Here is a 72,089-nt window from a genome sequence, read left to right on the forward strand (position 1 = left end):
TGATATTGTCCGCTTTGGCACACAAGGCCTCACGGTTTTGCCTTTGACGATAGGGATGATGGCCAAAGCCCCCCACACTCACTCGTCAAAACGCGTCATGCTAGGGAGAGGTATCCACACCCTTATAAGGCATACTTCGTTCCCCTCTCCAACCGATGTGGGCCTTACAAATAGCCTGCCTATTTACTACTTGAGTTTGTATAAGATGTCGAATGCAGTTGCTCGAAGAATCATTTCTCTTCAGACGAGATTTTTCTGGGGAAAGGAGGATGGCCGGCCTGGAATGGCTCTTGTGAAGTGGGAGATGATTCAGGCGCCTAAGAAATTAGGAGGTTTGGGGGTGGGTGATGCGGTAATTCGTAATGCGACTTTACTGTTTAAATAGTGGTGGTGCTTCTCTAAGGAGGAATACCCCCTATGGAAGAAGATTGTGTGTTCCTGTAATAGCTTAAACCCAAATCACCTGCTGTCAACTCAGAAACTGCCAGAAAGAGGAGGTCGTGGAGAGACATTTGTCAAGTGCAACTAAAGGAGAAACATGTAAGGCAGAAAATGATTGATGGCCTTGCTATGGAAGTGGGGGATGGTAGATCTACCAGATTTTGGGAGGATACCTGGCTCCAAGTGGGAAAGCTGAAAGACTCCTTTCCGAGACTCTTCTTGATTTCAAACAAAAAAGGATCAGTAATTGGGGATTGTGGGTTTCGGGATGGGATTGAGTGGGTCTGACACTTCCAATGGAGGAGAGAACTATGTCAATAGAAAATAGATTCCTTAGACCAGATGCTTCATGTCCTGCATTTTGTTAAATTGATAGCAGAAGTGCACGATAGAGTTGTGTGGAAATTTGACAAGGAAGGCGTTTATTCGACTAATTCATTTGTGCAGGTTTTGCAGGAAGAGACTTTGGATGAGGAGCTTCTAAGATCAAGATTCACAAAGAAAATTTGGAAAGGTAGTTTAGTTCCACCTCGAGTCGAGTTATTCACTTGGTTTGTTCTGGTAGGCCGGGTCAACACAAAGGATCGGCTAAATAGGCTGGGAATAGTACCACAAAATGATAATTTGTGCATGTTGTGCAAGAAAAATGTTGAAAACATACAACACCTATTTGTTACTTGTGAGTACTCTTGGCAGGTGTGGTGTGCATGGATCATAGGATTTGATCAGGTGTGGGTTGCCCCCGGTACGTTGAAAGAACACTTTGAGAGTTGGAGATCAATGCCGATGAGAAAAGAGAGGCGCAAGTTTTGGCTAATTGGTTCTTCTCAGCTATATGGAACATTTGGTTACGACGGAATGAGGCCATATTCCAGAGCAAGACTACAGAAATTGTTGATTGTGTGGCTCAATCCTTCTTATGTGCTGCAGAGTGGTGTGGTAAATAATCCATGTTGTTGATAGCTGTGTCGGAGATGGCATTGGATTTGTTTTTCCTTTTTTTCCTGTTTTGGATTCTTTGCTCCATTGTAGTGTTGAGCTCTTTCGTTCAAAAAAAATATTTCGTAGCCAATTCCAACTTCTACTGGTGTATGTTGTATTATCACTTAACATGTAATATCAACAAACTTTAAAGTCATTAACAAAGGAAGTGACAGAATGATTAATATGATTAATTTAAAATATTTAAAAAATGAATTTGATTAAAAAAAAACTTTTAAAGACCAACTTTATAAAACAAATGATCTTTAAGGAATGAATTTAATTATTTACTTAAAGTTAAATATATTCCCATACTTTTTCGATAGAGAGAAATTACTTAATAGTTATTAGATATATAATATAAGAATTTAATTTCATGTATGAAAACACAAAATTAATTATATATTGTTACATTAATAAAAATAATTAATATTAAAATTTATTATTCAAAAAATATCTAAATACACATGTGAATATAATTAAATGATCATGTTAGTACATCAAAAATTAAACTCATAATATAATTTAATAAAAAAGATAGTATACAATATAAAACCTTAACATTTAATAATCTATCTAAAGAGAACGTATTAGATATAAAAATATAGATTCTCTTCATTTAAATCGAATCATTCTTTTAAACTTTCAAGTATTCTAATAAATATTAGTATTTTAGTAGTTTTAATTATTAAATTTTAATCAAATATATTTCAATAATTAAAATGCTAGGTATACATCAAAATTAATTATTAAAATCAATTATTAGAATAAAATACATATTAAAATATAAAATATAAATAAAAATAAATTAATATATATATATAGACTAACTTTAATAAATAATTTTACTGTATAAATAATATTTTTATTTAATAATTAAGATCAATTACCAAAATTACAAAAACACTAATATAATATTTTTGGAATGCTCAAGAATAGGGGTGTTCAAATTCAAATCGATCTAAATTAGACCGTTCATCCAATCTAATCCAAACCGAAAATCGACTACTGCACTAATTCGGATTTAATTGGATTTTATTTTTTGCAAACCGTTGGATTGGATCAGATTTTGGATCAACTTTTCATAACTGATCCCATCCAATCTAAACCGCACAAAACATGTTCAATTTGTTATACATTTTTTTATCATTCACGTATTATTATTATTCAATAAATATTTTATGTTCAAAATGTTATTTATTTATTTATTTTAATTAATTTATAATTTTATTTATATTGTTATGTTATCGTTGGCTTTTTAAGATATTGTTAAAAGACTTGTTATGTCATTGTTGATTATTTAAAATTTGATGTTGAGACTTGTTATATGTATTTAATTTTTTTATTTGAAAAATCGCAAATACAAACCGATTCAAACTGCTTGTAATCGGATCAGATCGAATCGGATTTTCAAAAAAATTTCACCCAATCCAAATCGCACCGCACATAAATTATTAAACGTTCGGGATTGAATGACCTTTTTTTTTTAAACTGAACCAAACCGCATCACGAACACCCTTGCTTAAAAATGCTTGCAAAACTATAAAATCTCTTGAACCAAATCCTTCTTTTAAAGCTGCTGGGGAAGGGCACTTGGAGAGGAGAAGAGGGACTTTATTGCTGCTACCAACAATGCATATTGACATTGCCTCGAGCTTGTCAGATTCTGATAGCTTAATGATACAAAGAAAAAAGTGAAAAGAACGAACCATGCATGGCAATGTAATAATTGTGCAAGACTACTTGTCGCATGAAGCCTCTTCTTTAGCCTTTACTTCATGCCCAACACCAGATTTTGATTTTGATATTGGAGTAGCAACGGTGTTTTTTTTAAATATGGGTTGATACTTTGATGGGGTGTTATTCTCAAACGTGGAACCGTTTAATTAGATAAACAAAAATCGGATCGCCCGATTTGTGAGAAGTACAGAAATCGGACCGTCTGATTTGTGAGGGTACAGAAATCGGATTGGGGGATTTGTAAAATCAGATCGAGGGATTTGTGAAAGTACAGAAATTGGATCGAGGGATTTCTGTTAAAAAAAATTAAAAAATTTAAAGTATAAAAATTGAACCCTCCGATTTGTGTATTTTCCACACTTTTAAAAATTACAAAAAATTACAATATTAAGATATATCACTACTTTTACTTTCATATAAAAAAAAGCCACTCAACACAACATACATCAAATCTTGTCAGATTATATATATCCATTTTATTTTGGGTTTAATATAACTTTATCCTTTGCTTCTCTTACTTACTTTTATAGTTCATCAGGTTCTAATTAATTTTATAAATTGGACTTGTCATTCCACTGTAGTCAAGCTTCTGAACACACAAAATAGAAAGTATATTGGACTCACCTTCAAAAAAATCTTGATTATTGGAATTTTAACAAATGATTAATTTATAAGTACCGGTACGATAATGAAAATAAACGATTAATTTACTCTTTTTTTTCGTTGACTAAAGACGAAAAAGAAAGAAATAGCACATAGTATATACAGAAAGGCTTAGAGAACGAAATGCACAACTCACAAACACTAGATGCAAAATATTAATTTATGTGGATCATGATATCAGAGTTAGACTACACTATATAGAAAAATTGATTCCTTTGAATTATTAGTAGTGAGGTCCAAGCACATCTGCATTTGGTACAGAAAGCAAGACATAACAATATGGTTTAGTGCATGGCACACTACCCAAATAAGCTTTATAACTTATGCATTTGCATTGAACCTTTTACCTCATTTAATTCAACACCAACTTTTAACAACTCAATAATTTTCTAAGCAAGTTCACCAGATATGACAAATTAACAAATGACGCATCGGATGGGGCATGCATATATATGGATATATATAATGATGAAAGGGAAATTGAGATTGGATTTTTATATTTTTTACTTTGGTGGAACATTGAACAGAATCTTGACTACTGCTGCAAGAATAGAAAAGTATAAAATATTATAATTCAGGATAACAATAATTCAAGAATAATAAATTTGATAAACAAATTAAATATTCTAACATAATACAAAATATCACTTATTCGTAGGGGATGAACAAATTAAAAAAAAATAATTAAATAATAATTTTTTTGGTAATTTAAATAAACTAAATAAAAAAAAATAAAACAAACAAAACAAAGAAACTGTTTAAATAGAGGGACAGTCCCGTTTAAGACTACTCTTAAACTCCTCCCAAGGTGAAGAAAGTTTTACATCAGAAAGTTGTAACTTCATCACCATATTTGCCATAGTATCTACCACCGTATTTGCATATCTCATAATCAAATGAAAGTCAACACGTCAATTCCAATGCATGATATCTCTTATTTTGAGCACCAATAGATCAATAAACTCAAAACCATCTTGGTGATTAGTAACAAGATTAAATGCTTCCACACAATCTGTCTCATAAATAACATCTCGTTGACTCACATTTCAAACTAAGAGATATCCTCTCTAAATAGCAAACAATTCCTCTTGAAAAATACTATTACTCTCAATCATTCCCAAACACCCCCTTTGCCAACTCCCATTACAATCTCTAATAACACAAGCAAAACCAACACTATCACCCGAACCAAGATAACTAGCATCACAATTAATCTTAAAAGTACCAATAGATGGGAGATTCCAAAAACCATTTAGAGCATAGGGAAGGGACATACGTTGTAATTCAAAAATATTCCTAAGCTCCTTTTCTGAAGTTAATGCCAGACAAATCACTTTTTTCGGAGGTCAAGTTTCATGAGGCTTAAAGATGTCATTATTCCTTACTCACCATATCCACCAAAGTCCCGAAAAGAACTTGAACGGATGCTTTCTACTATGATACAAGAACCAGTTCTTCAAATCCAAAGGATGACAAGAAATATCCAACCTATGCCAAACAAGTTGAGATTTTGGACAATTCTGAATATAATGTAAAACTGATTCCTAGCCAGAAAGATATCTTGGACACCTATCCGATGACGACATCCCTCTTCTAAAGCAAAAACTTACAGTAGGAAGAGCTTCCTTAAGACACAACCAAGCAAGAAACTTGTGCTTTTCCGGAACAAGCTGACGCCAAAGCCAAAGCCAATTCTCCCGCTCCTCCCAACCAAACAGCTGCTTACACAACCACAAATAACCATTGCGTGAGTCATAGACTTTGGCAGTAGACCCAAACCAATACCAACCCACTTCCGGACCTGCTTGCACATCTGGATTGTAAGAGAGAATATTACCTTTCAGATTTTGAGATAATGAAGAATAAAGAGTATCCAAATTCCACCTACCAACCGACCAAATATCCTGTATCCAGAGATTCGAATCAGAAATTTGAATATAATCCATCTCATTAGATAACCGTCCTTCTCTCCTCCAACTAGAAAACCAAAAATTCTGGTTCGAATCTCTAATACACTAAGCAAACTCATCCTTCAATACTTCCCAAGCCTTGCAAAGACTCCTCCAAATGGACCCATAACTTGTTTGGCTGTTGGAAAAAAGTCTAAACTAATTTCCCAAGAAGAGCAATATTTACACAATAAGGATCTCTAATTCCTAAACCTCCATATTTTTTGGGAGTAACCAGTACCTTCCAACTAACAAGATTCAATCATCTTCCATCAACTTGTCCTTTTCAAAGAAAATTCCTCATCATAGACTCCAATTTACTAATGATTCCTTTGAAAAAAATAGAGACATGCATTTGATACGTGGGAATAGCGGCTGCAACAGAATTAACCAAGAAGAGTCTACCAACCCGATTGAGTAAACTCCCTTTCCAGCTTGTTAGTCTACTCCAAATCTTATCTAGGACACCATTGAAAGCTGAACGGGTTACCCTAGAATGGCTAAGGGTAACTCCAAGATACTTGCCTAAATCCTGGACAAATCTGATAGAGACACCCCAGTGAAAACATCTTTCCTTGTTACAGAGACATTCTTGGAGCAAAGCGCTTTAGACTTCTCCACATTAATTTTCATCCCAAATGCTTTGCAAAAAGTCTCTAAAACTAACATCACATTTTGCACTTGTCTCTTTGTAGCTTTAAAGAATAGAAGCAAGTCATCCGCGAACATTAAGTGGGATATTCTTGGTCCCTGGTAGCACAAATTGCGAATCACACTTTTCACAACTCGTACCACTAACCAGCAAGTGCACTGGGTCGTCCAAGTAATACCTTACGTGAGTAAGGGTCGAATCCCACGGAGATTGTTGGTTTGAAGCAATCTATGGTTATCTTGTGAATCTTAGTCAGGAAGTCAATTATGTTTATCAGTTGAATTGCGAATAAACAATAGAGCATAAATTAAAGGTTACTTGTTGTGCAGTAATGGAGAATATGTTGGAGTTTTGGAGATGCTTTGTCCTCTGAATCTCTGCTTTCCTCTGTCTTCTGATTCACGCACACACGTCCTCCTATGGCAAGCTGTGTGTTGGTGGATCACCGTTGTCAATGGCTACCGTCCATCCTTCCAGTGAAAACTACGCTCACGCGCTCTGTCACAGCACGGCTAATCACCGGTTGGTTCTCGATCCGGTTGGAATAGGATTTACTATCCTTTTGCGTCTGTCACTAACGCCCAGCCTTCAGGAGTTTGAAGCTCGTCACAGTCATTCAATCCTTGAATCCTACTCGGAATACCACAGACAAGGTTTAGACTTTCCGGATTCTCATGAATGCCGCCATCAGTTCTAGCTTATACCACGGAGATTCTGATTAAGGAATCTAAGAGATACTCATTCAACCGGATATAGAACAGAGGTGGTTGTCAGGCACGCGTTCATGGTTTGAGGAAGGTGATGAATGTCACTGATCATCACCTTCATCACAGTTAAGCGCGAATAAACATCTTAGATAGGAACAAGCGTGTTTGAATGGAAAACAGAAATACTTGCATTAATTCATTGAGACACAGCAGAGCTCCTCACCCCCAACAATGGGGTTTAGAGACTCATGCCGTCAGAGAATACAAAGTTTAGATCTAAAATGTCATGAGATACAAAATAAGTCTCTAAAAGTTGTTTAAATACTAAACTAGTAGCCTAGGGTTACAAAATATGAGTGGACTATGATGGATGATGCAGAGATCCACTTCTGGGGCCCACTTGGTGTGCTGGGGCCCACTTGGTGTGTGCTGGGGCTGAGATTTCGTGCAGAGGCCATTTGTGGAGTTGAACGCCAGTTTTTATGCCAGTTTGGGCGTTCAACTCCAGTTTTTGATCCTTTTCTGGCGCTGGACGCCAGAATTGGGCAGAAGGCTGGCGTTGAACGCCAGTTTACGTCGTCAATTCTTGTGCAAAGTATGGACTATTATATATTTCTGGAAAGCCCTGGATGTCTACTTTCCAACGCAATTGGAAGCACGCCATTTCGAGTTCTGTAGCTCCAGAAAATCCACTTTGAGTACAGGGAGGTCAGAATCCAACAGCATCAGCAGTCCTTTTTCAGCCTGAATCAGATTTTTGCTCAGCTCCTTCAATTTCAGCCAGAAAAATACCTGAAATTACAGAAAAACACACAACTCATAGTAAAGTCTAGAAACATGAATTTTTCCTAAAAACTACTGGAAATAAACTAAAAACTAACTAAAACATACTCAAAACTATATGAAATTATCCCCAAAAAGCGTATAAAATATCCGCTCATCACAACACCAAACTTAAACTGTTGCTTGTCCTCAAGCAACTAGACAAATAAAATAGAAGACTAATAGGTTGAGAAGCAATAATATCTCAGAGTTTTTGATTGAAGCTCAGATCCTAATTAGATGAGCGGGACTAGTAGCTTTTTGCTTCTGAACAGTTTTGGCATCTCACTTTATCCATTGAAGCTCAGAGTGATTGGCATCTATAGGAACTCAGAATTCCGATAGTGTTATTGATTTTCTTAGTTCAGTGTGATGATTCTTGAACACAGCTTCTTTATGAGTCTTGGCCGTGGCCCTAAGCACTTTGTTTTCCAGTATTACTACCGGATACATAAATGCCACAGACACATAACTGGGTGAACCTTTTCAGATTGTGACTCAGCTTTGCTAAAGTCCCCAATTAGAGATGTCCAGAGTTCTTAAGCACACTCTTCTTTTTGCTTTGGACCTTGACTTTAACCGCTCAGTCTCAAGTTTTCACTTGACACCTTCACGCCACAAGCACATGGTTAGGGACAGCTTGATTTAGCCGCTTAGGCCAGGATTTTGTTCCTTTTTGGCCCTCCTATCCACTGATGCTCAAAGCCTTGGGATCCTTTTTATTACCCTTGCCTTTTGGTTTTAAGGGCTTTGGCTTTTTCTGCTTGCTTTCTCTTTTTTTTCTTTCTCTCTTTTCTTTTTTTTTTTTTCTGCAAGCTTTGTTCTTTGCTGCTTTTTCTTGCTTCAAGAATCATTTTTATGATTTTTCAGATTCTCAATAACATGTCTCATGTTCATCATTCTTTCAAGAGCCAACATATTTAACAGTCTTAAACAACAAATTCAAAAGATATATGCACTGTTCAAGCATTCATTCAGAAGACAGAAAGCATTGCCACCACATTTAACTAATTAGAATTTCTCTTATTAAAACTCGAAATTTTATTGCTTCTTATTTAAAAGATCTACTATTTTATTCATGTTTGCTGATGATGAGAAAAATAAACTATAGCTTAATTGGAGATAAAATCAAAATAGACTAATTACTACTATATGACGTCTAAGGTAAACTTTTTATAAGGACACTGTCACAGAGTTAAGGCAGAAATTGGAAATTAACAACCTTTATCTGGGGGTATGGGGGTTCCTCTGATCCTTGGGAGGCTTGGTATCACAGAAGATTTTTGGCGCTTCAGTTCCCTTAAGTCACGTCCCTGCTCCTCTTGTTCTTTAAGCATATGGGTTAGCATTTGACTGTGTTCCTTCTGTTGTTTTATTATTTGCTCCATAGCTTCCTGTATCTTGGTGACAGACGTCTCAAGATGTTCCCAATATTCTGCTTGAGGAATCTCTGGAAGGAATTCCTGTGCTCTTTTCTTTATAGGATCCTCCTGTGCTTGTTGTCTCTCCATTGATGCTTTGGTGATTGGCCTTTCAATTAGGATATATTCAGTTATTCCCATCTTGACTCCAGCGTCCTTGCAGAGCAGAGAAATCACGCTTGGATAAGCCAACCTGGCCTCTCTTGAATTTTTGTTAGCAATCTTATAGAGCTCTGTTGAAATCAGCTGATGAACCTCCACTTCCTTTCCCATCATGATGCAATGAATCATCACTGCTCTTTTAACTGTGACTTCAGAACGGTTGCTGGTGGGCAACAGAGAACGCCCAATGAAGTCCAGCCATCCTCTGGCAACTGGTTTGAGATCCTCCCTCTTGAGTTGATTTGGGACGCCCTTTGTGTTGGTGGTCCAGCTGGCTCCAGGAATACAGATGTCCTCTCCAATTTTATTCAGGCCAATGTCTGCTCTCATCATCCTCCTGTTGAAGGAGTCTGGATCATCCTTTAGCTGAGGTAGCTTTAGTATCTCTCTGATCTTGTCAGGGGTGGTATGAACAATCTTTCCCCTGACCATGGTCCGAAATTCGTAGCAGGCTGTTCCAGATAGTCTTTGCTTGTCAGTCTGCCACATATTAGCATAGAACTCCTGGACCATGTTCCTTCCTACTTTCGTTTCAGGATTAGCTAGGACTTCCCAGTTCCTGATTCAAATTTGCTCCTGGATCTCCGGATATTCATCTTCTTTCAGATCGAATCTAACTTCCGGGATCACTGATCTCAGACCCATTACTTTAAGATAATGGTCTGAATGTTCTTTAGATAAGAACTTCCCTTGATTCCAAAGTGGTTTTGGAACGCTCTCTTTCTTGTCTCTAGGAGTGTATTGTTTCCCTTTGGGAGCCATGATCTTAGTGATTTCGGAAAAACACACCAAACTTAGAGGTTTGCTTGTCCTCAAGCAAAAGAAAAGAAAGGAGAGGGAAAGAAGGAGATTGAGTAGCACTTGTTGATGAAGGAGGGGGGGAGGCCGAACCCAATTTAAAGGGGGGGGAGGGGTGGATTTTCGAAAAATTGGAGGAGATAAGATAAAAAGATTGAGTTGAAAAAGATAAGATAGAAGATATAGTTTAATTTTGAAAAGATAGGATAGTTTTTTTGAAAAAGATAATTCTGGATTTTGAAAAAGATAATATGAAAAAGATATTGAAAAAGATATGGATTAGTTGAAAAGATTTTTGAGTGAAAAAGATAGATTTTGAAAAAGATAGATTTTTCAGAAAAGATTTTGAAAAGAGTTGGATTGAATTTGGAAAAATTGATTTTTTTTTTTTTTCAAAAATTAAGGATTTTAGAAATCAGGGTTCTTGATATATTCATGTAAAAATCATGCATTGAAGCATTCAAATTTAAAATTAAATTGGAAATTCGTGTGGAATCACTAGAAATGGCTCCTCCCTGTCCTCCTGGCGTTTGAACGCCCAAACACTGCCTGTTTTGGGCGTTCAGCGCCCAAATGCTGATCTCCTGGGCGTTCAGCGCCCAGTTGCTGCCATTACTGGCGTTCAACGCCCAGTGGGTGGCCATTCCTGGCGCTGAACGCCCAAATGCTGCCATTACTGGCGTTCAGCGCCCAGTGGATGCCCATTTTGGGCGCTGAACGCCCAAAATGCCCCTTTACTGGCGTTTTCTTGCCATTGAGCTCTTTTACTCTGTTTTGTGTGCCGAGGTCTTCTGTAAATGATTATTTACCTTGTTGTCAATGAACTATATATAAAATATAAAGATAGAAATAGGGCAAAATGCTTGGAGGATTGTTGCCCCATGGCTGGGTTGCCTCCCAGCAAGCGCTTCTTTATTGTCTTTAGCTGGACCTTGCTGAGCTTTTAATCTAGCTTCAGCCTTGAGCATTCTTGCTCAGTGTTGCCTTCAAGATAATGCTTGATTCTCTGTCCATTGACAATGAACTTCTTATCAGAATCAATATCTTGAAGCTCCACATAACCATATGGTGACACACTTGTAATCACGTATGGTCCCCTCCACCGGGATTTCAGTTTCCCGGGGAATAGCCTGAGTCTAGAGTTAAACAACAGGACCTTCTGTCCTGGTTCAAAGATTCTAGATGACAGCTTTCTGTCATGCCATTTTTTTTATTTTTCTTTATAAAGCTTGGCATTTTCGAAAGCTGTGAATCTGAATTCCTCTAGCTCATTTAGCTGGAGCAATCGTTTTTCTCCTGCTAATTTGGCATCTAAGTTTAGGAATCTGGTTGCCCAATAGGCCTTATGTTCCAGTTCCACGGGCAAGTGGCATGCCTTACCATACACGAGTTGGTATGGAGAGGTCCCTATAGGGGTCTTGAATGCTGTTCTGTAAGCCCACAGAGCATCATCCAAGCTCCTTGCCCAATCCTTTCTACGGGTATTTACTGTCCGTTCCAGGATTCTCTTTAATTCTCTGTTAGAGACTTCAGCTTGCCCGTTGGTTTGTGGATGATATGGAGTGGCCACTTTGTGGCGAATTCCATACCGAACCATGGCAGAGTAAAGCTGTTTATTGCAGAAGTGAGTGCCCCCATCGCTGATTAACACTCTAGGGACACCAAACCTGCTAAAGATATGTTTCTGGAGGAATTTCAGCACTGTTTTAGTATCATTGGAGGGTGTGGCGATAGCCTCAACCCATTTTGATACATAATCGACTGCCACCAGAATATAAGTGTTTGAGTATGATGGTGGGAAAGGTCCCATGAAGTCAATTCCCCATACATCAAACAACTCTATTTCTAAGATTCCTTGTTGAGGCATGGCGTAACCATGAGGCAGATTACCAGCTCTTTGGCAACTGTCACAATTACGTACAAACTCTCGGGAATCTTTATAGAGTGTGGGCCAATAGAAGCCACATTGGAGAACCTTGGTGGCTGTTCGCTCACCTCCGAAATGGCCTCCATATTGAGATCCATGGCAATGCCATAGGATTCTCTGTGCTTCCTCTCTGGGGACACACCTACGGATAATTCCGTCTGCACATCTCTTAAAGAGATAGGGCTCATCCCACAAGTAGTACTTTGCATCAGTAATTAGTTTCTTTTTTTGTATTCTATTGTACTCCTTGGGTATGAACCTTGCAGCTTTATAGTTTGCAATATCGGCAAACCATGGTGCTTCCTGAATGGCAAATAGATGCTCATCAGGGAACGTCTCAGAGATCTCAAGGAAGGGGAGGGACGTCCCTTCCACTGGCTCTATCCGGGATAGATGATCAGCCACTTGGTTCTCTGTCCCTTTTCTGTCTCTTATTTCTATATCAAACTCTTGCAGAAGCAATACCCATCTGATGAGCCTGGGTTTTGAATCCTGCTTTGTGAGTAGATATTTAAGAGCAGCATGGTCAGTATACACAATCACTTTTGATCCTACTAAGTATGATCTGAACTTGTCAATGGCGTAAACCACTGCAAGTAGTTCTTTTTCTGTGGTTGTGTAATTTTTCTGGGCATCATTTAGAACGCGACTGGCATAATAAATGACATGCAGAAGCTTGTCATGCCTCTGTCCCAATACTGCACCAATGGCATGATCACTGGCATCACACATTAACTCAAATGGCAATGTCCAGTCTGGTGCAGAAATGACTGGTGCTGTGACCAGCTTAGCTTTCAGCGTTTCAAATGCCTGCAGGCATGCTGTGTCAAACACAAATGGCGTGTCAGCAGCTAGCAGATTGCTTAGAGGTTTTGCGATTTTTGAAAAATCCTTTATAAACCTCCTATAGAATCCTGCATGCCCCAGAAAGCTTCTGATTGCCTTAACATTGGCAGGTGGTGGTAATTTTTCAATTACCTCTATTTTTGCTTGATCCACCTCTATTCCCTTGTTTGAGATTTTATGCCCAAGAACAATTCTTTCAGTCACCATGAAGTGACACTTTTCCCAGTTTAAAACTAGGTTGGTTTCTTGGCATCTTTTCAGAACAAGTTTCAGGTGATCAAGACAGGAGCTGAATGAGTCTCCATATACTGAGAAGTCATCCATGAAGACTTCCAAAAATTTTTCCACCATATCAGAGAAAATAGAAAGCATGCATCTCTGGAAGGTTGCAGGTGCATTGCATAGCCCAAAGGGCATCCTTCTATAAGCAAACACTCCGGATGGACATGTGAATGCTGTTTTCTCTTGATCCTGGGGATCTACTGCAATCTGGTTATAGCCTGAGTAGCCATCCAAAAAGCAGTAGTAATCATGACCTGCTAGTCTCTCTAGCATCTGGTCTATGAATGGTAAAGGAAAATGATCCTTTCTGGTGGCTGTATTGAGCCTTCTGTAGTCAATACACATGCGCCACCCTGTAACTGTTCTTGTAGGAACCAGTTCATTTTTTTCATTATGAATCACTGTCATGCCTCCCTTTTTTGGGACGACTTGAACAGGGCTCACCCAGGGGCTGTCAGAAATGGGATAAATAATCCCAGCCTCTAGTAATTTGGTGACCTCTTTCTGCACCACTTCCTTCATGGTTGGATTTAGCCGCCTCTGTGGTTGAACCACTGGTTTGGCATTATCCTCCAATAGGATTTTGTGCATGCATCTAGTTGGGCTTATGCCCTTAAGGTCACCTATGGACCACCCAAGAGCTGTCTTGTGTGTCCTTAGCACTTGAATAAGTGCTTCCTCTTCCTGTGAATTTAAAGCAGAGCTTATGATCACTGGAAAGGTGTCACCTTCTCCTAGAAATGCATATTTCAAGGATGGTGGTAGTGGCTTGAGCTCTGGTTTAGGAGGTTTTTCCTCTTTCAGAAGAAAGTTCAGAGGCTCTTTCATGTCCCCTGAATCCTCCAAATCAGGCTGAACATCTTTAAAGATGTCTTCCAACTCTGATTCGAGACTCTCAGCCATGTTGATCTCTTCTACCAAAGAGTCAATAAGGTCAACTTTCATGCAGTCTGTTGATGTGTCTGGATGCTGCATGGCTTTGACAGCGTTCAACTTGAACTCGTCATCGTTGACTCTCAGGGTTATTTCCCCCTGTTGGACGTCAATGAGGGATCGTCCAGTTGCTAGGAAGGGTCTTCCTAGAATGAGAGTGGCACTCTTGTGCTCCTCCATTTCCAGTACAACAAAGTCAGTGGGAAAGGCGAATGGCCCAACTCTGACAATCATGTCCTCAATCACGCCTGATGGGTATTTAGTGGAACCATCAGCAAGTTGGAGACATATCCGGGTTGGTTTAACTTCATCAGTTAAGCCAAGCTTTCTGATAGTGGATGCAGGTATCAGGTTGATGCTTGCCCCAAGATCGCATAAAGCTGTCTTGGTGCAATCACCTTCTAATATGCATGGTATCAGAAAACTCCCAGGGTCTTTAAGCTTTTCAGGAAAGCTTTTCAGAATGACTGCACTGCATTCTTCAGTGAGGAGAACTCTTTCTGTTTCTCTCCACTCCTTTTTATGACTCAAGATCTCTTTCATGAACTTGGCATAAGAAGGTATTTGCTCAAGTGCCTCTGCAAATGGAATCTTTATTTCAAGAGTCCTTAGATAATCTGCAAAGCGAGCAAATTGCTTATCCTGCTCCTCTTTCCGGAGTTTTTGAGGATAAGGTATCTTGGCTTTATAATCCTCAACCTTAGTGGTTAGAGGAGCCTTTTTAGAGGGGTTGTTATCAGTACTTGTGTGTGTCTGATCCCTCACTGGCAATTGCGTACCAGAGTCAGAAGCTGGAGTGACGTTAGACGCCAACTCACTGTCTGTTCCTGGCGCCTGAACGCCAGAAATCTGCCCCTGCTGGGCGTTCAACGCCAGATTCTTGCCCATTTCTGGCGTTGAACGCCAATCCTGCCTTGTTTCTGGCGCTGAACGCCAGTTTTGGGCATGGTCTGGGCGTTCAGCGCCAGCCTTCCACACGTTTTCTGGTGTTTTAGTGCCAGAATTATTTTTCCCTGGGCTCTTACTGTCCTCAGGGGAATCTTTGGTGGGTTGCTTGTTTCTTGAATTTTTGATGCCTTGAGGTGGGGTATTTAATGTTTTCCCACTTCTTAATTGCACTGCTTGGCATTCTTCTGCTATTTGCTTTGATAGCTGCTGCTTTGTTTGCTTAAACTGTTCTTCCATATGTATATTAGCTATCCTTGTCTCCTATAACCTGTCTTTGAATTCAGCTAGCTGCTTTGTTAGAAAATCTAATTGCTGGTTGAATTCAGCAGCTTGTTTTACAGTACTGAATTCAGCAGTTACTGTTTTAACCTCTTCATTCATGGAAGGGTTGCTGCTTAGATACAGATGCTGATTCCTGGCAACTGTATCAATGAGCTCTTGAGCTTCTTCAATTGTCTTTCTCATATGGATAGATCCACCAGCTGAGTAATCTAAAGACATCTGAGCTCCTTCTGCAAGCCCATAGTAGAAGATGTCTAACTGAACCCACTCTGAAAATATTTCAGAGGGGCATTTTCGTAGCATCTCTCTGTATCTCTCCCAGGCATCATAAAGAGATTCATTATCTCCTTGTTTAAAGCCTTGGATGTCCAGCCTCAGCTGTGTCATCCTTTTTGGAGGGAAATATTGATTCAGGAATTTTTCTGTCAGCTGTTTCCATGTCCTTATGCTGGCCTTAGGTTGGTTATTTAACCACCTCTTGGCTTGATCTTTTACAGCAAATGGAAACAGTAATAGTCTGTAGACATCCTGATCTATTTCCTTATCATGTACTGTGTCAGCAATTTGTAAAAATTGTGCCAGAAACTCTGTAGGTTCTTCTTGTGGAAGACCGGAATACTGGCAACTTTGCTGCACCATGATAATGAGCTGAGGATTCAACTCAAAGCTACTGACTCCAATGGGGGGTATGCATATGCTACTCCCATATGAAGCAGTAGAGGGGTTAGAATATGACCCCAAAGTCCTCCTGGACTGTCCATCTCCACTTATGTCCATGATGGATATGTGGATATAACTTGGACTGATTTATCTTTTTATTTATTTTATTTTATAAGAAGTAAACACTTAAATAAAATAAAATAACTAAAAAGAATTTGAATTTTGAAATTTTTTTTTTTTTTTGTAAAAAAATTAAAAATAATTAGTTAAAAAAAAACGAAATTTTTTGAAAAAGAGGGAAGATATTTTCGAAAATTAGGGAGAGAGAGTTAGTTAGGTAGTTTTGAAAAAGTTAAGAAACAAACAAAAAGTTAGTTAGTTAGTTGAAACAAATTTTGAAAAGATAAGAAGTTAGGAAGTTAGAAGAGATATTTTGAAAAGATATTTTTTTTTTTTGAATTTAGTGAGGAGAGAGAAAAACAATAAGATAGTACAAGATTTAAAATTTTTAGATCTAATGCTCCTTGTTTTCGAAAAATTTGGAGGGAAAACACCAAGGAACACCAAACTTAAAAATTTTAAGATCAAGACACAAGGAAAACTCAAGAACACTTTGAAGACTCACAAGAACACAAGAACATGAAGGAAGAACACCAAACTTAAAATTTTTAGAAAACCAAACCAAAATTTTCGAAAATCAAAGGGGAATCAACAAGAAAACACCAAACTTAAAGTTTTGCACAAGATTTAATAGAAAAAATATTTTTGAAAAAGAAGGTTTTGAAAAGAGTAATAAAGATTCTAACCCAATCAAATTAATGTTCTAGCCAAATGAGTTATGGGACCTTCAAAAAAATTTTAAGAAAGATTATTTTTGAAAACACCAAACTTAAAGTTTGGCACAGGATTTAATAGAAAAATTATTTTTGAAAAAGAAGGTTTTGAAAAGATTAATAAAGATTCTAACCCAATCAAATTAATGTTCTAGCCAAATGAGTTATGGGACCTTCAAAAACCAAAATTTTTTTTTTTTTTAAGAAAGATTATTTTTGAAAAAGGTTTTTAAAAATATGATAGCCAATTATCATGAACATAAACACCACGTTCTAAATAACTGAGCTATAAGTTTAAAGTATTTTAACAAGGGGTAAATAATAAAAGACTCTAAACCAAAAAAAAGAAAGATTTTTCCTAATCTAAGCAACAAAATAATCCGTCAGTTGTTCAAATACGAACAATCCCCGGCAACGGCGCCAAAAACTTGGTAGCACAAATTGCGAATCACACTTTTCACAACTCGTACCACTAACCAGCAAGTGCACTGGGTCGTCCAAGTAATACCTTACGTGAGTAAGGGTCGAATCCCACGGAGATTGTTGGTTTGAAGCAATCTATGGTTATCTTGTGAATCTTAGTCAGGAAGTCAATTATGTTTATCAGTTGAATTGCGAATAAACAATAGAGCATAAATTAAAGGTTACTTGTTGTGCAGTAATGGAGAATATGTTGGAGTTTTGGAGATGCTTTGTCCTCTGAATCTCTGCTTTCCTCTGTCTTCTGATTCACGCACGCACGTCCTCCTATGGCAAGCTGTGTGTTGGTGGATCACCGTTGTCAATGGCTACCGTCCATCCTTCCAGTGAAAACTACGCTCACGCGCTCTGTCACAGCACGGCTAATCACCGGTTGGTTCTCGATCCGGTTGGAATAGGATTTACTATCCTTTTGCGTCTGTCACTAACGCCCAGCCTTCAGGAGTTTGAAGCTCGTCACAGTCATTCAATCCTTGAATCCTACTCGGAATACCACAGACAAGGTTTAGACTTTCCGGATTCTCATGAATGCCGCCATCAGTTCTAGCTTATACCACGGAGATTCTGATTAAGGAATCTAAGAGATACTCATTCAACCGGATATAGAACGGAGGTGGTTGTCAGGCACGCGTTCATGGTTTGAGGAAGGTGATGAATGTCACTGATCATCACCTTCATCACAGTTAAGCGCGAATAAACATCTTAGATAGGAACAAGCGTGTTTGAATGGAAAACAGAAATACTTGCATTAATTCATTGAGACACAGCAGAGCTCCTCACCCCCAACAATGGGGTTTAGAGACTCATGCCATCAGAGAATACAAAGTTTAGATCTAAAATGTCATGAGATACAAAATAAGTCTCTAAAAGTTGTTTAAATACTAAACTAGTAGCCTAGGGTTACAAAATATGAGTGGACTATGATGGATGATGCAGAGATCCACTTCTGGGGCCCACTTGGTGTGCTGGGGCCCACTTGGTGTGTGCTGGGGCTGAGATTTCGTGCAGAGGCCATTTGTGGAGTTGAACGCCAGTTTTTATGCCAGTTTGGGCGTTCAACTCCAGTTTTTGATCCTTTTCTGGCGCTGGACGCCAGAATTGGGCAGAAGGCTGGCGTTGAATGCCAGTTTACGTCGTCAATTCTTGTGCAAAGTATGGACTATTATATATTGCTGGAAAGCCCTGGATGTCTACTTTCCAACGCAATTGGAAGCACGCCATTTCGAGTTCTGTAGCTCCAGAAAATCCACTTTGAGTGCAGGGAGGTCAGAATCCAACAGCATCAGCAGTCCTTTTTCAGCCTGAATCAGATTTTTGCTCAGCTCCTTCAATTTCAGCCAGAAAAATACCTGAAATTACAGAAAAACACACAACTCATAGTAAAGTCCAGAAACATGAATTTTTCCTAAAAACTACTGGAAATAAACTAAAAACTAACTAAAACATACTCAAAACTATATGAAATTATCCCCAAAAAGCGTATAAAATATCCGCTCATCAGTCCCCCTCTAAAAATAGCAACCGAATCCCACAAATTCAAATCAACCTGATGACTAATAAAGCATGCTAATCGCTCCATACACAACATAAAAAGATAGGGTGACATAGGGTCTCATTGTCTAAGACCTCGGCTAGGAGTAAAGCCATTCAGACAATTCTCATTCCAAAGAATAGATAAGGAGAAAGCAGTAACACAATTCATAATCAAATTAATTATAGGAATAAGAAAACCAATGCTCTTAAGGGTATGAGCTAAAAACCTCCAGTCAACTCTGTCATAAGCTTTCTCAAGATCAATCTTAAAGGCTAGTGTGCCTTTTTTTTATTTAGTCTTCTTCATAAAGTGGAAGACTTCTTGAGCAATAATGATGTTGTCAGTAGGGCTGACAATGGGTAGGGTAGGGTAGGGTTTGGACTCTACTCTAACCCTACCCGCGAGTTGAAATTTTTTTTAAAACTCTACCCTACTCTACCTGCGGGTTGAGAATCTCTCAACCCTAACCCTACCCGCACCCTAAAGTTCTAAACCCTACCCTACCCGCAGAAATATCAAATTTTTTTAAAGTAAATATAAAATTCAATCATTTCAAATTTTATACATATTAATAACATAAAAAATAAAAAACTAATGCTCTAAATTACTAAATTAACTAACTAATTTAGTGGTTGTTTACTTATTGTAAATCATTACATAAGGGAGGTTGTAGGTTTAACTCTCACTTCCATCACTATATACCTAATTTTTATAAAATATGTGTTATATATGAGGTGCGGGTAGAGTATGGTAGGGTACACCTTAAACCCGTACCCTACCCTACCCGCAGGCATACCCGGACCGTACCCTACCCTACCCGCAGCGGGTCAGGTAGCCTACCCTACCCGAACGGGTTGGATCGAGTTTGGTACCTGCGGGTAGGGTATGAATTGCTAGCCCTAGTTGTCAGGAGTTCCTCGTCCCGAAATAAATCCTCTTTGAAGTGGGCCAACAATCTCTGCAAGATGAGGACGGAGTCTATTAACAAGGACCTTCGTGATGATCTTGTAAACTACATTGCAGAGACTAATCGGCCTGAAATCTTTCATAGATACCAGTGATTCAACCTTTGGAATAAGAATCAGTAAAATTTCCATCATTCTCGAATCAATAATAACACTGAAAAAATGCCTACTTAACCTTTATTATAAAAAGAGTTGTTATTTAGTCTTGACAAAAATTTAATAAATTTAATTTAAATAAGATCTAAAATAAAACTGCTCACTAAGATTAAAAAAAATTACATCAAAATTAAGAAACAATATATTTCTATTGTACTTATAGATTTAGATAAGCTTTTTCCTATATATAATGACTTACCATATGCACGAAAAGAAATTAAAAAATTAATGTTAGTTAAATTTGACTGTTTTTAAAGAAATAGATTAAGTTTTTTTTGTGAATTATTTTTATTGTGTACTATAAATGTGATTAGAATAAATCTTTGTAGAATTTTTTTTAAATTTGAAATTTAAAATTTTTATTTATTTATAAAATTTAAATTATAATAAAATTGAATTATGTTAGCTTGTTGGGTTTGTTCCTAGACTTTCTCTTTCAAAAGTCGAAGATGTCATAGTTTTAGTTAAGAAAAAGTTTAGGGACAGCAATTTTATTAAATTCTGGCCAGCATGCAACTAGTAAAGAAAAGTGAGCCATTAAATAAAATTTTACACTATTAAAATCATTATTGATGACGACTTGATAATTACAAATCACAAAAGTTACTGGCCCTAACACTCTTTGTCAGTTAGTATTTCTCTCTCTCTTTCCATAATCAGCACGTACTTTCCTTCTTCGATTACTCCTTGATCATTTTATGCTAGTTCTACTTGAGGATTTTATATATTGTATGTACCTGTAGCTAGTTCTATTCAATAAATTGAAGAATCATAGCTAGATATATATGGAGTTAGCCAATGTGATTGCATTTACGGCAGCAGTTTGCCTTTTTTTTTTTTTCCTCCCCTCTTCCGCTCAAAGAAGGCCTTTTTTGGTTCTTCATACTTGTAGTTCTCGGTTGGTTCTTTATTCTTCTGAGACTAAATAGAGTACGGAAATTATTTCGCGATGAGGAGTGGAATCTACGAGTCATTGGATTCGGTTTGGTGTTAGCTGGATGGAGTAAACCAATCCATGATATTGTTCAGGCACTATTGACTACCACCCCTCCCACTCTTTGGGAGGGGTTGATTACCCTGACTCTGTTTATCATAAACTGTTGGTGGAACTGGAGCCTGTTACTTGAGATCTTGTATCGGCTGCGGCAGCAGCAGTTGGAGCAGCAGCAGCAGTGGAAACAAATGATGCAGCAGATGCAGCTGGAGCAGCAGCAGCAGCAGATACAATGGATGCAGCGGTTGCAGGAACTTCGTGGGAACCGGCACGTACGGAAGAAGAATATCAGGATTTGGAAGGGGATAGTTGGAGATGATGCACTGTCAAACTAAAAGAATTTCTTGTACTGCAGAAACATGATTTGTACAACATGGTTATGTGAAACTCAAATTTGTTAGTTGGTTAATAGCTAGGAGGTTCATGAAATTAGCTATCTATTAAACCCAAACCATGCGTATTCACTCTCTCAGTAAATTCATCGTCGAAATCTTGTTCGAATTCATTCTGTTCATCCATCATATCTTGGTCACAAACTAGTTCTTTTTGTTGGTGGTTAATGTCATCGTCCTCCTGTTATTGCTCATTCATCTCAGTGTCCGTAAATATACCTGACATCTTAAAAATGTCCAATGAAAAAAAAAATTCAATACACTCTGTCTTATGACATTACAAAAAATAAATAGATTCTAATATAGCGAGCAGGCCGGATCCAGAGAATTAATATGGAGGGGCCAAATTTTAAATAATTTTTTTTATTCTATAAAAATAATTAACATATAGTTATTGGAGTTAGTTTTTTAAAAGATTTATTAATATATATAATTATAATTTTGTTGGCTAATTTTATTTTTAATACGATGATTACATAAAGAAAATATAACAATATCAATAGTATATTATAAAATTATAAAATACTAATAATTTATAGCGTGTTTAGTTAAAAATTATCACATATCTTATTAATTAAAATTAATTCTTTCAAAAATTTTAAAAAATTTAAAAATAAATTATAAATTATTAATTATTTGAAAGACACAGTACTCTTATAGAATACAAGATATAAGATATTTTTATAAAATTTTTCTTTTAACAACGTAAATTTAGAAGAAAAATGTATCTTTTTTACAAGAAAATAATATTTAAAGTACATAATGTGACTACCAAAATATAACTACGTAAGTTATTATTAATATAAAAATATAAATGTTAAATATATTAATATAAAAGAACAAATGATATTTTTTAAAAATAAATATAGAAATTATTACATAAAAACTAATTTGAAAGGTATAAAAACTTGAGGGTATAATATTTAATTAGTTAGGTAAAAAAAATTAATGAATTAAATAATTAAGACATAAATTTATTGTATAATGAACAATAATACATATAAAATTATTAAATTACAGAATATTTTTTTATTTTTTAAACACAAATGTTATATATAAATATAGTTTCTTAAAATTTTGGGAGGTCCAGGCCAGTACTCACCTCTTCTGGGTCCGTCCCTGATTGCTAGCTAATTAATATTAAAAAATATTAAAATTTATTTACTTTTTAGTATTTCTCAATGTCTGTGAATTAATAAAAGATAAAAAAAATACTTTTTCATTACACAATCAATTTCACGAATAAAGTTTCGAAACGAAGAATTGCAAAATTAGAGATTTTATTCACTAACCTCGATTTTGTAATCAAAATGATGGATTGTTTTCTGAACACTACAATGAGAAAATTGATTGGACCTTTACTGTTACTGTGATTATCAATTAATGATGAACAAATATTGGATATTAAATAGACGGATGAAAAATGAAGAAAAATTGGAAATTAAGTAGATGGATATCCTAAAGAAAAATAATGAAATTTTTTATAATCAAAGAGATTGATACACGATTCCAATGATGGGATTGAATAATTGGTGATAGATTATTTATCAATTTATAATGTTAATATTAAGGAAAAGATAAGATTAGAGTATCTAAATCAAAATAAAGCCTTAAAATTGAGGATAGAATTTTAAAGATAAGGTAGATGAATAATAAGATAATTTTTTTTAACGATAAGAAAATTTAAAACGACGTAATACACAATTCAATCGATTGGGTAGCACAACCAATCGATTGATTTTGGAAACCCATATTGTTTTGATGACTTCAATTGATTGGGTAACATAACCAATCAATTGAATTGTGAGACCTCGGGTTGTTTTGAAGCATTCAATCGATTGGGTAGTATAAGTAATCGATTGAATTATTAAAAACTCACATTTTAGTCATCGTTCAATCGATTGGATAATATGACCAATCGATTGATTTTGCGAAAACCTTGCAACCTTGCAATTTTCAATCTATTGTTTTGTGATAACAACCTCTAGTCCAATCGATTGAGTTATGGAAACCTAAAATTCAATCGATTGATTCTGAAAGAAACACGATTTCACACCCCTGGACGAACGTCAAGGATCAAATATAAACTTTAATATAATGTATACAAATATATATTAATTTTAAAAACTTTAAATTCTAGCCCTATAACGATAGAGAAGAAAATGGCTAGAATTTAGAATTCTCAAAATTAATATATATAATAAGAGTATTTTAGTCATTTTATATAATAGGGGTATTGTAGTCATTTTTTATAAAAAAATAATATTAATTTAGACGGATTCAAAATTTGATTTACTATTTTTCGGTCAAATTAATTTGTCTAATCTAATTTTGACAAAAAAACATAATTTAAGTGATTATATATGTTAACTTTTAATTATTAAAAAATATTTTAAAAAAAAAGACGTTTTATGTGTCTTTTTGAGCATCCCCATTTAAGTAATCTTCATGAATATTACTCATAATATTCATTGGTCTGTTTATTTGGATTTACTTATTGAATTTTCATCTTTTTTGTTAGTCATTGTGGTTTGGTAGGATTCCTATTTAGTTATTGCTGTAATTTATCTCTCCAAATGATCTAACTACACCTATTTTGGTTAGGTATAGTTCCACAAATCATTTTTATTCTCGTATATGATATTTATTAAAAAGTTGAACCACCTATATGTAGTTAAACTAAATCTTGAATCAAGCAAACTGAAGAGGTAAGCAACACTTGTGGAATTGTGTGAACTAAAGAACTTGTTCTTGTTGCTAATTAAAGCATTATTATTGCAGGGTTTTATGTACATATACTCAATGATGAGAGGTTCAGTAGCTTAAGGTGCAGGGTTAGGAGAACTGTATGAAGAGGCAATAGCAAGTGGATTCCTTCTTGTGATATCTCAGTTGGAAGGGAAAAGCATAATGCCAAAGATTGTGTGCAGTAGTGGTCTTATTTATTCCTTATGATCCAGAGACTCATTGGACATCATGGCTTCTGCCCATGTTTGTGGTTGCAAATATTGCAAATACTCCAGGGTAATAGTGTCGCCAGGTTCCTTGGCAGGATCTCTTTTCAGCTTCTTAGGGAGAATCCACTGCTTGGCCCTTCTTCAACGTAACACCTCTCACTTCCCTTCATTCTTTTTTTGCTTTTATTCAATCACTTGCTCTACTTGTTTCTATCTCATGCAAATTCCTCCAATTAGTGAAAATTTATATATTTCAAGTCAAGTACTTTTTGTTTTTATTCAAATTTCTAATTTCTTAGTTGCAAATCATTTTGAAGCAGAACCACAGAAATGGGTGAAGTAAGAATTCTCCTTACACTCTACTTTCATTCATTTTGTTTCTTTCTTTCTATTTCTTCATTTGGTTCATGCATTTAAATTAAATGAGGTTTTGTGTTTTGGTGTTATAGAAGAAGAAGAAGGAGGAGGAGGAGGAAAAGAAAGAATAGAGCAAAAAAGAGGAAGAGGAGAAGGAGAATAAAGAAAAGAAGGAAAAAGAGTCTCCAGCAGAAGAAATAGTACTTAAGGTTGATATGCATTGTGAAGCTTGTGCAAGGAAAGTTGTAAAAGCATTGAAAGGCTTTCAAGGTCACTCATTTTCTTCTTATTCTTCTTCTTTTTCTTTTTTCTTTTAAATAAATGTTTAATCCTATATTGCAATTATAAGCAAAATTATTTGAATTCAGTTATTTACTCTATGGATGAACAAATTAAAGTGGAGCATTATTCTGCTGTAGTTTTTTAATGGGTTTGTGTCAGCTTGCTAGTACTCTTTTTTCATAGTTGTATGTTTCTTTTTTACCTCTTTCTTTAATTTACTTGTTAAGAGGGGATCTACTTTCCATTATTGATTTTGAATTTCACAACATAAATGGTGAAATAAGTTTGTCATGTGTGCTTTATTCTGAACTTTTTACAGGTCAATTTTCACATGTTTTATTCATTCAAATAAATACAATGTTCATCATTGCATTTAGATTCATTGTTAGCAAAGGAATGATCAAAGGATATCCATATCTAAAGATTAAGCTAAGGTGGTAGAAAAGATCAATAATAGTAAAAAAAAAAAGTAGTATCTTATATTATAAATGCTTTAAACTGATTTGAATTTTGAAAAAAGAAACATCACTCATCTTTTTCTAGAATTTCAATTAAATTAAATCAAATTAGTTAAATGTCTTAAAATAAAATAATAATAGATTTGGACAAAATATTTGTAATGTTTGGGGAAAATAGGAGTGGAGGAGGTGAGTGCAGATAGCAAGGGGAGCAAAGTGGTGGTGAAAGGAAAGGAAGCTGACCCCATGAAAGTGGTTGAGAGGCTTCAAAAGAAAAGTGGTAAAAAAGTAGAGTTCATTTCACCTTTGCCTAAACCTCAACAAGAAGAACAGGGGAAAAAGGAAGAACCACCCAAAAAAGAAGAGCCTCTGCAACCACCTCAAGAGAACAAAGATCAGGTACTTCAATTTATTCATTCTCTTTGTCATCTACTAACCTTTCTCTATGATGTTAACATTGTTACTAAAATTAGAAATGTGTATAGCATATGTTTACTTGAGGTGCTTGATAGAGTTGCTAGATAAAGCTATAGAGAAAAATCGTCTCTGTTTGATGAATTTAGATGGGGTTATAGGCCAAGTGACTACTCAAGATGGGGTTCCTCAGATGATGATAATGGCCTTGGAGATTCACCCAACACAACGTTTTCGCCAGCTGCCTCTAATGAAGATGGATATGGAATGGCAGGGAGGTCAAGGTATTGTGTTGTTGCAAGCAAGCAAATGGTAGGAGTATTTCTTACCATATGGGTTTTACATATTTGATGCTTCCATGCATATTCAAGTACTTTCTGTATCCCTTGTTCATATATAATCATATATGCTCACATTTATTGCTTCTAAAGCATAACTTATGTACCTAAAATTAAAGTTTATTCAGGCTAAGTATTCATCCTGAAAATATAAGCTATTTTGCATCTTTCTATGATATAATCATGAAGTCCTTTGTGTCATTACAATTACAATGAATTTTCCACCTGAGTTAGAAACCTTACATGCATGATGCAACCTATTACTGATCAGAAAACTGGTCAAACAAGAACAAGTCACTTTGAACAAAAACTGGTCAGAAACCTTCATAATCTCCTACATTAAACCCTTTTTTTTTTATCATTTGTCGAAGTAAATGCTCAGCGAGTTTAAGTCTCCTTTCTTTCTTGTCCAACCTAGCTTTAAGGTAAGCATTCTCTTCTTGCATTTTCCTCATTATTTCTTTATGTTCTGTCACTCGCAACCACTCAGATGCTTGAGAATTAGAGCCATGAAAACTGAGTCTTTTGTCAACTACAGTCGACTCTAGTCCAAGTCCATAAATTTTTCCTTTTTTAGATCCAGCTATTTCTTGCCACACATCCGTCTCATCTGGTGCATTACTTCCTTCTTCAGATGTTTTTTGTATAACCTGTTCCATAGCATTCTTAAATTCACCCTGCCATGCATGCAGAAAATTAATGTATATGTTAAGTGCTCAACTACAAAGCTCAAAGACTCAATGAAAATTAAATTCATCCTGCCATCTTTGAAAACTAAAAATAAAGCATGTTAAGTAACAATTACAAAGCTCAAAGACTCATTAAGTTCTTGGAGGATTCGGTCAAATAAACAGTTTAGAGTTCACGGTTGCTAATGATAAATGTCAACAGTCATGGGAATTAGTTAGATACTCCACCTATAAAGATAAAGAAAAACAAGTTGCATAGAATCAAAACACTGGATTAGCTATGAGCATCACTATACTCATGTTATCGCACAGAATCATAAATGTTCTTTGGTGGTTGATGTTTAACTCCTAAACAAAATATTTTTGCCAAACTAATTTTACTTTAACTAATTTCAGGATGGAAGAGTCATATGCAATTCACTACCAAAATATGGAAATGGAAGTGAAGCAGGAAATGAGAAAGGGTACCTGGTGGGAATGACAACTTGCTACCCTCAACCTGGCTCTATCAAGATCTCTAGTGGTGAAGTTTTGACTTTGGAGGTTGACTACAGCAAACACTAAGCTGCATAGTGGTGTTATGGGACTTTTCTACTTCCTTGTTGCTGATGACCTCCCACATCACAAGAACTAAAACTCATCTCATTTAATTGTTTATATCTTCTATGATATTATTTTAGCATGCCATATGATTTTATAATAAGTTATGGGGTGGGACTTGTAACTAGTAAATAAATGCATATATTCTTTGCGAAGAAGAATATATAATTGTGTTTGTGTGATTTTAGATTACTGTCTATGTAATATGTTCTCTTCCTACAATTAATAACAAATAACAGTAATTATGAATATGGCTGATTTTATATTACTAACATGATATTTTCATTCCCTCTTATATTTATAGTTTAATTACAACTTGCAAGGCCTCTCTCTATTGGAATTTCCAAAAGGATGTTACAACTAATGCACATCAGCACCAATACAATATGATGATATTTGCATTCCCTATAAATATTACAACTACAGAGGGGGCATATATGTTGATAAAAAATAACAGAACAGCCTTATGAGCTGAAACACTAGCCCTAATGCAATATTAAAATAATATATACAGAGGGAGAGATATATATTTTGATTAAGATAGACTCACCTCAACATATTTTGATTTCTTATCCACCCATGTCTCATCCTTGTGTTTGTGGGTCTTCGCAAACAATTCTAACAGTGTTGGAGTCCTCTTTAATGATTTTTTCTACCAAACATATAAATTAAAAAACCCATGAGTATCAACTACCAATTGAAGTGTATAAAATTATAACATAAAATATCTAAGTTTTTCTATAACAGCACCATATTAGTTTTGTGTTGGCTAATGGAAATTGGGCCAGCAGTATGAAGAGACGCTCCAAATCCGCCGCAATCAGATGCTCGATTTGACTTGCCTTGCGCGCTCTTTTTTAGAAACCCAGTGTCAGCATTCCAATAAGTACAGAGCGAATCCCACACATCATCTTCTATCCATTGAGGTTTGACACGACTTTTACGAGCTTTTCCCAACAAACTTTTTAGTAATGCCACACCTCGCCTCTCAAAATTTTTTCGAGCCCAATAAAGATCTGGAGGAAAAAACTGATGTTGGCTCTGGATAATCAACACAAGCAAGAATAGTTATAAGTTGATATATATTATATTTTTCAAACTTAGAACTAATTCTTAATCTACCAAAGATTAAATGTTTCTCTAAAACCTACTTTGAACTTTTCCCACCAAGATTTCCTAGTAGCATCTGGTATCTTTTTCCACGAAGGCCACGGCTGAGAGTAATGCTCTTTAATGATGTCCGAAATTGCACGAGCCGCGGTAAGTGAAGGTAAAAATCTGTAGATATTACTTAATATCAATCGGAATACAATATAAGAGGTTAACTTCAAAAAATAAAATTATTGTAGTCTTGTATGGTGTTAAGGAAGTAAACTTAGAATGATAAGGCCCTGTTCTAATAGTAAAAACAGAATAAATTTATCCTAAATCCCAAAAAATTGTTAAGGAAGTAAATCTATCCCCACAAAACACAAAACAAAATCTGTTGATGACAACAGATCAAGCACCAAAGGAGTGAAATCTTCTTATAGTGGACATCAATAAATTAATGAACAATGGTATATTACAAAGCAGTTTGTCATTGTTAAATGTTAAAATATATTAAAAAATACAAAACTAGGGGGAACTCGAGTCCTTTGTAATTACCAAAAAATGCTATAATACCCTTAAAAACTACTAATAACTAATCAGAAATATATATCATTGATATTGAGATATAATAATAACTAATAAGACCCATTCAAAACAAATTAATAAAGATTTTCAGGATCTATTTATTTTTTAAGAAATAATAATTAATTTCTTATTCAATCATTATATTCTTTATTATTTATATCTGAATAAGTATCTATTTTCTTATTCTATTAATAAGTAGTTTAATTGTTATGTACATTTATTCTATATTAACATACCCTTCTCCTGCCAAGTCCAGTTTTAGCTTCCATTGACTTGTCTCAACATTTGAAGACGCGTGTAATGAGGGAAGTGTATTAGACATCTGCATAATTTCAAATAAACTAAGCACCAACATGTATTACTAAATCAAATAAATGGTTTTTCAGGAAAATACCCTTTTGGAAGTTCCAGAATCATCTTCCACCACCCAAGTAGCTTTGGAGCAATAAGGTCTCAGCACTCGATTCCTATAGAAAGAACGATTAAACAATCAGCCCCTAAGAGGCTGAGACAAACAGAAAGAAAGGAAGAGGAAGAAGACAACTTACCTGAGAGGAAGACAACGAATGGCCCACATCTTTGAAGAAGACGACGGAAGTCTTAATACCCTCTGCAAAATTAATTAATTCTGTTTTACAAACTGGCTACTAGGTCCGAAGAAAAATTTGGCATACTTACTAATTGATATTTACAATATTTTCTCAAAATATCCACAACTAATAAAAGAAAGTGACTATTTTCTTGGATCGATGCAAAGCTTCATTATAAATGTCAATACATAGTAAGCAGGGCACCACTTACTAGCTCACAATTATAAAATACAGTGATCTAACTGCTAAAGAAAATGGAATAACATAAGTCTGATGCAATTAGAATAGAAGCAAGCATGCAGATAATCTTTATTAGAATCTGCAGAGTTTGTGCGATTAAAGGAACATGTTCATTATATTATATAGGAAAGAACTGATACAGTATCATCTTCTAGTTAGAGAGTTCCACGGTAGCATTGTATGCCGAAAAAGGTTCTGGTGATTGGTGAAGGAAAAGAATAAGGAGTTGAACACTCAGTCCAAAACAAATATTTCAACAATAAAAAAATCACATTATTGAAGGTTGATGTCTAACAAGACCTAATTTCTAACAAGGTTGATGTTCAATCACACACTTCACAGCCTAACTGCTACTGAATTGGTACAGTTTCTCACATAATTCTAACAATTAAAAACACCAAAATATAAGTGTTCATACTTCATACTGCATTGTTTGAAGAAAAACAAAAAGATAAACAGTCGCTTTTGTGTGTAATTACCAAGGTTGCGAGAACCGAACCGGTCAATGAACCGGTAAGATAACTGGTTCACTGGTTCAATGGTTCAACCGGGGTTCAACCGGGATTTAACCGGTTTAATTAAATATTCATTAAAAATTTAATATATAATTTCAAATATTTAAATTTGATCATTTCTAACCTAATGAAATTCAAAATTTCAAAATTTACCATAATGTTCTACAACCAAAAAAAATATTAACAACAAAATCTCCAACTAAATACAGGCACTAACCATCACTAATCAGTAATCATCAGAAAATCAGCAACAAGCCAACAATGTATCAAAAAAAATATTAACAACAAAATCTCCAACTAAATACAGGCACTAACCATCACTAATCAGTAATCATCAGAAAATCAGCAACAAGCCAACAATGTATCATCAAGCAACAACATCATCATCATTTCAGAAAATCAACAATTCAAAATAAGCAAACATTAACAAAATCAACTCAGCAACTCAGAATTAAACCCAGCAATTCACAATTAAACCCAACTCCAATTCAGAAATAAATAAAGGCACTAATCATCACTAATCAGTAATCATCAGAAAATCCACAAGCAGCCAACAATATATCATCAAGCAACAACATCATCATCATTTCAGAAAATCAGCAATTTAGAATAAGCAAACATCAACAAAATCAGTATCATTAACTCAGCAACTCATATTAAACCCAACTCCAATTCAAAATCAAAGGCACCAATCATCACTGATCAATAACCATCAGAGAATCAACAAGAAGCCAACAACATATCAGTAACAATATCATCATCATTTCAGAAAAATCATTCTAGAATCATAAATCAACCATCAACAAGATTATTCCAGTTTCATAAAATAAGTAAGAGACTATGTATTCATTCACAATTTTAGACATAATGAAAATTTTGATGCCAAATTTAATTATATTTGTCCTGCATCTGTCTGCTTTCGAGTGAAGTGATTTGCAAATATGAAGAGTGGGTCCTGCATCAACACTCAGAGTGCTTACTGCTTACCGGCGGCGAGGAGGAAGGGGAGTGACGGCGACGACAAAGGAGACGGCCACACCGGCGAACAGAGAGAGAGAGCGCTTGAACAGAGGAGACGGCGCGACGGCCACAGAGCTTCCACACGATGGCGAGGGAGCTTCCTACGACGGCGACACAGCTTCCTAGGACGGCGACGGAGCTTCCACGGTGCGACACCGACGAACAAAAGAGAGGAGATGCGGTGGCCGTGGGTTCCGCGGGGCTGTGGAGCTGCGGAGGTTGCGGTGGGTGCAGCGGCTGCGTGCTACGGGGCTGGGGGAGATGCGGTGGCTGTGGGTTCCGCTAGGGTTCTTTTCTGTTCTTTCAATTGAGTTTTTGAGAGAGGAGATGAGTCGATTTAGGGCTTCGTTTCGATTAGGCAATTAGGCGTGACTGGCGTGTGTTGTTGTTTTTTTTTTTTTTTTTTTAAAAATAATCTTATACCTATGAAGGTTTGATAAAGTATTTTTATAATTTAAAGGATTTAAAATGCATCAAAATTTAAATACTTCAGTTAAGTTTCCTTCACTTTGAAAATGTGTAGTTTTGATGTAGTGATCATGTTAGCATTAAAAAAACGTTAAAAGGTAAAATATGATCTTTCAACTCCGTTAGAGTCCATTAAACTTCAGTAGCTTCGTACATGCACACCATAATCTAAAAATGTCAAGTTCAATACTTAGTACATTTCTTCTTTTTCCTTTTGTTTTTTTCAAACATTTCTCTTTTTGTTAACTGCCATATTACAATTCTTTTTAAAATTAAATCAATCCAGCTTAAAAAGTTTGTGGTCAAATACCATAGACCAAGAGATTAAGGATAGCACAAGCAGTCAATAATTGTTATCGATATAAATTAAGTGAAATCCTTTATTGTTCATGTAAATTGTGAAAAATTCTGTGCACCACAATCATTCTCTCCAACCAAAACGAAAAAGCCCCACTATTTTTCTCTCCAATTGCAACTTGCAATTGCATAGATGTTTCTCGGACATGAACAAAATGAAGTTGAACATGGCACTGAAGCGAAAGATTTTGGGACATGAGAAACATCATCATCTAAACAAACTTCGCCTCAAACAACTAAATAAAGAATCAGCAACGAGTACCGTGCTGATTGGAAGATGCAGCAAAATGAAACCACAAAAATGGCCCTACATCAGCTTGGCTCAGGTGGCACAACTTTCAAGCTTCGCATCCATTCGCAGAAACTAGGATCATCAAAGTGAACAAAACTGCTTTTCAGCTTCGTTCGCTGTTCTGATGTCAATGACTTAAGTTGCGGGAATCTTGCCTCCTGCGAAAACATGCATCATTCAACATGCAATGTATGCCACCATAATCTAATAATAAGAAAAACCTTAGTTTTGCAACGAAGAAGTGATAGTGATGCTAACCTGCTCATAAGGAGGATCCTTGTGTGCTGGTATGAGGCGAGAGACGAGAGCCTGCGAGCTACCCTCCTGTTTCAGATATAAATTTCTGTTATAATTAACCTTCTAAGCAGAAGATGGAAAATGGAGATATGCAAAGAAAAATACACTTCGTAGTCGGGATTAGTAGAGAATGTTAACCTTAAATGCAAGTATACGAGGCGCTGGGAAACGGAATTCTGTCAGCTCTTCAGCCAATGTCCGGCAAGCTGCTAAAGCAGCAGCACTTCTTCCTTCATCAGCTGCAAGTTCAGCACCCTACAATACACTCATCAGTATTAAATAAATGAATAAATAAAAACAACCCAAGAAGGAACAAAAAAGAACAAGAAAACGGAAAGTTCTCAAAACAGGGAAAGGCATGCCACTAGCTACAGCAGCATCTAATAATGGCAGCCGTGGCCTGGCAGCAGAAAATGCAGGAGCTGGATGGCATTCCCACTCATAAAAAGGACATAGGAAAGAAGAACGGAAGATGAAAACAGGTTAAGAGGAAGAAAGTATACATGTACATACCCTGGTGCTATTGCAACAACATGAACAACCATGACCAGACACAAATATTGTTTCTAAATTCTAAAATGTACTGATCTTTCAAGTCCACTATGGTGCATATTACCCGCTTCGTGTATTACTGATCATATTATATACATGGCATGAGGCTAATTTAAAACATAATTTCTGATCATTGGCACAACAGTGCGTTAGTAATAATAATTGGTTTGGATTAGCACCATAACAATGCCCTAAAAAAATGCAAATCTCTCACTAAGAAAACTCCATGCTAAAATGAATAATAAGAGACATACCAACCAAATGAAGACATCAGTGCCATGGTCAAGTACAACAGCAGCATCAGACTGCATTGCAAGATCATAAGCTGGTAACTCCTCGAACGTTCCTCCCTCCCTGTGCATTAGACAACGAGGAGCAACCATTCGGAGTGACAGATCAAAGGATGCATTCAGAAACAAGTTCCTCAGCACAGACCTTTCATCTTCATGACCAATAATGCTTCCCAATAGTGGTCCTCTCCTGAGATGGAAAAGGATCTCTGGTAAAAGGGAAAGCTCCTTTGGGAAGCAGTGAAGTTTAGATTTGGGTACTTGAGGACCAAACTTTAGAGCAATATCCTTGATTCTTTCATCTATTGTTGCCCGCATATCAATTGCGTCTAAATGGCTTTTAGCTCGTAACAAACTTCTTTTTGCAATTAGGACTGCAGCAACTTCATCTTGAACACTCTCAAGATATCCCGAAATACTATCTACAGTGGGCAGTCTAACAGTGATAACCCTGGATATATCAGCTTGAAACACATTTGAATACTGAATAGCAAACTGGAAAAATACATAATCACTTTTGATATCTCCTCTAGTTTCCATTGAGGGAGAGAAGCTCTGTGTTTCTTCAACACTTAGCATCTGAATATAAATGGCTGTATCATTTTTAAAGGTTTCATGGGTGTCTACATGTGATTCTTCCCCAGGGCCAACAACTTGAGTTATGAGAATATCATCTGATGTGCGCAATTCTAACAAACCATGAGAACCTGCTGACCTGGCAGACGCCCTTTGCAAATTAACACCCAAGGCTTCCCCGAAATCATCATGGAGCACCAAAACACCACCTGATGCTTTAGCAAGAGGTTGTAAGATGGGAACTCTTACGGGACACGTTCCAGCACATAAAATATCAATAACAGTATTGTGTCGATGAGCCTCTCGACCAAGATTCTCCATCCATTTTATTGCTGTCTTTTCCATATAAGGATAATTAGGGTGATTAAAAGAATGAGGAACTGATCCAGGTCCGTAAGTATTTGGTCCACCGGCACAGACAACAATTCTACTATTGCCCCCTGATCTTTTAACTACCCCTCATGACAGATCAGCAGATGGGCCCTGAATTATAGCAAGAGCAACCTCAACAGCAGTTCCAAGGCACCGATCTCTAGAAGCTTCTGGTATGTTTAACTTGTAGGGCCTCAATGATGAAAATATGGAATGTGCTACAGGTAGTGAGGCATGCATTGCTGACAAGTATATGCCAGTACCATAAATCAATCCTTTCAAAGATTATTGGGTTGGTGACTGGTCCCCGGGAAGCACGTCAGCAGATGCAATTGACTCTTCTGAAAAATCATATATTGACACAGTACGGCCATATAGTACAATTCCTAATCTTGTTGTTGGAGGAAGAGAATCAACAAAAGCATGCAAGGAACTTTGTAGATGCTGTAAGTGGGGTTCATCTAAGCATTCATCTATAACAAGAACAACTGGGGCAGACATTCCCGAATCTGAAACTGGAACAAAACCAGGTCCCTTGTTCCCAGTTTGAACATGGTCCTCTATGCTATCAGAAACTTGGTGTTGCAACTCAACCGATCCATTTGAAAATCGCGGTGGCGATGAAGTCGGCAAAGATGATCCTGAAGAGAAAGCAAGTGGCCGAGGCGAGGCAGGTGATGTGCGAAAAGGAACAGCTGCCGGCCGGACAGGCGATGTAAAAACAGGAGGCCCCGGCGGGGTGCTCATGTGAGGAACAAGGCTGCCAGATTTAACTCCATTGGCTGGGGACGACGAATTTGGGGGTTTAACCGAAGGGGAAGAAGCTTGATCTTGCTGCAATTGCAATATGGGGGGAGGAAATCTAGGTGGTGATGCAAAAGGTGGAGGGGGTGGTATGGGACTCTTGTCAGGGGTAGGACTCTGTCTATCCGGGTTTGAAGTGGTATACCCAACATTAGGTTGTGTTGGGTTAGCCATTGAAATTCAAATCAGACACAAAACGCAACAATACTTACAAACCCAGTATCAAGAAGTAAACTTTACAGTATTACAGATACAAATGTACGAGTGATACAAATCAAAGACTATACCAAGAAAGAACAGAGATCAGCCTCAACAAGATTCTTCTTTCAGCCCACAGAATTTGCATGAGGAAAACGTAAAACCTTCCTAAGACCTTAAACCCCCAAAAGAGATGATAATGATTCCCAAGGAAAATTCTACTTGACCTGGTTTAATCGGCATCATAGAAGGGGGAATTCTTTCCTTCCCTGAACGAATTCAGGTGAATAGCCAATCACCAACCATGAATCAATCAAATCTCTTCACAATTGAAGCTTCTTCTCTGGTATCCCCCCCTGCAGATAGCAAGTAATCCAGCAGTACCCAATCGAATGAGAAAAAGAAAGGATCCAACAGACATTCAAGAACTGAGCTAGGGTTTTGAATGGAGATCAAGATTTGCTTTCAAAATTGGGAATGATAACGGTAATAAAAAAATAAAGAAAAAAAATATCATAGAGAAGTATGTACCTGACAGAGGTGAATATCAAAATTGTAGACTTTATGGTACCGTAAAATACCATAAGATAGGGATTATTCGGAAAAATGGGGGAATGCTATGCTTATGAATGTTATGTCCCCTCCTCACTCTCTTTCTCCAATTGTATGAGTAATTCGGAATGGGGTGGTTTATTATTATTATTATTATTATTATTATTATTTTATTGGTTTTTATTTTATTTTGAGAGACAAGTTAAAAAACCAACAGCGCCTCCTCACAGTGAAACTGAAACCTCCTCAACCTCGGATTGCTGCTCAGGGCAATTGTTGTTGGCACCGCACCTTAGACCTTCCTACGACACTCCTTCACTTCGAGCCAGAGAAGCCACCGCCACTTTTTTTTTTTTTTTAAATAAATCACGTGACCCTTTCTATTGTCCTAGTCTTGTCCTCCTTTTATATTTTAGCAAATTTATTTTTTACTTTTAGCTCATAAAATAATTATATATTTAATTAATTTAATATTTAATATATAGTTATAATTTTGTATAAAAATTATTGAGTTTAAAGAACTAACAAAAAATTAATTGATGATAACTAAAAATTATTACGGACTAAAAATTTAATTATGTGTCTGATTAGTTTGCTTTAAGTAAATTAATTCGATAATAAGCTTCAAGTCTACATACACTCATAGCTCAAGAGAATATTTTTTTACTTACATTACACCGAAACAAAAGCAAGCATTAGGCTTAAGTAAAGAAAAAAGAAAAAAAAATCTTGTAATTTAATATTTAATATATAGTTATAATTTGTATAAAAATTTTTAAAACATACATCAAATATACACAAATGTTATATAAGTATTTTTTAAATTTTATAATTTTATAATAATAAAAATGATACCAAATATAATATTTTATATTTAAATAAAAATAAAATAACATTTATATTATATTTAAATATGTATATAATTTAATTTATTATACAATAATATAAAAAACAATTTATTCTTTAATTCTCGAAACACATTTAAATTCTTACATCTTTTAAATATAATTAGTGTATGTGTATATATCAGTGCCATGTATAAAAAATAATTATTTTTTATTTATGTCTTATATATGTTGAATGAAAAAAATATTTAAGAATATATTAATTTAAAATTAATCTCATCTATTTTTTGTTATCTATCCAAAAAGTAAACAAAGGTTTATAATACAAAAATTAACAAAATACTTTAATTAAATAAAAGACATAGTATGTAATAAACAAATGTCTTAGTTATTATAAAAAAATATGTGTATATATATATATTTTTTTGTAAGCAATCAAAATTTTAGTTTATATCTCTAATATTAGTTTATATAATAATAATAATAATAATAATAACGATAGGATTGATTTACTTTAAAATAGAAAAAAATTAAATTAATGCTAAATTAATTTTATTATATAATTTAAGAAAAAATAATTTTAATTATGTATGATTGGTGTATAATCTAATTAATATATGACAGTTTTCTTTTAATTAATAATTTTTTTCATATTAATATTTCTTAACATTAATTTTACTTAATTGATTAAAATAATTCTATATTATACTACTATAGTAATATAATAGGATTGTTATACTTTAAAATAAAAAATAATAATTAATACTAAATAGATTTGATTATATATTTTAAGAATAAATAATTATAACTATGCATGATTGATTTATAATATTAATAATATCCGACAATTTTTTTTAAATGATAGTTTTTTTCATGTTAATATTTCTTAATATTAATTTTATGTAATTAATTAAAATAATTATGCGTTCATAGAATAACAGTATAACAAGTCACCAAAAAAAAAAAAGAATAACAGTATAACAGAAATGATATACTTTAAAATAAGCAAAGAAAATTTTAATTAATACTTAATTAATTTGATGATCTATCTTAAAAATAAATAATTATAATTATGCATGATGGGAATAAATAACAATATATGATAGCTTATTTTTAAATGATAATTTCTTTTCATATTAATGTTTCTTAATATTAACTTACATATATAATTGAATAAAATAATTATGAATTTATACGATAATAGTATATAATAGGATTGATATAGTTTATAATAGAAAAAATATTTTAATTAATGCTAAATTAATTTGATTAGCTATTTTAAAAATAAATATATAACTATAATTATACATGATTGGTTCAAAGCAAAATATTAATAAAAAATTTTAGTGCAACTAATAATACATTTTTCTCTTTCTATATAAATATTTTATTATAATATTAATAAAAAGTTTTGGAATAAATATACGAAGTAAAAAGGAAACAAAAATAAATTAAATAAAATACTTTGACTCTAAAATTTATATTTATAAATGATAAAAAAACCACAAATATAACATTCAATCGTACGAAAATTTATAATAGAAATTGTGCAGAGAATTGAACATACATATATTTTCCTAAAATATTATATATTCATGTAAATCTTATTAGTTGTATAGGTATGTTTATTAAAATTAAATAGACAAATTCTGACCCATGAAAAAATTAATTGTTTATTTCCATTAAAATTGACTCATGAAAATTTGAGTAATATTTATGATTTTTATTAATTATTAAATATATAAAATATGATTTATTTTACAATTAAAATGACTATTATTTCTATTAGGTAATATAAGAAAGATATGATTTAGATTTATTAAAATAATTAATAATTAGTAGAATTTTAGTTATTAAATGATATTTTTTATATAATTTTAAAAAATATATTCTTTTAAAATATTATAAAAAAAGATATATATACTATAACATAATAATACCTTAACATTTTAACGCAAGAATGCTACATATTGTAAGATAACATATTGTGTGGTTAGTTGGCTAAGAGGGTCAACTAGTCAAGTCGCAAGATAGAAAAATTTGTTATATTTTAGTCAGGTAATAATATATTGTATTAATAAGAGTAATTACTTTCCAATTTTATTGACGCAAGTAGAACAATCACACTCATCTCCTCCCAAAATACTCTCTAAACTCTAAAGTTATTTTGCATTACAATTTACCCAACAAAAATAGGGTATTCACAAATTCAAATAATCACATTATCCGTTCAAATTCAAATTGAATTAATTAAATTGGTTATAGAACTAATAGATAATCGAGTATAATTAGATCAATTTAATGATATTCGATCATGATTGACTCGAATATTAATTTTAAAAAAGCGAAACTTAAACCAACCCACAAACTCTGATCTTTTGATTAAATAAAAAAATATATATTATAATAATATATATAATTTTTACATTAATAAACCTAACTCTATTATAATTATTAATTTATAGGTATTTTGTTATTATTAAAATAATATTGACTTATTAGTTGATATTATATGTTTATCATATATATAATTTTTCTAAAACAATTTCTCATTTTTTTTTTTTTTAAATTTCTATTTTATCGGATATCCAATTATCCATCCAAACTAATACATTTTTAATCAATTTGGTTTGCTTCGGATACACAAACAAAAAGAAAACATAAAATCCCACTTACAATTTAAAATGATCCTTAAATATTTTTAGACTATTAAATGATCTTTGTAATAAAATATGTTTTAAATAATTACTAAATAGTTATTTTCTAATTTTATTTATTAATTAGTTTTTATATATTATTTAATTTTAAAATTTGTGTTCTATTTTATAAATTATTATTTATCATTTATTTTATCTTTATAACTTTATTGTTAATAATTTAAAACGATAAAAAAAAATAGAACATCTATCAATAGTAACCTTAGTTTTGATTTAATATGTTCTATGAATATAATCATGAATTTGATGTAGGAATAATTTTAACTAATTTGATTTCTCAAACTCAAATGTTATATTGAAAATTAAGATTCAATATTTATTATTTTTATGAATTAAACTATTACTTGGAAAAAAAAGAAAAAATAACGTAAACCATTTGAGAATAATTTATATAATAAATTGTATATTTGATATGTTTATTGGTATAAACAATAAAAAAAGTGTGTTTGTGGTAAATACAATGGATTAAAAAAAATCTTTAAATCAATTGGTTGTTGTTTGTATTAAAAAAAATTAAATTCTAAAGATATTTAGGTAATTATTTTTTTCCGTCAATTAATTGGACAATTCAATCAATTAATTGGTCATTTTAACCAATCAAATGAATGGGTAATAAAATCGATTATCTAAAAAAAATTAAACTTTTACTTGTAAAACAATTGATTGTTATAAAAAGAAAAGGATTTTCAAACAAGTCAATTAATCACAATGAATAATAAACAATTACCATTTTAGAATTTGACAATTGAAAAAATATTGATGATAGATTAAGAAATTATTAATTTTATGATTGAAAAAGATAAAATTAGAATTTTAAATTTAAAATCAAATTGAGAAAGAAATTAAAAATACATACTAAAAAAATGTCAAATTATTAATAATAAAATTATAAAGATATGATAGATGATAGATAATAAAATAATAATATATAAAATACAGAACATATTTTAGAATTAAATAACATATAAAATTTAATTCATAAATAAAATAAAAAAATATTTATATTTATTAAAAAATTTTAAAAATATTTTTTTATTATTAAAATTATGAGGTAAATACTAACTTGGTACTCGAAAAATTTTGGTGCTGACAAACGGTAGTTAATTTTGTTATTGACAAAATAGTCCTTGAAAGATTTTAAAATTTGACAAAATTATCCAACCGTAAAAAAGATGACGTCACAGTGAATGAAAAATGCTGATGTGGCTGTCAGAAGAGAGCCTTGATGATGGCAGAGAAGGGGATGCAGTAACGAGGTGCTGCCATGACGGAAAGGGATGCAGCAGCATATTGAAGAAGAAGAAGCGGCGAACACAAAGAATGCGATGAGGTGCAGCCGCGTGTCATGGTGGTCTTTTTTTTTTTCAGCTGCCATGGCAAAAGGGGACGCAACATCGTGTTGAAGAAGAAAAAGCCGTGAACACGAAGAAGAAGATCGTTGGAGCTCTCTGCCATCATCGGAGCTCACTGTGACGTTATTTTTTCACGGTTGGGTATTTTGTCAAAATTAAAAAACTTTTAGGACTATTTCGTTAATAACAAGAGTCAGATATCATTTGTCACGGCCAGAATCTGTCAGGTACCAAATTGGTATTTACCATCAAAATTATTTAATAGTTATAAGACCATCAAACTCGAGATAATACTCAATTTGGTCCCTCGACTTGAACGCGAACCTCAATTTACTCCCTGAAGTTTTAGTTTCCTCTATTTAGTCTCCAAACTTTGTAAATGTGATTCATGTTAGTCCATGGGATGATTTTCGATACACAAGTGACGTAGATATGAAAGAGAAACAATTTAAGGGCGAGATATCATACTTTATCCTCTAAAGTGAAAATTCAAAATTTAGAGAATCCAACCAAAATGGCATCGTTTTACAAGTTTTAGCATAACATTTGGTTGTCCATGTCAGTGCCTCATTAACGTTTTTGTGTCAGAAATTGTCTCAAAGACTAATATGAGTCACATTTACAAAATTTGGGAACTAAAAAAAGATAACTAAAATTTCACAAAATACAACACGATCCCAGTAAAAAAAATGGAAATTTCGATCCTCAACTTTTTTTTTATTTTGGGACAATACGATTCCTCTGTTAAAAAAATTATTAAACAATAACAGAAATTAATTTTGTGGAAATTTTATTTGTATTTTGTGGGGAGTTTTAAACCCTACAAAATTTTTTTCAACAATATAACCAATTACTACCACTACTTTATTCGTCGTCATTATTATCACTCTTACTTCTATTATTTTTATTATGTCACCATACTTTATCATCATCATTATCTCTTCTCATGTCATGATCACCAATACCAATATTATTAACACTAAATTTCTCTTCTTTCATTTCTTATTCGATGTTATTTTTTTTCTTTAAAAGATATTTGTACTACAATAACTATTTTTTTACGGCATTATTTTTATCAATGGTTTTTCTTCATTTAACCACTATTAATGAAGAAATTTTTCAAAAACAAATTTATTAATAGTTCGTGGAGGTTTAAAACCCTCACAAAATACAAATAAACCCCTACAAAATTAATTTTTGTTATTATTTAATAAATTTTTTAATAGATAAATCGTATTGTCTAAAAATAAAAAAATTAAAGATCGAAGTGTCATTTTTTAAAGTTTAGAATTTAAAATTTAGTGTCATCTTTTAACTAGAATCGCGTTGTCTTTAAAAATAAGTAAAGATTGAGTTGGGTGTTTTCTCTAAATATTAACTCCAGAAACTCCGAAGTCCAACTTACCCACACCATAAACTTACAAAATTGTTTTTTGGATTGGATTCAAATGTTACAATAACACAAGGGCCCAAAAGCTTTCAGAACCTGAAACAGAAATCCAAATCGCAAAATCAGTAAACTCTGTTCGTTATTCTGAATTCTGAGACCTTTGCAGATCGCAAAACCATCCATGGCTGAAGACGACTCCGATCGCCCTCTCAGGATTATGAACTTCGTCTCCGAGGACCAAGTAAAATATCTACCTTTCCCTTGCACAAGCTCTTCAATATTCTTTTTACCGCCATAAATTAGGGCAGGGTTTCAAAATTACTTCTTAATTTTGCATGGGAACAGCTGGTGGAGGCTAAACGAACAAGGGGAGAACGAGTCGAAGATGGAACTGCTCAGAGGGATAGACCTCTCTACGAGGTTCGCTCGTTATTGCTAAATTCTCAAAACTTCCCAATTTTCACAATTTTCAATATTTTCCCGGTTCCCCTTAATTTCAAAATATTTCCTTGGCAGATTCTAAAGGAGAATAAAGATAAGAAGGATGCGGAGTTTAATGAAAGGTTTAAGCACAGTGAGTGTTCAACAAGCATTGAATATGTAACTCGTTTCTTACTTGGAAGAATTGAATGTGATAGTGTGTAGTAATACTGATTGTCAACCTGTTAATAAATCCGTGCATTATGTTCAAGCTTATCACCCTTGAGTGAGTTTACTCATACAAGCTTAGGTCTCATATCAAGTTTAATTGAAATTTACTAGAGTTTACCTAAGTTTCACGAGTTTAAGTGAACACTTGAGTTGGATTATTGATTGGCCCTCTTAGACAGGTTTAGGTTGTGTTAATTGTTTTATGCCTTTCTCTTGTGTGCATGTGGTTTTAGTTTCCGTTCCAGATTCGATTTTGACCCGTCTTTAATAATTACAGGACCACCTAAAGCTTTAGATGAAGATGAGACTGAGTTTCTTGATAACTATGAAACAGTGAGTTTCTGATTTTGTTTTTACAGCATCACTCTTCTAGAGTTTTTCATGACTAGAGTCTGGAATTTTCATTTGGGAAAATTTATCTTATTTGATTTTGATATGTACATAAGCACATTGCTCCAAGGGATGTACAAATAGCTATTTTAGATTGTTCAGAAACAATTTGATGTCCTCAACATCATGTAGAGGTTAAGAAATGCCTGCCTGAACACATTGTTGCACAAAGTTTATGAAACTATGAAAAGCTTCTTCTTTTCTTAAGTAAACTTTGTTCATTTTATCTCCAACTTTCAGACTAGGAGGGAATATGAACGGAAAGTAGCAGACGCAGAAGCTGAAGAATTACGTAACTTTCAGGTTGGTCATCTTATCTCTTGTCTCTTTACTTTTCTTTAAGAAGTAGTATACACATTTTCTTGTACGTCTCAAGGAATATTCACTTGAAAATAACATAATTGGTGAACTGAATTTAATAATACGAGTCTATTATTTAGTCAATATTTATTTTATAAATATTGTTCTTGTATTTTAATTTCAGGCAGCGGTGGCAGCACAATCCAATTTTGTGCATGAAATTAAGGAAAAAGCCCCTTTACCTATGGTTCAGGTTGGTGCTTGAATTTTTTGTGCGTTGCTTCCAAACTTAAATTAATGTTACTACTGATTTGCTGAGTTCTCGAATAACATCCTTACTTAATGCCCACCATCAGCATTTTCCTATCCCTAGTTCTATTTTCCATGATTTCAAAGTTTATACAAAATCATTCATGGTGGTTTCCCAAATGAAGACTGTCTTATTTTGTGGCGGTATTATAGACTGCTTATATTATCTTATTATTGACATCTGCACATTTAACTGTGTTTATTCAACTACGAAGTAAATAGAAGCCATAAGTTGTAGTGCTGCAAGGGTCAATCTCTGAAGGGATGCCTAATTTGTTGATCAATGAAAGCAATGCATGTGATTTTAAAATGATAACTGTGCATTTAAGAAACACAAGTTGTCATTTGATATGCACATTATATGGCTTATTGAATACATAATGCATCAACCTATGAAATTAGCATCTAATAAGGTTCTTCATGGATGATTATGCAGCTTTCTGCACTGAGGCATTATAAAAATACTCATTTAATCTGGATTTGATTAATAGATCATTGCTTGATGATTTTTGTGACAATTGAATGTCAGAACTTTGTTATTTTCATGGTTATCGAATAACCTCTTTTCTCTTGCAGGAAGAAAAGTCTGCTGGAGTAAAGAAGAATCCGTCCTCGCGTCCATTAAGCATGATTATAAAAGTCAAGCCCCAAGCTAAAAAGGCCAAGGCGGATGAAAAAAATGCTGAAGAAGTTTCAAAAGCGGAAACCACTCTCGAGAATGATGATAGTGAACCCCAAGCTAAAAAGGCCAAGATAGATGGAGCAAATGCTGATGTTTCTAAAGCTGAAACTACTACTGAAAATGATAAGCCTAAGTCTTCAGAGCCAGCACAATCATTAAATGCCCTTGTTTCCTACAGTGACGAAAGTGATGAGGATTTGTAATTTGATTTTTGTATTGTGATGAGTTAGAGATCTTGTTCCTTATCATATAGCCATAGCCTCTAGTTATCTGTTGTATATCTTTCATGCCTAACACTTCCATTGTGGATGCCTAAAAGGCAACAAGGCATCACAATCACATCCAACTTAACCATGTACATTTTTTATTTGTGGAATAGAAAATTGAGCATGAATAGGATTTGGCTCTTGTTGAAATTTAAATTATGATAGCCGTTTACTTTCAAAGAATTTTTTTTTCCTTTTCTTTTTTGGGGACTGTTACCATAAAACACGTCTTAAAAAAAAAAAAGAAGTTATCATATACAATTGGGTGCAGCGTGATTATCGTTTACATTATTTTCTCAAGAAATTTTCCTAAAATAGTTATTTTCAGTTTGTCTGTTATGTAATAACATATCTGACCTAACCTTTCGGTGAAATGAATTTTAAATCAAGTAAGCAGCACAAACGGTCTAGGTTTTAGTTCCTTCTCCATCAGTATTGGATGAAGGATTTGTTTGCTTGAGCTTTCGAAAAAAATGTTTTTTGAGTGATTTTTTAAAAAGATTTTTTAAAAATGTAAAAGTAATTTATTATTTGGACATCTAGGATAAAATGTCTTTTGATCTAGCAATTATGTTTAGAAATATCAATATAAAAGTATTTTTTGTTTATTTATTATGTTAAAATACTTTTTTAAATAAAAAATCTTTTAAAAAATATAAATTATAACTTTTAAAAAAAAATATTTTTTTATTTTACTAATAATTTTAATTTTATTTTTAAAAATTTGTCAAATATACTAAAAAATAAATTTTTTTTGTTAATTTTTTTTAACAATTTAATAGCACTTAAAAAAGCTCAGAGTAAATTCATTAATAAAGATCAGCTGAGAAATTAGAATATATAAAAGGAAATTTGTTCAAACCCTATTGCAGCTTGATGGGAGTCTAACAGTTCCTCTATCTTTCCCAAGCCTTAGTTGCTGAAAGTTGACTAATTTTACGGGGAAAAAAATGGAGTATTTAGGCGGCTTAACAATAAGCCGGGGTTTTTTTTTTTTTTTTAATAACTCCCAATCCTAAATATCACAAGACATTCACACTACACACTTATTCACACAACATTTAAGAGTTTATATTCAACACTAAAGTAGCGTTAGTTTTGAGATACTGAGATAGAGACTGGAAGACTGAAACTCAGTATCATGTTTGTTGGTTCAAAGACTGGTACTAAAATTTTTGTCTCTGTCCCTAAAATGTCAGTATTTCAGTACCTCCAAAAAGTAGGGACACAGGGGACTAAAATTTTTAGAGATGGAGACTAAAACTTTAATAACATTTTATACCTAAAATATCCTCATTTCAATTAATTAATTCCAATTTTACCCTTTGTATAAATTAAATTAGAATTTTATTCTTGTTTCAATTTATGTCTCCTACTTTGCACCAAACAGAATACTGAGATTTATTTTAATCTCTGTCTCTTAATCTTTGTCTCTCAGTCTCAGTCTTTTCGTTTCTATCTCTCCACCAAACGCTAGTACACTCATTAAAGTTTGAACCCAGGTGCAACATATTAAGAGACATATGGTTTGATCATTTGAGCTAAGTCTCAGCTGCAGCTGGCTTATGTTCGATACGAGTAGTGTCCATGATGGGCTTAATTTTTTCTTTTTGAAGACATGATGGGCTTAGTTTCAACTCACTTAGACACTGGCATAGTGGCATAATCATTGGGCCTAACATATACGCGAACAATGTTGTATATAAGTAGCCTCCATCGGACTCAACATTGGACTTCTACCACCAGGCAGCCAAATCCAAGACAAGTAAATGGCGGGAAAAGTTATCGCTATTTTAATTTCCAGTGCAACTAGGTATTAATTTCTATTTTAGTTTTTTTCCCTTTTATTATCATCACTGTTCCGGCTTTCTCAGTCTGCCGATTTTGCTTCTGGGGAAGAAGAAGACAACGACAATGGCGACGTCGAAGTACGAGTACCCAAGGCTTTCGAGACCAGAGATAATCACAACCTTAGCGCAATTGCAGATTGCCAACATGATTGAGCAAGACTTCATCCACCCAAACCCTGACTTGATCTTCGAACTCTATACTCGCCTCCTCCTCCACCTCGACTTTCTTGAGTACTAATTTGTTACTCTTTCTTCGTTTTTGATTCTGTTACGAGTTAGTTTTCTTGCGTTTACCTGAATTCTGTTACTCAAAAAAGTTAGTTACGATGCACCATTCTTATTTCCGTTTTGTGTTCTCGAATTTGCGAGTTGGTGTCTCTGTCAACAGGGAAGAGAATGAGCAGCTTGATTTTGAAGCGGTGTCGAATTTCGATGATCCTGAACTTCACATGGAGTCCATCCGCGCTATAAAACTGCACTACAGGATTAAGGAGGTGCTGGCCATACTCGAGTGCCCTGGGAAGTTCACGTTCACGTTCACGTTCGCTGATCTCCTTATGCCGGACACTCAGCGCACCGAGTTTTTCATCGGCGCTATTGTCAATTTTGTTCTCTATAGGTGGATACTTCTTTGCCCTTTTTATAGAAAGTTAGGAGAAACTGATAAGCATTTCTTAGCACAATAATCCAAGTGATTGCATCCATATATGTCTCTCATATACTTTTAGAGATGGTTTCTTCATAGTTCATAGACTCTGTAGGGAAATTAATATATGGTGTTGGCATAACTGCCTAATTGTCATACTTGTTGCTTGTTTTCAATTCTCATTTTCTTTTCTTCAATTAAAAAATTGTAGGGAAGGGAAATTGGTTGAGATATAAAAAATTGGAGACGAAGTCAGCGCTCTGGAGGAGCAGCGAATAAATTTGGAGGAGAATGAGATTCCTCAGGTTTATTTGTGGATGGATCACATAATCATTTTTGAATTTACTTGAGTATTAGCCTTTGTTGACCGTTTCTGGTTGCAGGTGAAATCAGAGATTTCCAACTTGAATGAAGCTAGGGAAAAAGAGATGGCTGTTGTTCAGGAGGTTGATGCAAAGGTTGCGGAACTTCGTAACACTATCATGACCCTTAATAAAAATCAGGTGTCACTGAGGACTACTTTAAAGAAGTCAAAGGACCAGGCAGAAGAAATGGATGCGAAGGTGAGTTTATTGTCCCTTATCATATCATCTGTAGCTTTGGTCTATAGAAGCTTATCATTGTGAGTTATCAAATCTTATGCCTTATTGGCTTATTCTTGGTGATTTTGGATGGTATATGGGCAGAACATCTATAGAGGAGTAAAAATTTATTTCCTTTCAATAGATAATGCAACTTCTGAATATATTACAAGCTAATTATAACAATCAGCAATGAATGGTTAACCTTATCATAGACTTATTCTCCATTTCTTAATGCAGATTTCTAATGCTGAATTTACACTGTCACAAAATGCTCAAGAAAATGAGAATCTACGTTCAAAAATTGCCCAATCACCTGACAAAATTCAGGTACAAGTTCTATCTGTTTCGTATCAATAATTAGCTCGATTGCAAATTAACTTTGTTGATGATGTTCACTTCATTGTTCTTTTATAGGCATCACCTAAGTTAATTGCTTTTATGTTCTTTGCAACCAATATGTTGTATACTTTTCTCCCTGCAAGCCTGCTTGTGTGAACATTAAACTGGAGATTATTGGACTACTTTACTGTCTTCTTAGTAATTTAAGTATGATCAGATACTAATGCTTTCCATTTTTTAGGTGTCTGCGTGATGAAAATTGCCATGAAACAAGCTACTTCTTTCTAATCATTATTTGTTTATTACTTTTTTATATTTATGTTAAATTGTGTTTTGTTATGTGAGGTTTGAACTAAACTGTTCTGTTCTGTTCTGTTAATGATGCAAGTTAACATGTTCTGTTTGCATAACTGACTAATTGTTATATGTTTCTTTATTGTTGTGTAGAGACTTAAGATATTTTCTCTGCCTATTCACTAATGTAAATTATCTTCTCTACTTTTTGCTAAAGAGGGCTTTAGAAGAGAAGAAATTAGCTCGAGAAGAGGCAATGAAAGCTGAAAGGTTGGCAATGCAAACTTTCCATGAGAAGACTTCTCTCCTTGAAGTTTATTCCAAGGTATATTGTTCCAGGGCAGGTATTTTTTTTCCGTCATCTGTATTTTAGGCAGCCGTAAAGTAATCTAGTATAGACATTTTCTTATTTTATTTTCTTCTTCTTATAGTATGAAAAAGCTTAGGTGGCCACCATAGTATTTCTAATTCCTGATTGTTGTTTTCTGTTAAGAGTTCAGAGTTAGGATACTGCTGCCTAGCTTGAAAGAAATCATTTTAGCAGCAGACTTCACTTTCCAAAATAAGTTTTCTGTTTTATTATTATGAATTGTGTTTTTCCACTCTATGAACCCAAGATGCCTATATGTTGTCTTTCCTGACCCCTCCCCCCCCCCCCCCTTCTCCTCCTCCTCTTCTTCTTCAGTGTCATACTGTTAAATGATTTTATTCACAGCTTGTCTCAGCTTCTAGCCATCAATCCACCTATAAAATTCACAATGTCAAGATGAACATGCATATATAAATAATCTTTTGTGCTTAACTTGTACAAATCAATTTATCTTTTTAACTTCTTTTCTTAGGTTGGCAAGAAAATGTCAAAGCACTACAAGCAAATGCTGGCTATAAAGGAACAGGTATCAACGTACTTTTGCCATTGGTGTTCTGCTTTCATTCTGTCTTAGTGATTGAAAATATAATATGAATTCTCCACATTAACATGGTCCATGGAGAGAAAAGCTGCTTCTTTTGTTATATATATATAACTTCCTTCAATGATTACTATTGTGCAAAACCTCTTGTTTGATATCAGTAGCACTTCATATAGGTAAATTCTGCTAAATCGGTTGAAAAGGAGCTTAAAGCTTTGAAAGCTAAACTTAGCGATGAACAAGTATTGGAGAAGTCGCTTGAGTCCAAATTGGCTGAAAAACAAAGGTACATTCTTGGGCAGGCAATGCTCGCATTTCCTTTTCCAATTTATATTGCTATTTTTACAGAAGACATTGCTGAAAGCTGTTCACAAATGACCTAAATTATTTTCACCCAATGCTGTATTTTTCTCTTCAAATTTTTCAATGGCATCTGTTTACTGAAATGCGGCATAACTATATGCTAGATTATTTTGTAATGCTTTTTTAGTATAAAACCATGCAACTTCTCTACTTGTTTCCCTTCCTTAGTTTTGCAGATGGAAGAAACGAAAAGGCAGGTAGAGAAAGAGTGCACTATTATGCGGGAAAAATCAACAAAATACCTAAATGGTACAACATCCGATGTGGAATATAAGAAACGTGATATTGAAACAAGACGGAGAAATGTTGAGGCCGTGTTAGAAGAGGTACAATTTCTGAGTTTCATAATAAAGTAATTTGTGACGAAAGAGTGAATTTTTGTTATTTCTTCTGCAATTGATAGGTGGATGCTACAAATGGTAAAATGAAGTCAGTAAAGGAATCTGGAGCTGCTAAAGTGGAACTGTTAGGTCACAAGTCTGAAGAGATAATCGAAGAGGTACATGGTCAATTGTTTACTTTACTATTTGTGCCTGTTCTAGTCTCCTTGTTGCCTTGAATAGCTTTACAGTGCATCCATAATGCCTCCTTAATCACAAGGAAATGAAAATTAAGATTCATGACTTGAGCTATATTTGTTATACTTGTACCTACTACAGAAGTCCAATTCTCTAAGAGCTTAAATCCTTACTCTTAGCACTGATGAGATTGAAAATTTAGTGGTGGTGTAATAATGAATGAGAAATAGCTAACTATAATGCACTGATTGTTGCAGTTTCGAAAGTATGCAAACTCGATTGCACGTGTGGTTGAATCTGGGCCAGAAGGCGTTGGTTTTGATATTTAATTCATAAGCAATTTGCATTACATCCTTTACTTTTGCTAAAACACAACAGTGAAGTATCTTTATTTCATTTTGTATATATATTTTTTATGAAGATAATATAGACCTGAAGTTTGTGATCTTTGATGAAAGGGCAGTATGGACAAATCAAACTATTTCTTCCTGGCTTCTTTTAGCTTATGCGTTTTGGTTATGGCTCATGATCTAGTTAGTTCTTGTTCATGCATGTCACTTTAATATAAAATAGGCAGATTTATCCTCTAAATTGTGTATCTTAAATTTGAAATTGAGATATCTGGGATCTGGTATTTAAGGCTACTAATAAGATAAAATGCATTTTGGATACAAATAGTCCATTTTAAGTACCGTGTCTGCGGAGATTGAGATAACATAAGATGAAATGATACTACATCCAACTCAAAACCTTAAGGTAGCGTTTATTTTGAAGTACTGAGACAGAGACTGAGTTCAGAGACTGGTACTAAAATTTCTGTCTCTATCCCCAAAATTTTAGTATTTCAGTACTTCTAAAAAGTAGGGACACAGGAACTAAAATTTTTAGAGAATGAGACTGAAACTTTAATAACATTTTATACCTAAAATACCTTCATTTCAATTAATTAATTCCAATTTTACCCTTTGTACAAATTAAATTAGAATTTTATTCTTATTTCAATTTCTGTCTCTCACTTTGCACCAAACAGAATACTGAGATTTTTTTAATTTCAGTCTTTCCGTCTCTGTCTCTCAGTCTTTCCGTCTCTGTCTCTTCACCAAACGCTACCTAAGGTAATAAGTTAATGGGTCTCTCATCTTATAAAATTCTCATTCTTCCTTGCTTTTTTTGATATGAGACTAACTTCATACATTCCTCACACTTGCAACATTAACAAATACATGTATGTGTATGTGCGTAAGGTGAAATTTTCTTAATACTAACCTTTTTGTAGGATATTATAAACTTTTTTTGCTTTCTCTAAAATATTAAGGTAGCATTTGTTTTTGTTTTGAAGTACTGAGACGGAGATTGGGACTCAGTATATTTGTTGGTCTAGAAACTGTTACTAAAATTTTTAGTCTGTCTCTAAAATTTCAGTATTTCAGTACTTTAAAAAAGTAGGGACACAGAAGATTGAAAATTTTGGAGACGGAAATTGAAATTTTAATAACATTTTATACTTAAAATATCCCAATTTCAATTAATTAATTTCAACTTTATCTTTTGTGCAAATTAAATTAGAACTTCATTCTGATTTTAATTTCTGTCTCCTACTTTATATCAAACATAATACTAGAACTTATTTTAGTCTTAGTCTCTCAGTCTCTGTCTTTCTTCCAAACGTTACCTAATGGTGATTGCATGATCTATTTCCAATTCTTTACTAAGAATTCAACACAACTATTACATTAGTCACACTACGTACCAATTTTCATCTTGGAAATTGGAAAAGATAAGCAAGGATAACGAATTGCCTAGCATCATAACAAAGTTGTTGTCATGCTGTTGACGCACTATAATGAAGTTGGACCAAGGAAGCATAAAAACCATCCTCCATGCTAATTAGGGTCTCATGCCTTCCTTTTTCCACAATAACTCCATCTTTAACTACAGCAATGACATCTGCATTTTTAATTGTGGATAGACGATGTGCCACAACCACAGTGCTTCTATTCACAATCACTTTGTCTAATGCATCTTGAACAACTCTCTCCGACTCTGCATCCAATGCACTTGTGGCCTCATCAAGTAGCAATATCTTTGGACTCTTTATTATAGCACGTGCAATGGCTACACGTTGCTTCTGCCCACCAGATAACTGTATTCCCCTCTCTCCCACCACAGTATCATAACCCTATTACACCAAATCCAAAAACCATAACTCAATTGAAAAAACACAAATACCAACAAGTTGAGTGTTGCTTTTTACCTGTTGTAAGGCACTAATAAAGCCATGAGCATTGGCCAGTTCTGCTACTTGTATGATTTCTGCTTCAGTTGCATTGCCTCCTTTACCATATGCAATGTTGGCACGAATGGTGTCATTGAATAATACTGGCTCTTGACCTACAAGCCCTATCTGCTGCCTCAACCACTTGAGCTGCAATTTCTGAATTTCTATCCCATCAAGTGTGATTTGACCAAAATCTGGATCGAAGAATCTTTGTAACAAAGCAATCACTGTGGATTTCCCGCTTCCACTCTCACCAACAAGGGCCACTGTCTGGAAAATTTGATTGAAATGGTTAGTTTGATAACATGCATCTTCATCAATTTGATAACATGAAATGGAGCTTGAAAGAAGAGTGCTTAATTTACTTTGCCAGAATGGATGGTCAAACTTAGGTCTCGAAAAATCTGTATATCCGGTCTAGATGGATACTTAAAGCCTACATGGCGAAACTTAATTTCACCATTTACATTATCCAGTGTTGTCCCAGACTCATCACTTGGATCTATCTTTGACTTCATATCAAGAAGTCCAAATATGGAAGCAGCAGCTGACTTGGCTTTGCTAGAATCAGGTGCAAGTGAGCTTGATTGGGAAATTGCGTTAGCTGCCATAGTTAAAGCAAAGAAAACCTACAACAAATCCAAAGAAGGAAGCTTTTAGTGAAGAAATATTGAAAATTCAGGTGCAAGTGCTAAAAAGAGTTAGTACTAAGTACCCTTAAAACATCTGAGAATGATGCCTTGCCATCCTTCACAAATCTAGCTCCAGCATAGAAACAGGTTGCATAGACGCAATAGAGAAGAAAAAATGAAACCCCGAATCCTATTCCACTAATCAAGCCTTGCCTTATTCCTGTTTTCCTTGGACCTTCACATTTCTTCTTATAGAATTCCATAACTTTCTCTTCAGCGCAGAAAGATGCCACTGTTCTTATGCTTCCAACTGCATCATTAGCAACCTGGCTCGCTTCCTCATACATCCGCTGCATAAAAATATGCATATTATCATAGGATTTTTCGATGAGTCTAATAAACCATGAAGTACTTTCATAGCAAAGTATTGAGATGGAAAAGTCTCACCTTTGCATCTGAACTGAAGCCTTTCAAGAACTTCATTTGAACATATCCATTCAATCCAACAAGAGGGGCTATGACAACAATGATCAACGCCAATTGCCAGCTTGCAACGAAAGCAATGATCAAGCCTGTACATGCTGTTGCAATATTTTGAACTAGTAGTCCTAATGCATCCCCAACAAGGGCACGAACAGATGTAGCATCCGTCGAGAGCCTTGAACCGATTGCGCCACTCGAATGATCAGCCTCATCAAACCATGAAACCTCCATGTTGATCACCTTCTCAAAACATAGCAACCTAATTCGCTGGATTAGCTTATGGCCAGCCACAAGAAAAAGTATCCTCTTGCTATAAGAGCAATTAAAGATGCAAGTCCAAGGGTCACAAACATTAGTGCCCAAAATTTTGAGTCCTTCTTTAACTCATTGAATGGTTCATAAAATGTTTTGATGGCACTAGAAAGCAACAAACCAAACACTGGCCATATAGCACCATTTGCTGTGGCAGCTATAGATCCCATAAGAAGCACTGGAATCTCTGGTTTGTTAAGGGAAAAAAGCCACCATAGTGGAACCTCTTGTGATGGTACATCCTCTTCTCTTGGAGTTTCAACTTTAGGATCAAGGATATTAGCTCCTGTAGGTAAGCCGAAGGAAGTCGAGTGGCGGCAACTGCTACCAACAGATGATTCTGATCTTTGAAATGACCACCTTTTACTTTTTGAGAGTTCAGACTTGTTTTGATTGTCTGCATTCTTTAATGAATCCTCCTCTCTTACCTCTTGTAAACGTATTAGCTGAGAGTAAGCTCCTTCGGGGTCCTTGACTAATTCAACATGTGTTCCTGATTGATAAACATGAAGTCAGTTACAAATATATATAAAACAAAATTTTATCATGATGAGAGAATCCATGTCTTATCTTTGCATGCTCTGTACCTTTCTCAACCATTTTCCCTCTATGAATTACAGCAATCATGTCTGCATTCTTCACAGTGCTTAGGCGATGAGCTACAATAACAGTAGTTCTGTTGATCATGATCCTGTCTAGGGCCTCTTGCACTATTCTTTCAGATTCTGCATCAAGTGCACTTGTGGCTTCATCTAGAAGCAAAATCCTTGGATCTTTTAGGATAGCTCTTGCAATGGCAATGCGTTGCTTCTGTCCACCAGATAGTTGTGTTCCATGCTCACCAACCATTGTTTCCAATCCCTATATACGCATCACAAGGTTATAAAGCATTTAAATAAGTTTACTTAACGAGTTACAAAGATTATAAATCCAAAAATTCCTTTGATATTGTAGAACCTTTGGCAGTTTATCAATGAAATTAGCAGCATTTGCAAGTTCAGTTGCAACTTTAATCTCTTCGATTGTTGCTCCCTCCTTTCCATAAGCAATGTTATCCTTGATGCTAGATGCAAACAACACTGGCTCCTGGCTGACAAGGCCAACTTTTCCTCTTATCCATCTAACCTGAAATTCTCTAATGTTAATGCCATCAATAAGAACTTCACCTGCCTGTGGATCATAGAATCTTTCCATCAAACTGATAACTGTGGACTTCCCACTTCCACTTTGTCCTACTAAAGCCGCAGTTGTGCCACTTGGAATATGCAGAGAGAATCCGTTGAATATCAGCTCCTCGGGTCTGGCCGGATAACTGAAATAGACATCCCTCAACTCTATATCGCCATGAATATCTTCCAATGTTTTTCCAGTAGGATCATAAGCATCAATCTCAGGCTTTCTCTCAATTGTTTGAAACATTTTATAGGCTGCTGCTTTACCCGAAGCAAAAGCACTTAAGCAAGGACTTGCTTCCCCAAGAGACCTAACATATACATACACAGAATTAGGCAAGCAAATAGAATGCATCTAGTTTTATTCCAAAGGTATCTATATACTTACATGGAAGCACTTAACGCAGCAACCATGACATTGACCACCATACCCCCATTATATCCTTTTTCCATTATCATCTTTGAACCATACCATACAGCCAAAGCATAACCGCAAAAAATGACACAGGTAACAACGCCAAAACCCATTCCAGCTGCTATGCCTTCGCTAACTCCTGATTTGTATGCATCTTCAAGACGTTTTTCATAACTAGATACTGCTTGCTTTTCCCCAGTGAAGGATGCAACCTTGAAATATATGTAAAAAGGGAAATAATCAATATCATGGCAGAACCTGATATAAGACTCTGAAGCTAACAATAAATTTCAAAAGATATTTATTTAGGCTTTGTTAACATACTGTTCTTATAGAACCTATTGTCTGTTCAACTACATGTGCTGCTTTTTCATAAGCATTTTGACCTATGGTTGCCATCTTTTCTATGGTGATGGCCAAAGCTGCGCCAGCTATAGCGAGAATTGGAAGAGCAGACAACAAGACAAGAGTTAGAAGCCACCCTCTGACAAATGATATCACATACCCTCCAACAAATGTTGCAATTAACTGCACAAATTTCCCAACCTGTTTATGCAAGCAAGCTTTTAGTATATGAATGTTGCAGCAGCATATGATACATATATAGATATAGATATAGTAGTATTATTAGTATTATTACCTTCTCACCCATGGCATCTTGAATAAGGACTGTGTCACCTGACATTCTACCTATGACCTCACCAGTGTTTGTCTCTTTATCAAAGAAAGCAATATCTTGTCTTAGAATAGTCTTCAAGTACAAACCCCTTATTCTTGCAGCTTGTCTTTCCCCTGTCACCATCCAACATACCACCTCTGCAGCATGAAACAATGATCTTCATTGCTGAATAACTCATATATAACTGTATTGAGTTAACAAAAATCAGTGACCTAATTATGGGGTACTTACGAAGGAATGCTGCAACACCTATGCCTATTGCCAAGTACACAAATTTCAGACTGATCTGCAATTTTGGTCAGCATAACTAAATATTATTTTGGTTCTTCACAATTACATACAGATTAAGCTGAATATTAGTTTCCTGGATTTTACCTTGGAAACTTGGTTGACAATATCTTCACTGTACAGGTTATCAGCGAAGACGTTTGCCATTTGGCCAAATATTAATGTCATGAGAGGCATTCCCATACCATTTCCAATGGCGGCAATGGTCCCAACAATCATCAACAAGATGTCAGTGGAATCTGCAAACGAGAACAGCTTGAAGTATGGAACTGTTTCTTTTTGGTTCTCTGATGAACTTGTCTCATCATCACGTTTGTAACCGTTCTCACGGCCCATCTCCCTAGTACACTCTTTAAGTCCTATGTTATGTAACACTACTACAAAATAACAAAATTATTGAAGCAGTATAAGGTTGAAACAGAACCAAACAACTTAGAAAAATTCTTATCATGTATATAATAACGTTTTATAGCATACCAAGTTGTGACTAAATGTGAAACTCTAAAGATACGTGAAGGCTAAGCAACAAACAAAAGGAGCACATAGACATATTATTGCGACGTGTGTTTCCTGGAAGTACCCCTAAGGTAGATTCCTTCATGGCCATTCCATAATGATGCAAAGGGTTGATATCCTTTTCTTTTTTAATCTTAGAACATGGACTTATCCCACAGGATTTTCAAAAACAAGAACACCAAATTATAAATACATAAATAAAATGTTAATGAAATAAATCAACTTGGGTTTGTCGAGTGGTCAGCTCACTAGTCCGCTGAAGCAGTTGTCGGGATTTGAATTCCGCCTTGTGCATGTAACAACTCATTGGTCAGCGGCAAACCCTTAAATGGAACTTAGATCCGCGACGGATTAATCTTTAGTCTGTCGGGTCGGAGAATAATATGGGCAACCAAAAAAAATGTTAATGAAGTAAATTGAAGTGTGTTTTATTGATTCTCCAATTCAATTAATATAGGCTTGAAGGTACTATAATTTTGTAGAAAAACAGCAACACACACTTTGGGTTGGTTATCCAGAGACTTGAAACTTGAAAGTACTATAATTTTGCAGAAAAACAGAAACACACACTTGGGTTGTTTATCCAGGTAAAGGAGGGACCGAAAATATTTTCCATCTTCTGACCAACCAACTAACTAACTGCCGCAGAAAGAAACTAAACAACAGAATGCCAAAAATTCATGCATTATATATTACTTAGTCATGGTATTGGTCTATTGGATAGTAACTTGGTATAGGAGATAAATAAATACTACTGTGAAGATATTATTAATAATAATAACCGGTAAAATTATATATTCACAATTAAAATACCAGCAACTTAGTGGGAGTGTGGATTGCATCACAAAATGCGGTAACTTAAACAAGACTTTGATTGACATCATGCATGGTTCCATATGTATTATATATCAAGAGGCCCAAACCACACGCAAAAGTCAAAACTATGTAGTAAAAGTGTAAAAACCCAGAAAAACAAAGGGGTTGACAAATATTTTTCCAGCCATAAATAGAGAGCACCTCGCCCACAATATACACATGCATTTATTTATTAATAAAACAGTTTCTAAGTTGTTCCGTTAGGAGTTGAATTTTGGAGGGAAAGAGATAAAAATATGTTTAGTTTATGGATTATATACTTATATTATATTACGAACAACTATGATTCGGTACATAAAAATCAGTATAGAAATACACCGTATAAAAATACATATCTAATATTTCATAAAAAAAAACTTATTATCCTAATGTAAAAAAGTTTGATTATTCTATTAGAGTAAATTTAATTATTCTACTATGAATAATTTAATTATTTAGTTAAAAATTTATATATATATATATATATATATATATATATATATATATATATATATAATAACTAATTTAGTTTTAACGTGTATTTAGTATTTTTGCATTAAGATTATTTTCTTACAGCTCCCTTTTCATTTAATTATTTGAAACTAGTCATTTTACTTATTTTAAGAAAGACAATAACTTCATTTTTAGTTAGGATTTATACTTTATTCTATGGTGGTAAAATAATAATTGTAAGTAAATATACAAAAAAGAAAAAAATTTTAGGATTTATACTTTATTTTATGGTGATAAAATAATAATTGTAAGTAAATATTAAAAAAAAAACTTTTTCTTGATCACAAAAATTTTAAATTATAATACTTAATTGATTTAGAAATTAAAATTAAAAATGAAATAAAATTGTAATGGCTTCTAAAATAAATAGATCTAAAAACAATCATCGTAAGTATTTTGTTTCTAATCACTATATAAAATATAAAAAATTTATACCACCAAGGCACCCATGTTTATGAGAAATCTTGAACAAGGACCAGAGAGGAAGAAAAAAATCAACCACGCATAACTTTGTTTCAAAACGATTTAACTAAATTAATTGAAAGTAAAATTATGGGCAAAACACCATAATAAGCCAACATCACTTCAAATTTACGTATATGAGCCAAAAGGAAAATCGATTCAGCAATAAGCCAAATGGTATTTTAATGTAATTCGAACCAGGCTAGTTCGAACTGCATTTAGGAATAAATCGAACCAGGCCAGTTCGAATTAGGAAGAAAGAATTGTTGGTAAATCGAACCAGGCTGGTTCGAACTAGCAATGCATGTAATTCGAACCACACTAGTTCGAATTATTGGTAAATTAGGTTCTTCAAGTAATTCGAACCACCCTGGTTCGAATTACACTTAACCTGCGTTTTTAGTAATTCGAACCACCCTGGTTCGAATTACTAGTGATTGGGCTATATAAGGAGTTCGAATCAGCCTCATTCGAACTATTCTCAGCTTCCCCTACCCCACCAAATCTCAGAGAAAACGACCCAGATTCTCTCCGACAAAGACCTGAACGGAATACTCTGCTGATGGGGGACGATCCGGCACGGTTATATCGCTTGGACGGAGTCGCCCATATAGCTGGGGTCATCAACGAGGAGGTTAGTACGGATATAACTTTGTTCTACCAGTACATGTGTGTTAGTGGTTTTGCATGCGGGTTAGATGGTGGTTTATGTTAGTGGTTTATGTTAGTGGTTTATGTTAGCGGTTTATGTTAGCGGTTTATGTTGGTGGTTTATCTTAGTGGTTTATCTATGTGGTTTATGTAAGTGGTTTAAGTTAACGGTTTATGTTAGTGGTTTATGTTAGTGGTTTATGTTAGCGGTTTAGTTGTGGTTGTTTAATGTTAGATCTTTCATGTCAGTGGTTTATGCTGGTTTCTTATGTTAGTTGTTTATGCTAGTGGTACTCGTTCATGGAATTTTAAGCGCTTATATTTGGTACGATTTTTTGCTTTATCAATTATCGTGTTGATTATCTTTGTCACTGGTAATTAAGTTGGTTCTAATAATGCGGTTCATTTCTTCCGCAGCCTCAGCGATGCATCAGGAGCATGCGGCGGCAGCAGGGCATGGTCCTCGATGACAGATACGTTCCGTACCTGCAGATGGCTGGTCTTTACCATCTTGCAAGCGTGACTGGGGGTGGCTTGAGCGTGCTATGGAGGATGATGACGAGGCCGGCCCCGCTGGGGGTCGACGACGACGCCATCCTGGCAGAGGTAGAGGGCGTGCTGCGGTTCATGCCGCTGCACCTGACCCTGAGGACGATGACGATGATCAGCATGGGCCCGAGGGCGGGGATGGTGCAGGGGTGGCTGCAGTTGTTGGTGTTAGTACCCAGGATGGGGTGCACGAAGGTGAGTGGTATGGCTCAGGGATGGGTGACGGGGCTGAGCCTAGTGACGCTGGACTTGGGTCGGGTCCTTTTGGACATTACTTTGTTGGAGTACCCACCGACGACCAGCCTCAGCAGGACGGTACTCCATGGGTTATTCTCGGATCACAGTGGCAGGACTTCCTTGGGGCAGATACGCTTGATGCGGACTTCGGCAGTCCACGGTTTCTAGAGGAGATTACGGCTATCATGCAGGAAGACGAGCCAGGCAGGAGGCGTCCTCAGACCCTTGGCACGCAGGCACCCTTAGATGTTGATCTGAACGAGCCTGCTACGACACCTGTTGGTGACCAGTTTGGTTTGGGAGGTACCCCACATTCCGCTTACACCGCTGCATCACAGTCTGTCGCCGGGCCGTCTGCCGCACCTGTCCATTTTACGCCACCCGCACAGCCTGCCCCGCATGAGGACGCAGATGAGATAGAGGATGAGGAGCCGTTTATCCGCAGAGGTCAGAGGCCACGGGTACCCCGTCGTTGTGGGACAGGCTCCCACTTGTTTAGATGATTTACTTTTCATGTATTTTGGACGTTAGGGTTCACTCATGTACCTGACCCATGTGGATTACTGTTGTTACTTTAGAGCTGTTTTTCCTTGTTATTTCTTCATCTTATTGTACTTAAAAATCTGGTATTTACCTAGTGGATTAGTGAATATGTATTATCATTGAATCATATAACACTTTAGTTATCAACTTTTGCATTCATGGGATTTCTAGCTATATTCAAATTCAGATGCAACTTTTTCATTACTAGAAGGTAAAAAGATCAACAGATTACATAAGTCATCTAACATAACATTTAAAAGGAAAAAAAAAATCAATAAACACTAACAATAACAAGATCGCTACTACTGGCCCCCCGTGTGAGACGGTCCTCCAAGCTGTGGGCAACTCCTGCGGGTGTGTCCGGGTTGGCGACAAAGGCCACACCTCTTTGGCCGATTCGGATCTGCCTCGTCCATATTCGTCCGTATCCTAGTGGATCTCGGACGACCCTCTCTCGCAAGCCTCTTGGCAGGGTCCGGGATCACGGTTGGCCCGTCGTAAGGTGGCCAGAAGCCCTCCGGTATCGGCGGTGTGAATCCCATCTGGTACACACGGAACACTGAACTAATCTGATACACGCTGTGAACATAAGAGGACCAGGTAACCCGTGAGTAGGCGCAGCAGGCAAGTGCGTGCTGGCACGGGAAATGAAGTGCCTGGAAGTACCCGCAGTCACAGGTCCGAGACGCAAGCGATACTCTGTAGGTACCCAATGAGAAAGAGCCCGTCGGAGTGGTCTCGGCTACGGTGAACTAGGAGTTATCCCGGTCATACAAAGTCACCGTGAAGCACCTCGCAGTCTTCAAGTTGGCCTCTATACACTTCACCAAGTACTGACTGAATTGCTGTCCGGTTCCCATCTGGGCCTCAGCCTCTCTCCCCTTGCGAAAAAGAGTTCCGCAAGCCTTCCATATGTTGCCTTCACCAAAGAGCATACAGGGAGGTTTCTGACACCCTTTAGGATTGAGTTCACACACTCCGAGATATTCGTCGTCATGTGACCGAATCTCCGTCCCTCGTCACGATGCTGAGTCCACAAGGAATAATCAATCCGGTTCGCCCACTCACACATCGCCGGGTCTTCAGACCGAAGAATATCAAACCAGTAATCAAACTCAACCTCGGTCTTGGCATATGCGGCATTCACTAGAAGCCTACGTGCGTCCTTGCCCTTGAAGGTAAGGGCAAAATTAGCCGCTACGTGTCGAATGCAGAATGCACGGTATGCAGATGGAGGTAACCAACCTCCGTTTGGAGCCTCAAGCGCAGCCTTTATGCCGTTATGCCTGTCCGATATAACCAGAAGACCGGGCTGCGGTGTCACGTGCTGTCTAAGGTGGGAGAGAAAGAAAGACCAAGACTCTGCATTCTCACCTTCTACTAGTGCGAATGCAACGGGTAGAATGTTGGAGTTCCCGTCCTGTGCAATCTTGATGAGCAAAGTACCCCCGTACTTCCCATACAGATGGGTCCCGTCAATGCTAACTAGGGGCTTGCAATGGCGAAATGCCTGGATGAGCGGTGGAAACGTCCAGAAAAGTCTGTGGAAAAAAGCTTGAGACTCGTCTACTTGTCCACTAACTCGAACGGGGCTCGTCCGTAGGATTGCAACAGTACCGGGCATCGTCAACTGGACTCCCAAAACCCACCTGGGGAGCTCGTTGTATGACTCATCCCAGTCACCGTATACGAGGGCAATTGCCTTCTGCTTCGCCATCCAGACCCTCCTGTAAGTCGGCCTAAACCCGAAGTGTGCTGCCGTGGCATTTAGGAGCACCTTGATGCTGACGGATGCATCAGCCCTAACCATTGGCATAACGAACGCGAAAATCACATGATAATCCAAGCTCCTGTGGTCACTCGAGATGGAGGTCGCAAGACAAGTGTGAGGTCCATTGTACCGCTTGACCTCCCAAATGCCCTTGCGCTTCCGCAGACTCAGTCGAATCAACCATGTGCACCCATTCCCAAACTCAGAACACTTGCCCACATAACGGCGATGATCAGACTCCACAACCTTGTACTGTACCCCTCGCCGGATGCTGTAAGTCTTCACACTTAACAGGGCCTCGTCTTTATCCTGAAATTGCTGACCAACCTGGAACTCTGTCAAACCAGCAGTCCCTTCAGCATCTCTAGCTCCGAATCCAACAGAGTGCCCTGAAACACCCTCTTGCCTCATGGCATCCAGGTCCAAAGAGGAAAAATGTGGTGGATACTGCTGTGTGCCAGAACTAGATCCACCGACCACCAATGCAGGCTCAGTCGCTCCAACCTCGTCGCCGCTGTCATCCTCAATCATATCCGGCTCGACGTCGTCCTCCTCTACATCACCCAACACTCCGTCTCCGACGCCAACCGGTGGAACTCCCTGTAAAGCGTTCGGCAGAATATCAACTGATCCTACCACATCGCCTACTCCATCATTCAGATCAACAGCAAAAGACGGGGAGGCGACTGGTTGGACCGCTGGCTCGTACACAGGGACGGACGAAGAAGCAACGGCAGGCCTGGAACTCGAACCGGCTGCCGCTGCTTCAGTGGTGGCATTCCGGTTCGAACCCCCTGAGCTGGATACCACATCAACCAACTTTGCCAACAACTCTGGTGTCCTCACCTCGGGAAACTGCCTCCGACATAGAAACATGACTTGCAGGTCCTCATCACTACCAATCGTGAAGCAATCATACTTCACGGTATCCTGCAAGACAGTGATTGGAATGCGATAGAAAAACTTCTTCACTCGCTTCGCACCTTCCAGACCAAGTTTAATCAGCACAGATCTAACAAGGTCATCATAGCTCGTCGTTGGTTTCACGACAATACAGAGAGGATCTTTATCTGTAAACTTCACACCGGAGCGAGTTTTCCTCTTTATGGATCCTCTGTGGTGAACCAAAACCACAAAACTCTCCTCACTAGCCATATTACACCCTCTATGAGAGCAACTCACGTTTAGAACCATATATATACTGCACTGTCTACCACTAAATCGAACCGGACTGGTTCGAATTCGGTTTGTGTAATTCGAACCAGCCTGGTTCGAATTACTTGATGCAGCGTCTCCCCATATAATTCGAACCAGCTTGGTTCGAATTATGTGCAACAGTTTCCTCGCCTGTAATTCGAACCACCCTGGTTCGATTTACTTCAATCAATTTCTCTCTTAGTAATTCGAACCACCCTGGTTCGAATTACTCATGAATAGAGTTCGAACCATACTGGTTCGAATTATATAAATATAGGGTTTGGCTCATTGCAGAAACGAATTTCACTTTGGCTCATTTAGGTAATTTGTAACTTCCCTTGGTTTATTCTAGTTTTTTGCCCTAAAATTATCATATTGCCTTAAGTTATTTTTTCTTAATAATTTTTTCTTCTTTTAATTTATGTAAATTGTTACTGGATATAAGATATTTAAAATTGTTCAAAATACCATGTAACGTACAAAAATTTAGTAATTCTAATTTTTAATGCGAGAAAGTCTGGGGTAGCAATTTTATTAAAATCTAACCGGCATTTAATCTGTAAAAAAAAAGTAAACAGTTTTATATCATTATATGTAATCTCACACTATTAAAAATATTAATAATAATTAATTAATGACTACAAATTACAAAATATACTGCCCTTAACACTCTTCTTTTAATCCATTAAGCTATTAAATTTCTATAGGACAGTGGATATTAGATTTTTTGGTATTATAAATAGATAGACAGATATAATACAATTGTAATTTTTACCTCAACTCAAAGTGTTAATATAGAATCAAAATTTAAGAAATGTAAACCTAACTCGTAATATATATAATTTGATGACATAAATTAATTTAAATAAATAAAAAAATGTGAATCTTAAATAAACCAAATTACTAGAAATAAACAATTAAAATCTCAAGTAAATCATTTAAAGGATGATTTTTGTAAAAATTACATGGATGGTATCTATGTAACTTTTACTCCACGTCCTACATCCCCGCTTGTTTTACACGTACTTCTTATAACCTAGATAACGAATCCTTATTTTGCATTATCAATATTTCTCAACGTAAACTTTTTCATACAACGTAAACTTCTTTCGCGTTCTTCTTCTTCTTCTTCTTCTTCTTCTTCTTTAACCTAATTAAATTCGTTGTTCTCCTCTTTCATGTTTTTCTTCTTTGCATTATGGATCTGGATTGATTCAACGCAATTATCTTCGTTGTTCATCTTCTTTTTCATTTTCTTCTTCGATCTGCACTTTTGAATTGAAACAATGAATGAATCAACTTCAAATCAATTGAATGAGTGCAATTTTGATGATTCTTCTCAAACGCATCAATTTGATGAGGTTTGGATTATTGAATTCTGAATCGAATTTAATGGAATGAAATTTCTAATTTTATTTGAAGTGAATTGAATGGACTGAGGTGATCTACATCTGAATTGAATTCAATTGAATTGATAATATGTAACTGTGAGTACTTGTGAGTGTCAGTAATTGTGAGTAACTCTGAGTAAATGTGAGTAACTTTTCGGTTCGGTAAGTATTAAAGAGGTGGTTCATCACTTTCATGTTTTCGGTTCGATCCGCAGAAAGGAGTCTAAGAAAAATTAGACCAATATGTTCTGTTTTCTTCCCTAAGCACTATATAATTGTTTCACCATAAGTAAGATTTTGGTTCACCATAACTAAGATTTCGGTTCACCATGAGTACTGTGTTCGGTTCACCATGAGTACTGTGTTCGGTTCATTCTGCACTATTCAAAACTCTTCTTCCTCACCTTCTACTGCTTCTTCACCAGAGAGAGAATGAGGAAAAGAAAAAAAAAATACAGCAGCAACAACAACAAAAGAATGACGATAGGGTTTCAGGGTTTAGGGTTTATGGGTTCAGGGTTCAGTATACTGGGGTTCAGTGTGTTTTAAACTTTCGGTTTGCCCCGTGTATTAATTTCGGTTCACCGTGTTCATGGTTGACAGTTTAAAGCTTAAGAGTCTAGGGTTTAGGGTTCAGGGTTCAGGGTTTTAGGGGTTAGGTTTACGGTAGGGTTTAGGGTTTACGATAGGGTTCAGGGTTTAGGGTTTAGGGTTTAGCATTTAGGGTTCAGAGTTCAGTGTTCAGGGTTCGGGTTTAGGGTTTAGGGTTTAGCGTTCAGGGTTTAGAGTTCAGAGTTCAGGGTTCGGGTTCACGGTTTAGGGTTTAGGGTTTAGGTTTTACGGTGTAGGATTTAGAGTTTTAGGGATTTAGGGTTTATGGGTTCAAGGTTCAGTGTTCAGTGTTCAGGGTTCTGATTTTAGTGTTTAGAGTTTAGGGGTTCATAATTTTTTGGTAAACAGGAGAGCGATTTGGATTACTCTTCTGAAACAAATCAAACTGACAAAGTTTGGATTATTCAATTTTGAATCAAATTGAATGGAATGCAATTGCTAATTTGAATTGAATTAAATGGACGGAGGTGTACTGAATTGAATTGAATTGAATTGATAATATGTAAATTGTATGCAGAGTTATTTGAATTTGATTTTATATAATGGATTATGTTTCGTTCACTCAATACTATACAATTGTGTTGTTTTCGGTTCACCATGAGTACCGATTCACCATGATTACTGTGTTCGGTTCATTTTGCAGAAAGCTGTTTGAATTTGATTTTATATAATGGATTATGTTTTCGGTTCACCATGAGTACTGTGTTCGGTTCATTCTGCAGAAAGCTGTTTGAATTTGATTTTATATAATGGATTATGTTTCGTTCACTTAGTACTATACAATTGTATTGTTTTCGATTTACCATGAGTACTGTGTTCGGTTCATCATGAGTACTACTTCTTCACCAGAGAGAAGGAGGAAAAGACAAAAAATACAGTAGCAACAATAACAAAAGAATGACGATAAGGAGAAAACACGTGAAGAAAAAGGAACGCGAAAAAGGAGGAGAACGAGGAACGCGAAGAAGAAGGCGAATAAAAAGAAGACGCTCCGTGCGTAAACGAGCGTTAAAAGAAGAAGAGGAAGAAGTGCGGGAGAAGAAAAAGAAGTGTGAGGGAGAAGAAGCGTGGGACGATTTCGTGTGTATTGAGCGCGTGTATTTCACGTTTCATTTAATGGTATTGAGTTTTGTTTTTGTGTTGGGCCAACTTTATTACATGGTTACATGGATGTGTAGCATCCCATATATATAAACTAGGTTAGAGTAAGATTGTAAGAAAACAAGGCAACAAGCAACCAGATATTCAATAGAACTAGCAAAAATAAACCGATCGATAAGGAGCATAGAAGAATCTGCAAAGCCAACGGCAGCAACAACAACAACACAGCAGCGAGAAGAGAAATGAAAGGAGAGATTGAGAGAGAAGCAGGACAGGTAGAGTACTGACAGAGGAGAAGAGAGGAGAGCGATCAAGATGGTGCGAGACTGGGAGAGGTTGAGCCACCGCTACAGCGCCAGAAGCACATAGGAGAGAATGGAGGCATGAAGCTGAACACACATAAACCTAGGGTTCAAGCCTGGCGATTTGGCGTGCTTAACACTGCTTCTCTGAGACGCAGAGCAAGAACGTGACGAAAGGGAGGAATAGAATGAGAATCGATTTTGCGATTCTAACTACCTTTTAAAAACCCTCAGAAAACTGACCTACTGTTAAACTCTTGGGGCACTGGGCACTAGAATGAAGTTGGAGCAAGGAAGCATAAAATACGTCTGCCTTACTCAGAGTCTCATGCCTTTCCTTTTCCACAACAATGACATCTGCATTTTTAATTGTGGATAGACCATGTGCCACAACTCTCTCTGACTCTGCATCCAATGCACTGTGGCCAGTGGCCTCATCCAGTTGCAATATTTGATTAAAATGCATTTTCATCATGTTGATACTAACATGAAATAGAGTTTGAAATAAGGGTGAATGGATGGTCAAACATAGTATTTAGAGAAGGAGGCTTCTAATGATTAACAATGTCACTCTGATATGTTTAATCAGATTAAGTGGTGCTAAAAGAGTTAATACTAAGTACCCTTAAAACATCTGAGAATGATGTCTTGCCATCCTTCACAAATCTAGCTCCAGCATAGAAACAGGTTGCATAGACACAGTGGAGAAAGAAAAATGAAACCCCAAATCCTATTCCACTGATCAAGCCTTTTCTTTTTCCTTTTCCATTAGACCTTCATATTTCTTTTTGTATAGCTTCATAACTGTTTCTTCAGCACAGAAAGATGCTACTGTTCTTATACTTCCAACTGCATCATGAGCAACCTGGCTTGCTTCCTCATACATCCGATGCATTAAATTTGCATATTATTATATACAATCTCGCTACGTTACCAACAACATTTCTGCCAACATCTGCCAACTCTTATTTACAAGTGTGTTTAATGGAAGTGTCTTTGTGAATGTATTGTGGATGTGTCTAATAAAAATGTCTTTTTTATAGCTGTGTTTAATAGAAATGTCTTTATAGATATATTTTTTGGATGTGTTTCTTTATATATGTGTTTAAAATATAATAATTAATCATTATTGGCAATAAGTTGGCAGATAATATGTTGATACCTGAACTTTTCTTATTATATATATAGATATAGAATTACTCATATAGCATTATGGTATAAGAAAGGTTTAATTCTTAAACTGTTTCTTTAACAACCAATACTAATATCCTCCGTAAAAAGTAAAAAATGCAGTGTTTTCTAAAAATTAAGCAGCGCTTTTATTTAAAAAATATTTAATGAAGAACCAAAAACAACTTTTGAAGAAATCACAACTCTTCGACACAACAATATAATAATAAACTCACTCAAAGAATTGGCCACGTAACCAAAACAAGGTCCAAGCAAAGGACCTACATTCATCCTTCCATTTGAATCAATTTGTCAACTCTCCTTTAAGAATAGACAAAGCTAAAATAGAAAGACGAAAGTGAAGCAGAAGCAAGGTATATATATCAGAGTACGTATGTAGTAGGATTTAACCGAATGTACAATTTAATTATAAAAAAAATACTATTCATACATATCAGTTATTAAAATCTATCGTTATATATTTATATATAATTTAATTTATTTTTACTCAGGAACGGATCCAGAAATATTATCATAGGAGGCCAATAACACATATAATATTAAAAATTATGTAAAAAATTATATAATATAAGATGTATTACAAAAATATACCGATAGAGAATATATTTTAAAGTACAAAAAATATGTGGGTATTTTTTACTAACGAAGTGATCGATTCTTCGTATCATAAAATTCATCGATAATAGAATTTGTGTCAAATTTTTCAACAATTTTCTTTTTAATATAATAAAGATAATTAGCAAGAAATTCATCTTTCATTTTGTTTCTTAGTTATTTTTCACAATATTCATAGTTAAAAAATCTCTTAATTGTAGCAGTTGAAACAGAGAGAATTAATATCAAATGAATAAAAAATGATGGTCACAAAAAAAAAAGAATTCACTTTATGAGATTTAAAATTTTTTATTTAATTAAAAATATTAGTAATAATATCTTTTTCAGTTTTTTAAATATTATTACTTACTTTTTAAATATTAAAAATTATTAATATTTAAATTAGACTGAACTTTTATTTATACTAGACTAAATACTAAATAATTTTTTTTAAATTAAATATGCATAATAACTTATTATTATTAATTTTTTTTAAAAAAAGATAGGGTCGAGGCCTCCACTCGCCTCTTATGTCCTCCCTGTTTTTATTGTATATTTTAATATATATTTTATAATAATACTAATTTTAATATTTTAATATATATAATATTTTTTTATTGAAGATAAAAAGACTCGAATACAATATCTTAAATGAATATGAAAAGACTATGCCATTTGAGTTATAACTCATTAATTAATATATATAATATTATTATTTAATTATTTTCAGAACATGCATTTTTACCATATTAACTATATTATAAATATACTAAAAATAATTACTAAAATTAATTATTAATATAAAATATATATTAAAATATAAAATATATCTTAAAAATAAATTAAATAATATATATTTATATATATTAACTATTTTTATGTTTAGTATAAATGATATATTTTTATTTCATGGGATCACGTAAACACTAAATAGGCAAAGACCTTAGCATATGCATTATTGATTGAGAGATATTAAAAAAGAGCTTATAATAATAATAGTAAAAATAATAATAATAATAATAATAATAATAATAATAATAATAATAATAATCCATGAGAGCATGCATTTGATGGAGGAAGGGATGGCGATGATCTTGTTCAACGCACCACGTCATCAAACGAATTCCTTTGTTTGGGAGGAGGGTGAGAGGCATGTACCCCACAATTCCTACGGGGATTATGCTTGACCCTTGTATGGGCACCACGTGTACCGGTGGACCCCACCCGAAGTCAACTTGGTTGAATCCCAGCCTCCCCCACTCCGATATGAAGAGCGTCCTGTAGCTCAAAGGAGGGGCAAAAGGGTCATCCCAACAGTCACCCTTCAAATACTTGCCAAACTCGGACGGTAATTTGGTCTTTGCATCTTGTATCATTTTCACCACATCGAAGAGCGACGCGTCTCTGAGCGACTCGTAGGAAGCGGTGATCGTCACTGGGAAGAAACAGTTGCCGTAGAAGCCAGCGGGGAGAGGAGGGTCCAAGATTTGACGGCAGTTAGCGAAGAACACAAGCTTCAGCTCGGCGTTGGATTCGAAATCAATGGCTCTTGCTCTGCTTGTCCATAATCCCGCGGCTACGATTTCGAAGGAAGAGCAAGCGAGTCCGGTGAGCCGCTGAAAGTCTTGCTTGAGGTTGTTGATTCGATGCATGGGGATGTCTACGGTAGCGTGTTCTAGCTTGTAGCTTGGCATGGTTGGTGGTAGTTTAGGGAGTGGAGGTGGCGACGGTGATGGTGGTGGTGAGGGAGCGAAGTGTCTGTGCCAGAGCGGTTCAATGGTGGGGTTGTGAAGACCTCTAGCTAGCTCCCCTACGGCGTTGAGAAATTGAGCAGCACCAAGGCCATCGCATATGGTGTGGCAGAATACGAGGCCTATCACAAATCCTCCACATCCAAATTGTGTCACCTGATCATAAGATGCATGAAAAATCATTCAATCTAACGGGCAACCAAAATCAAAACAAAAAACTACCCGCCCACAAAAAATTTGCCACTAAATTAGTTATGGAGCATGTTTATAAAAAAAAAATGAGAAAGCCTACAGCACCTTTATTAAAAGGAAAAGTTTAAATTTTGGTGTTTTCTGACCGGCACTTAATCATCAAAAGAAAAGTGAGTGATTTCTCATCATTGGATGTAATCTCACACTATTAAAAATACTATTGATGGCCAATTAATGATTATAAAATACCAAAATTGTTAGCCCCTAGCATTACCATTATTAAAATTTAGTTAGTACTTAATTATTAGATGTTATTTCACATTATTAAAAATATTAATAATAGTTAATTGATGACTACATATCACAAATTCTGCTAATTCCTAGTACTCCTTTTTTAGAAGTTATAATCTTATTATATTTCATATTTTAATATATGTTATATATACATCACTAATTTAATAACTAATTTTTATGTACAACAAATATGTATATAATAGAAGTTAGTTAATGTTATATCTAATTAATGACTCAA

At 35.3% G+C, this 72,089-nt stretch overlaps 2 protein-coding genes, 1 long non-coding RNA gene and 4 pseudogenes across 6 annotated transcripts; 3 read left to right on the forward strand and 4 right to left on the reverse strand.

Annotated features, from left to right (window-relative positions):
* The first annotated feature begins 24,139 nt into the window (after window positions 1-24,139).
* Window positions 24,140-27,912, forward strand: LOC112756418 (uncharacterized). Of its 2 annotated transcripts, none has more exons than XR_011873882.1 (6): window positions 24,140-24,276; window positions 24,350-24,671; window positions 24,975-25,152; window positions 25,801-26,021; window positions 26,198-26,348; window positions 27,460-27,912. It is a non-coding gene; the product is annotated as an uncharacterized lncRNA (long non-coding RNA). The 2 variants fall into 2 exon arrangements; XR_011873883.1 differs by lacking the exon at window positions 24,140-24,276 and adding an exon at window positions 24,846-24,864 and having other exon boundaries at window positions 24,535-24,671.
* LOC112756416 (uncharacterized) lies at window positions 26,511-32,156 on the reverse strand. Of its 3 annotated transcripts, none has more exons than XM_025805007.3 (8): window positions 31,673-32,156; window positions 29,889-29,950; window positions 29,735-29,807; window positions 29,577-29,662; window positions 28,815-28,941; window positions 28,414-28,704; window positions 28,214-28,315; window positions 26,511-27,051 (listed from the first exon to the last, which is right to left on the reverse strand). In XM_025805007.3, exons 2-8 carry the CDS (start codon window positions 29,915-29,917, stop codon window positions 26,689-26,691), a joined length of 1,071 nt encoding a protein of 356 aa, XP_025660792.1. In that variant the 5' UTR covers window positions 29,918-29,950; window positions 31,673-32,156; the 3' UTR covers window positions 26,511-26,688. The 3 variants fall into 3 exon arrangements, with proteins under 3 accessions (XP_025660792.1, XP_025660793.1, XP_072075935.1); XM_025805008.3 differs by having other exon boundaries at window positions 31,666-32,156; XM_072219834.1 differs by lacking the exon at window positions 29,889-29,950 and having other exon boundaries at window positions 29,735-29,845; window positions 31,653-32,035.
* A 367-nt stretch (window positions 32,157-32,523) lies between these two features.
* Window positions 32,524-36,387, reverse strand: LOC112756415 (protein transport protein SEC23 A-like; annotated as a pseudogene).
* A 6,303-nt stretch (window positions 36,388-42,690) lies between these two features.
* LOC112758420 (uncharacterized) lies at window positions 42,691-45,521 on the forward strand. Its single transcript, XM_025807094.3, has 7 exons — window positions 42,691-43,008; window positions 43,113-43,187; window positions 43,284-43,341; window positions 43,696-43,751; window positions 44,049-44,111; window positions 44,293-44,361; window positions 44,994-45,521. The coding sequence occupies exons 1-7, from the start codon at window positions 42,949-42,951 to the stop codon at window positions 45,300-45,302; spliced, it is 690 nt and encodes a 229-aa protein (XP_025662879.1). The 5' UTR covers window positions 42,691-42,948; the 3' UTR covers window positions 45,303-45,521.
* A 1,666-nt stretch (window positions 45,522-47,187) lies between these two features.
* LOC112758761 (kinetochore protein NUF2 homolog) lies at window positions 47,188-51,353 on the forward strand (annotated as a pseudogene).
* Window positions 51,354-52,532: 1,179 nt separating this feature from the next.
* Window positions 52,533-57,561, reverse strand: LOC112758924 (ABC transporter B family member 11-like; annotated as a pseudogene).
* Window positions 57,562-70,540: 12,979 nt separating this feature from the next.
* Window positions 70,541-72,089, reverse strand: part of LOC112756650 (acyl transferase 4-like) — a 2,844-nt pseudogene continuing 1,295 nt past the window's right edge.

Source organism: Arachis hypogaea, chromosome 16 (genome assembly GCF_003086295.3).
Source record: "Arachis hypogaea cultivar Tifrunner chromosome 16, arahy.Tifrunner.gnm2.J5K5, whole genome shotgun sequence".
Taxonomy (NCBI): domain Eukaryota; kingdom Viridiplantae; phylum Streptophyta; class Magnoliopsida; order Fabales; family Fabaceae; genus Arachis; species Arachis hypogaea.

Bases quoted from the DNA above. Each gene is read 5' to 3' on its own strand.
- LOC112756416 (XM_025805007.3), bottom strand. From the start codon at position 29,917: ATGTGGGCCATTCGTTGTCTTCCTCTCAG. The intron at 29,663-29,734 runs GTATTTTCCTGA...GAAATTATGCAG, and splicing joins ATTCTGGAACTTCCAAAAGG to ATGTCTAATACACTTCCCTC. The intron at 27,052-28,213 runs GTGAGTCTATCT...CATGCATGGCAG, and splicing joins AGAAATCAAAATATGTTGAG to GGTGAATTTAAGAATGCTAT.
- LOC112758420 (XM_025807094.3), top strand. From the start codon at position 42,949: ATGGCTGAAGACGACTCCGATCGCCCTCTCAGGATTATGAACTTCGTC. The intron at 43,188-43,283 runs GTTCGCTCGTTA...TTTCCTTGGCAG, and splicing joins GGGATAGACCTCTCTACGAG to ATTCTAAAGGAGAATAAAGA. The intron at 43,342-43,695 runs GTGAGTGTTCAA...TAATAATTACAG, and splicing joins TAATGAAAGGTTTAAGCACA to GACCACCTAAAGCTTTAGAT.